We start from the raw sequence: 53535 nt of genomic DNA, 5'->3' as shown, positions 1-53535 counted from the left end.
AATCGTGAAAAGCTTTTGCTAGAGAGCCACGATAATAAATTTTATTACGATTAACATTTTTATTCCAGTGATCTTTATTATATTCATTATATATTTCGCGATTGTGAAGAAGGAGATTCGTATTTATTGTCGCGATGCGATGCTTTTAAATTAATCCAACGCATCGATAAAAGTATCTTTCGTCCATAAGAAACTTGGTAGAAAAGACACTCTTATTTTATTTATACGCGAGATGTGTTTCGGGAAAAAAGGTGTGTGTAAAAAAAAAATCTTAATTTCAAAGATATCTGCTTTCTTAGCAACAATTTCACCGAGAAAATAATTTTATATTCCTTATAATTTAATCTTTTTCTAATCTTCTACTTTTCGTGTATTTGTTATGTCGATAAATCAATAATCAAAGAAAATATTTAACATATAATATGAAAAATTAAAAAAAAGAGAGATTTGTAGTCTTTCATATTTTTTCGAAAATTTATCTTACAAATACTGAATTGAAGGAATAAAATATATACAACATGCCAGTAATGGAGAAATAAACTCCCAGCAAGCACCAAATAACAGTTATATAACAGTTATATTACAATAACTCGTTAATCCAAGAGCTTTGTTACATTTAATAAATTTCGAGAATGGAGTGTGTGGAAAGATAAAATTTCTTTATTCAACAATTCTATATAATATACGCTTATAATCCTTCAAAATTTAATTGTCAATCGTTTATCTCTCGATAAATCTCGAAAATTCTCGCTTTGGCAACAAAATCAACACACCTTTCTTCGGAGACACACCCTATTCTTCTTTTTATTTTATAAACACTTACGAGATATGAAATAATAAATTCCCTTAAATATCTATTTCAATTGCGCTAATTTTTTATATCTGTCAGGTAATATACTGCTTGTGCGACGTCCTCGCGTTGTCGGCGAGCACGTCGAAGAAGGCAAGCTGTGAATGTCACACACCCTTATCGATCCCTCGCACACATCCTTACATATCTTCTATTCTCGCAGTTATACTACACATTATTAATAATGATTTTCTACTTTAAATCTAAGAGTCCGAAGATTATCAGACTCCTCCTCCGATCGTTTACAATCAGAGACGCTCGTAGGCTTCATTCAATAACGAGGAACAAGCTCTTCATTTAAAAATATCGATGTCCTCGTCGAAATATATGTATATGGAACGTGCTACATGATTATGATTACTAATTTCGTGGTATAAAAACACGCCATGTCTTAACATGGGACTTAGCTTTTGAGGTTGCCACTATCCTTCGGTCCTTGTTTTGGTCTAGAGTCTACCCAGCAACACCAAGAACATTTATATAATTGTTTGTTGTAATTTCCCACTCAATAATATAACTGTTACATGTTATATAACAGTTATATAACAGTTATATAAATGTTATATAAGTTACATAACATGTAAGTTACCTAGCAAACACCAAGTAACATTTATATAACTGTTAGTTGTAATTTCCCACTCAACAATAAAACTGTTACATGTTATGTAACTGTTACATAACATGTAACAGTTATATTGTTGAGTGGGAAATTATAACTAACAGTTATATAATTGTTAGTTATATAACAGTATGTTATATAACAGATATGTAATTGTTAGTTATATAATAGTATGTTATATAACAGTTACATAACATGTTACAATTATATTGTTGAGTGGGAAATTATAACTAACAGTTATATAACTGTTAGTTGTTACATGTTACATGTTATGTAACTGTTACATAACATGTAACAGTTATATTGTTGAGTGGGAAATTATAACTAACAGTTATATAATTGTTAGTTATATAACAGTATGTTATATAACAGTTATATAATTGTTAGTTATATAACAGTATGTTATATAACTAACAGTTACATAACATGTTACAATTATATCGTTGAGTGGGAAATTACAACTAACAATTATATAACTGTTATTTGGTGTTTGCTCAACAATATATATATTGTTGCGTGGGAAATTATAACAGTTATATAACTGTTACTTGGTGTTTGCTGGGTAGATTGGCTACTTGAGACGCTAGAGAGGCTGAAAAAACAGGCCTGCCTCTCCCTCAACGAAGATCAACGTGATTCTTTAGATAAGTGAGGCTCGCAGAATCGACGGTTTTATTCAACGAAATTCGAAATCAGTCCAGTGATAACGCTTTCGGGTCCTATCCTTCGTAGTCGAGACTTAAGCCGAGCTTAGGGACACGTGAAGACTTATCTCTCGCTTTATTTCCATAAGACGTGAAATAAACAAGCAAGAGCCTTTCGTAGATTAAACAGTTTTGCTTGCCATTTTCCACATCACATCCGTTCATTTGGACAAGTAAGCAACTTGTATGCCTTTCAAATCTTTCTGAACACTTTTTTATACTTTTAAAACACCTAATAATTACAGCTGTATATATTTCAAGTTATGTGCAAAAGCGTAAATATGCACTTTGACTGATAAGATAACCATCGTATATTATGTCAAATAGGATAATATACGTATATGATTGTTTTGAGCATCTCTTGCTGGTTCAATTATTTATATAAACAATTGTATGTATATATACGCCATGTGTATATTGTTTGTGTGTGCGTGTGTACGTGTGAATTTATGTGCAACACTCTTTAGAATGCACTGGTGCGCACACAAGTACAATCGAAACTCGTATCTAAAAAACAGAAGCTATAATAATAACACCGTTTATGCTTACGTTATAAAATGGTTGAACCTTATAAAATATGTTATAAAAAATAAAATAATTATATCAAAACGTTTTGCGGTCAAAACTTTCGGTAATTCTTAAAAAATAGGCTTTTTCTTCTCGTTTAGACGTTTCGCATCTCGTTGCACGACCTAATAATTTCACGCATGCAAACGACGAGAAGGTAAATTCAGCGAATAGTATGAGCTCCTTTCGTATAAATTCATTTACTTATATTACTTTCGAATAACGTGTAAGAGAAAGAGAGAGAGAGAGAGAAAGACTGTTGGTTTTATAAATTCATTCTATTTTCAGACAAGTATAAATTTATTTCATCCTATCTTGAGTGCCTTCTGAAATGGCAATTTTAAAAAGCCTGTTAAAGACGATCCTGTGAGGAAAGGATTTAGAGCGATAACCTGTGTGCTTTGTATTTACAATTACAAGCTCGTCTTAAGATTATCTAACACTTATATCCCGGACATAAGAATATCATCGAGCCCCATCGAGGATTCGAATAAATTGACTACGATTTAAAATACAATTCGCTCTCTAAATAACAATAATAGCCTATCCATAACATAAACAATGACAAAACCAATAATTAATCCCATAATATTAATCGACGTTTGATGCAACGTTGCTTGGTCGTCGATGACAGAGACCTCGCTGGAGTTGATAAGTATTTCGAGCACTCAGATGCTAGATCTGAAGAGCCCCAGCTTCGCCAGACAACTTTCTTTCAGACAAAATTGATAATATTGATCATAACGTTGATAACATTCATCGTTTCTCAAACAAGGGTAACAATAGAATAGGAGCCTAAGTTCTACGAATAATAATTGTACGCCCCAGGTGTGTGCGTGTCGATCCAGTATATGGTCTCTCACACGCTCGCAGGCTCTATTATTCGTTGAGCACGCAGGTGCGGACCAGGGCGTCGCAGACGGAATAGGGATCACAGTTGCTGCTGGGCCTCCTGTCCTCCAAGTAGCCCTTCTTATCCTCGGCGACGCCGCGGGGAATGCGAATGCTGACGTTCCGATTGGCCACCCCGGCGCTGAAGTCGTGGATGCTGCTGGTCTCGCACTTCCCGGTCAATCTGCGCTCGTTGTCCTTCCCTCCACGTGGGTCGTACGCCTGGATGTGTCTGAGGTGTTGCTTGCTGAGCTTGTCGATCGCCTTCTCGATCTCGGCGATACCGTTTTCTCCGCGCATTGCCTTTGTCGAGAAGTTGGTGTGGGCGCCAGCGCCGTTCCACGAACCGTCCACCGGTTTCGGGTCCAGGGTGACGATCACGCCGTACTCCTCGGCGACGCGGTGCAGGAGGAATCGGGCGATCCACAGATCATCCCCGGCGTTGATGCCCAAGCACGGCCCTATCTGGATCCATAATAAAAAAGATAATAAGAAGAGAATCCTCAATTAAATCTGAAGGCTTTATACAGGGTGTATCAGAAACATGGGTAATTTGACGCTTTTGAAAGAAATGTTAAATACAAAAGTTTTAGGGTTTGGAAATGGGGATCTGGTGGTGAACTTAAACTTGATCTAGGGTCATGTATATGTAACTTAATTACAAATTATATTTTTTTCTTAAGAACAGCTATGTATTTTTTTACATCAATTGATTCCTCTCATTATTCTGTGCATAAAAGTATAGGGGTAAGATCATCGAAAAATGAATATTTTACGAGATATTTTATGGTTCATGTAAAATTAAGGAATCACTTCAAGCTTCATAACTCGGAAAGTACTTGATGAAAAAATACTTTATTATAGTGTTTTGGAAAGCTCTCGAGGTAAGCTACAAGAATATGCAATAAAAAATGGGGATTTCCGTTTAAAAAATCAAATTGACCCTAATTTGACCACTAAATTTGACTCCTAGATCAAGTTCAAGTTCAAGTTCATCATCAGATGCCCACTTCCAAACCCTAAAATTCTTATATTTAATTTTTTTTTTCAAAAACATCATCCCTTCAAGTTAATCCAAGATACCCATCTTTAGTATACCCTGTATATCTGTTATACTTTATCTTCAGTTCTCAGAGATCTTCAAAGATCTTCAGATCTCATCTTCAGTTTACGTTATGCATCAAAGCTCGAGCTATAAGCGTCCTTTAATTATTTCTAATCAGCCAAAATGCTGTCTCTTTTGTTTTTTATTACACAGATTGGCGGTTCGAGTGTTTACCTGGAATTCCCACTGCGAAGGCATCACTTCAGCGTTGGTTCCCGCGATCTTCACGCCGGCGTAGAGGCAGGCCCTGTAGTGGGCCTCGACGATCTCGCGACCGATCACCTTATCGGCGCCAACGCCACAGTAATAGGGACCCTGGGGACCCGGGAAGCCGTTCTTGGGCCAACCGAGCGGCCTGCCGTCGAAGTCTAGGAGAGTGTACTCCTGCTCGATGCCGAACCAGGGGTCCTGGTCCTTGACACCTTCCATCGCCTGGTTCGCCTGGTACCGCTTGTTCGACTTCGTCGGCGTCTTGTCGCTGTAGTAGGTGTCGCAGAGCACGAGCTTGTTCTTACCGCGACGGAAAGGGTCGTTATAAATCGCCACCGGGTATAAGTATATGTCACTGTTGGCGCCGTCAGCCTGATACGTCGAGCTACCATCGTACGTCCACGTTGGCAGTTCTGAAATTAATAATCGAAAGGTTATTGATTAGGAAAAGGTGTCTCGTATTTAACAAGGATTTATTGATGATGATAACCCGGGAAAAAAATTCATATATAATCAAATAAAAATATGTATAATTATAACGTATTTATAAATATATTTATAAAATTATTAAAAATATTTATTATATTTTTATTTATTATATTTATTATATTCATAAAATATTTATTGAAAATATTTATTATATTTATTAAATATATTATTATTATTATTATTATTATTATTATTACTATTATATTACTATTATATTATTGTTATATATTATTATTTAATATTTAATATTTCATTAAAAATATGTATTATATAAATATATTATATAAATATATATTTTTAAATATATATACTTTTTTTATTATTATTTTTCTTTTATATAATTTTATCAAAAAATTGTTATCACTTTTTGATCAACAAGTATTTTAATCCCTAGTCTTTCTCTTTAATGAAATACTTCCGAGTTAAAGTTGAAGAAAAATTGTAAGTCTTCGAATTAAAGTTTTTTTTCGATAAAACACCCAAGTCTCGAATTATTCAATAAGCTTGATTTTTTCATTCATCGCGATATTGCCGTCCCATTTAATTCGCTAATGCTTTTTTAATTGAGACTTTCGTTCAGAAAGGAATTAATCCATTAATGACGAAATTAATATTTATCGTATTAATATTTAACATGCGATTCGCGAGTCTCTATTCTATTTTCGAAATAGTACACATGTAACGAAAGTAATAATAGTAGCAATAATAATGCAATGACAGCGATATTTGCGTTATACATATTAATGCGATGATAGTCGGTCCTAAAAAATTTACGATGATTACTCAAGCTGTTGACAACAAACAGAGTTCATTGCTTCCGTATATTTTTTTCCCCTTTTATATAATGCGTGCGTACTATGCGAGATTAGATAATATTACTTCATTGTGAGTAAATCGAGATAAAAATGACTTTCCCCAACTATGTGCGAGTGAACGCTTAAATTTTCGTTTCGTTATCGACGCTTATAAATTATGGAGATTTTATATTTAATCGTATGATTGATTAACAAATGTATGCGACTTCACGACACGACGCTCATTCTCGTACAAAGTAATTTGTTTTCCTTAATTTATTGCTATCATGTTTCATTTGCAGAACGCATATTATTTATTTCTGTGCATATTGTTACTTCCAAAGTCATTGAAAAGTCATTTACATTACTTGTAAAAAAAGTAACCTTTTTTTAATTTTTCAATAAATTCAATAGTTATTTTTATCGTTATTTAATAAACACATTTAAAATACTAAATTTGTATTATTTTTATTTTTATTTTTAATTTTAATTTTTTTAATTTTTTTTATTTAAACCCATCCTGTAATTTTTATAAACTTTTGCATTATTAAAAACTCGACTCGTAATAATATATTACGCCAGAATTTTGAAATTATAAAATTAAAGCTTACTTATTAGAAAAAACTTATATTTTTAAAATGTTTCTTTGCAATATTTAAAAAATATTAGTTTCTTCTAATAAAGATAATATAATTCAAAATTATTATACACTTTGTATCGGTTTTTTAACGCGATATCAATTTTGAAATAATATCAGTTTGTCGTGATATTTTAATATAAACAAGATTAATTTAACAAATATAAATTTGAAGTATTTTTTATAATTTTATATATAATTTAGCCTTGTAATAGCGTCAAAAATTATAAAATTAAGTAGACTGTAAATTAGTAAATTAGTAAACTGTGAAAGAAAATTGTAAACTGGACTCGTTACTTTTATAAAGTAATTTTTCCAACTTTCCTTGATTATTTCCACATTATTTTCACAAAGTCATTCTTCAACATATGTCATAAAATCGCTCGTGTATCAAGATACGCGCGTAATTAGTTAGCAGCGACAGAACAGCGAGGACGATCGACTGAAAGATTGAATCGCACCATTATGCTTGTTGCGTCAAGGTCTTGTAGAAATATGTAAATGAACACAATTGAGATACATCGATTGTGCAAACTTTGCAGCGTGACTTACAAGACTGCTCGAAAGAAAGATGTGTTTCCGTTACCTGACAATGAGATATGCAATCTTTTCCTTTTTAATTAATTTTTTTAATTATCTTTTTTAATTAATTTCTTTTTTAATCTTTTCCTTTCCCCTATAAAGTCTCTATCAAACATTGAAAATACTCCGAAAAAGTAGCTCTCTACTTTAAAAAAATATAACTATAATATAAACAATATAACTATAATATAAAAAAAATATAACTATAATATAACTATAATAAATAAAAAAATATAACTAAATATAACTATAATATAAAAAAATATAACTAAAATATAACTATTATATCTATTTAAAAATATAAATATAAAAAAAATATAAATATAAAAAAATATAAAATATAAAAAAATATAAATATAAAAAAATATAAATATAAAAAAAATATAAATATAATTGTAATACTATAATAAAAATATAATTATAATACTAGCTTTGCATAAAATGAATTCGAATAAAAATAATGCGTTACTAAAGCTATTTCGAAATTTTCTTTTAGATTGAAAATAAGAATTGAAAGTGACATATGATATAAAAATATAGACGTTTTATAAAATTAAAAAAAATTTTTTAAATCTTATTTTGAGAGGCTTGTCTTCCTGAACAAAATTAGTTTGATACAAGATGAACAAATTTTTTCATTTAAAACAGAATAAGTTTGTGGAGCTCTCACTCACCGGAAGGATGTTTCGGCACAAAGTCCAAGGTCCTGGTCTTGCAACGCAATCCTTCGCCAGTACCGTCGATCCAGATGTACTTTGCCTGGATCGCATTTTCGGGCTGGGGCAGGTCAAGATATTTCTTCAGCAGAGTTTTATCTAACGCCGCATTCGGCGAATCTTTCAACACGCTGCGCGACATAGTGATGCTGTAACAAACAAAAAGAAAGAGAAGATAAGGATAAATAAATATGAGAGAAAGAGAAAAATGAGAAAAAAATTGATCGAAGCTTACAATTTTATTTCGTACATATAATGAGCGAGAGAATTCAGGAGGTCATTAATTATATTAATTATAAAATATTTATTAATTATTCAAATATATTAGCATATATTAAATATGAAACAAAATAATTCTAGAGCATAAAAATGCAATTTATTTATCTTGCATCGATATTTCGTAAATCTTTGCGGGTACAAATAAGACAAACATTCGCATAATTACAAAATGGTGCACTTGACAGGTGTATGATTCGGTTAATTATATTACGTGCATGCATGCGCTTATGCGTTTATGTCACGCTTCATACCGCGAATGGTATCATAAAAAGGTCATACACATCGTCAATTAAAAATTATTAATAATCTAAAAAAAAGTTAGAAATTATTAATAATCGAAAAGAAATTAAAAATACAAATAATCTAAAAAAAAATTAAAAATGATTAATAATCGAAAAAAATTAAAAATTATTAATAATCGAATAAAATTAAAAATGATTAATAATCTAAAAAAATACAAAATAATAATCGAAAAAAAATTAAAAATTATTAATCATTAAAGAAAAATTAAAAATTATTAATAATCGAAAAAAATTAAAAATTATTAAATTCCTCACATTTAAAGCGACAGAGGCCGCGAAAGAGGCAGATCTCGATCCGAGACGCATTTACGAGGCGATGCAACTTGCAGAGAAAGAGAGAGAGAGAGAGAGGGGGGAGAAGGCTTTCACTGTGATGGTGTATCATGAAAAGAGGTGCGCCCACACGGGATTTCACGCACGTAACACGCGAGCTGTGCGTGCGCCATGCACTGTATGGCATGTTGCGTTGGCGTGGCCATTGCCGCCGATGGGATTTTCCTCCGGTTCCTATCGAAAATCTCCCCGCAGAAGCAACCCATTCTCCGATACACGCCCGATAAATTATTCCGATAAATCTCGAAGGTCAATAAAGACAGTTGCAAAAACAACACGATTCCTCTCGTGCTTTTTTCTTTGATTTTATAGAAATTCAGTTTCGGGGAAATTAATTATATTTCTCTTTCCATAAATTAAAGAAATTTTTAATATAAACTGCGGGGTGTTGGATGTAAGATATTTGTGCCTGAGAATTGAAAAATATCTTTTCCATGTGTAAGTTATCATTTTAGTTTGATTTTTATAGACATCTAACAATAAGTTTCTCAATGAAACTGTTTTGAATTAATTTCAGAAAATTATTTTATCTTGCAAAATATGTATAAAAATTCTAAAAGAGTCTTAGAATCGAGAAGAATATCTTTTATATGAGACATTATTATTACTTTAGATTTATAGAAATCAATGAAAAATATTTTAAATGAATGAAATATTTTTAAATTGCAAATGAAATATTTTTCTGAAATTAAAAAGAATGTTGTTAATATTAGGATTTTAATTTTTTCTGAATAGATGTATAAAATAATTAATTAACCTCAGCAAAGTTTTTATATAAACAGAACACATTTATTGAATTTATTAATAATAATTTTGTAGATGTTCTTCTTTCTTCTTTTTCAATTTATAGAAATCAAATTCAATTTAAAATTGAAGAAGAGATGTAAATAATTATTCTCTTTTTTAATTTTAACGAAATATTTAAATTTAATATAATTATATTTAATATAATTTAACGAAATATTTAAATTTAATATAAAAACTGCAATATATAAAATTGTATTGAAAATAAAATATTTATGAGTCGAAAAATATATTTTCCATATATAAATTATTATTTTGGATTTATTGAAATTTAAATTTCAATGGAATAGTTTCGAATTAATTTCAGAGAAATATTTTATCTTGTGTAAAACTCTATTCTAGAATATTTGTGTCAAAGAATCGAAAAGTATCTTCTCCATATAAGGCAGTTATTATTTTACATTTATAAAAATCAATGAAATATTTTATATCATGAATGAAATATTTTTTTGAAATTAGAAAAAATATTGTTAATATTAGAATTTTATTTTTTTCTCAATAGAAGATATGAAATGATTAATTAAACTTTTTCTCAGTAGAAGATATAAAATGATTAATTAAACTTAGCAAAAAAAAACTTTTATAAAGAGAGCGTTTGTAGAAAATTATTAATGATTAATAATGATCTTGCATGACTTTTTTTTAAATTCTTCTAATCTTTTTTAAAAACATGACTGCGCGATTGTAGGACGCTTAATCTGTCGATTGCTGTACATACTTGCAATCGAGAGCCGATATCGTATAAAAGTCGCATTAAGAGCAAGAATCAAGAGTGGGGAAAGCAATCGAGTGAACAATTTTTGGTAACTTTCAACTTTCGCTTCGGCCTTCAAGGCCTCTCTGTTTCAATGTCTCCTCCAACAATTACGTAATTCATGTTGTAATCGTGCGTACGATGTGTGTGATCGAATGTTATTTTCTTTCAGATACATTATCTCCGATTGATAATTAAGATATCTGGGGGGAATCATAAAAATTTTTTCAGCAGATAGTCTATATATTTGATTAATTATTATTCTGTCATTTTATCTGTTTACGCAATTATTTTAATTATTTTATTTTCTTCTCATTTTATCTGTTCACGCAATTATTTTAATCTCGAAGAAAGCGTTGTGTACACAAGAATTCGAAATGTGTCAAAATATGTAATTTTAATAGCAATTTTTTTTTCTAATTTAGAATAAATTTCGAATGAATTAAATAATTTGCAGAATTCTTCTTTAATTAAAACTGATGTACATTTTTCTCGAATTGTGGACGATTGAAAGCAAATCACTTTTAAATGTAAATAACTTTGTTTTAATTATGTATTACATCTACCAAGTATTTCATTTGTTTGTTCATTTAATTTAATTTAAGCGAATTTTATCGGAGATTAGTAGCTTGAAAAATTGATATGACGATTAGAAATCCACTTAAAGTTGATTTTTTTGCTATTAGAAGAGTGATAATATTAATATAAAGAGTATAATTCTAGCTTTTATTTTGCTCGCACATCCTGGGACGGACAAACTTTGACCTTAATTTGGAAAGAATCGGATATTTAGATTTATCGCGCTGTGTCGCCTTATCATGAATTAGCAATCACGCAAATCGAGAAAATATTTGCTCGCATCTACGAAATTACATAATTACGACGTGTTCATATTTGCATGGACTTTGCGAGAGCGATTGCGATAATTTTTCGCCGTCATTCTAGACGTGGTGGAATAAAATCAATTCTGAAAATCAAGATTTCACGCAGAAAGATAAAAAATATCGGAGATTCAAATGTAAATAATATAAAATATATTTCGGAAATTAAAATAATATATAAAATATATGAATAGTGAAAAAAGTAGTAAAAATTAAAGAAATAAAATTTAAAAAAAATAATAAAAATTAAATAAAAAAAATATTAAAATATAAAAATATAATATTAAAATAAAAAAATATAAACATATGAAAAATATAATATTAAAATAAAAAATATTAAAATTAATTTGATTAAAATTCTACGTCGAAATTTTCCATATTACTCTACTTTTTCTTTCTCTCTGTCTGTTTTATATCTTGTATACGTCATGTCAGAACTTCCAGACGAGCCAAAAATCGAACAGCGTATCGGAATGTGTTATCTTCAGTCACGTGCGAGCATAAAGCTATCTCTTGCGTGATACGCATATATCGAGGAGATATTAAAATAAGTATGTGCTTAATTCGCTTTTATCGCAATTGCGAGACGATGACCAATCGAAAAGATGTGAAATTAGAAAAGGCCAGCAAGAGTACACTTTGCTCAAGACAAAAATAGATATTAATTTATCGTCTATTCCGTATTGATTTTTTTATTGCAACTTTTCGTATTAATTACTACACTAATTATCGAAAGAAATGAAGTTTGAAAAAATTCAAAATTCTTTCGAAAGAAAAAAAAAAAATAATAAAAATTCTTTCGAAAATCAAATCAATCGTGTGATTATATAATAAATTACGATTTATTTTATACAGATTTTTATGCGATAAAATGCAATGCGATACGTAATGATCCAATTATAATTATACATATGATTTATTCAAATCAATGATCAAGTGTAAAAATATGACAGTTTTGTAAATAATTAATCTCTAGTTAATTCTCATCCTCCAGCTTTAATAATAGTTTCCTTTTGTCCCCAAAGTGATTCTTTTTCCGCATTCTCTCGTTCGTATTTTTGCCCACGTTTTTCACGATGTTCGGAGAATAAAGACTCTGAATGAAAATAAATGCGGAGGTTAATGCACTTCCTGTTGAACTCGCGTGGATGCAGTAGCAAAGATGACCTTTGCTCAATCTGTTGTTTTACCATAAGCGGCCAATAATATGCACACGCGTATCAGTTGTTATGTCATTTACATGTCTGAACCCGGGAATGGAAAGTGATAAAAATGAGATCATACTGTTTGCTTATTGGCATTTTAGCGAATGATTTTTCCAGTATTTAGTATCTTGTAAAATTAATTAATTAAGATTAAAATTAATTATCATGTAAAATTAAAATAAATAATTTCCCTAGCGTTCTAAGAGTTATATTTTATACGAATATTATTAAGAACGGATATAATGTATGCTGGAAAAGAATTTTCAGGTCGCGCGTTTCTACAGGGTGTTTTAAACAAATCGGAACAACTCGAAAAAATATATGTTTTAAAAAAATGTTTAATATAAAAGTTGTAGAATTTTAAAGGATCTATTCGCTAGTTTTATCAGTTTGATCTTGGCTGGCGTTGCCGAGGTCAGAATAAATTAATCATAAATTTTTTAAACTGAACCCCCTACTTTTTATTGCATATTTTTATATTTTTTATTTTTATTAATATTGCATATTTTTATATTTTTTATTTTTTATTTTTATTTTTATATTTTTATAGCCCTTCTCGAGATCTTTTTAAAATACTATAATTTTATTCATTTTAATCGTTTTGAATATATCTTTTTAAATCCTACAACTTTTGTATTAAACATTTTTTAATAAAATTTACATTTTTCGAGACATTCTGAGATTCCGATCTTTTTGGAACATCCTGTACATACATCTTTGTATGTTTTCTTTTCTCCCAACATTTGGGAGAACCATACGGATCCGATGACTATGCGTTGTGACGTATTTGGATTTGAAACGTAAGTTTTCGGTGAAACTTGAATACAACATAAATTTGCCGTCGACACGCTAAAACGACACGTAAGCCAGTGTTGAATATTAAATTTCTATTTCTGCGTTCCATAACTCGACAGAGTGTTGCTCTCGTGAAATTTTAACGACGCTCTTCGATTTTATTACGCCATTTCATTTGACAATATCTCCAACGGAACCTAATAATGTAAACATATTCACATCGAAATTAAAAATCAAAATTTCAACAAAAGTCATTGGTACAGAGGGTATATTTTAGTATCGTTTAGTATTAATATTTACATTATTATCTTAATATATTACATATAAATATAACATAATATATTACATATATTATTAATATAATATTAATATAATATTAATATAACATTAATTAATATATCATTAATATAATATTAATATAATATTAATATAATTAATATTAATGTTATATTAATTATAACATTAATATAATAATAATATAATATTAATATAACATTAATATAATATTAATATAATATTAACGTAATATTAATATAACATTAATATAATATTAATATAATAGTAATATAATATTAATATAATATTAATATATTATTAATATAAATATTATATTAATTATTTTATATAATAAAAAATTGTTGCAGTTTCTTGCGATACAAATAAATATGATTCGGATGAAAAGGATCGCCTTTACAGCTATACTTTTTAAGTAGGTCGTATTATATACTCCAAGCATTTAAATGATGATGATGGTAATAAGGTCATTTGGGATTAAACATATAATTTACCGATTTCCACGACAGGTTAATTGCTGTTGTAGAAAATATCTAGGGCGAACACGTGTAGCCGTCGAAAAATAAAGAGAAGACGACCGAAAAATACGTACACATGATGAAGAGAGAAAAAGAAGGCGAGGACACTGGAGACTATTTCGTGAACGTACACTATATTGACACCCTATATATAACGTGCTTTCGCAAGACTTAATCGCGCTTTGTTTAACTAGTAAAAAAAATAAAAAGAATTATCTTTCGATGTCAACAATGAAGCGTTTTGTCGACAGAAAAAATAGCGACGAAGAGTCAACCGACCTACTTGCTTGTCAAATATTATCATCGCGGGCGTTCCATTTTTTCCGAAATTCCTAATTAAGAAAAATAGAAAAACAATTTCACTAATTTATTCTTGTATTATAACGATATATATATTTTTTTAATGGTAATTGTATAATTTTATTTTCCTCATCTTCTTCCTTTGTCAACGACTTTTAATTCCTCGTAATTTTCTTACTACTTGCGTCCACGTTTCTTTTAATTAATATTCCATTCAATCTTCGTTAAAGGAAGTTGATGGATTCGGAGCCTTTCTTTTACGGCCATTGTGCAAAAAGCAAATTACTTCCTAGCCCAACGGGGCTGTCGCAGCACAAACGCTCGTGATTATGCATGTGATTTATTCGACATTTATTTCGCGGCTAGTTACGTGTACGAAACATATTCGTCCCGACTTTGACATTTAAATATCGACGAAGGAATTATTCCGTGCCTCGGTTACACGAGTATTATTATTCGAATTGGGCGACTCTTTTTTTTTTTTTTTGTAAATAACGCATAATTCGGTAACACTGACCAATTACGAGTTTTAATCGATATTAAATTGTACTAAAAATAGCGAGGTCTTATCGCGAAGCGGCGCGGGCGAAAAAGCGAGATTGTAAATAATTCGGACGCGCGTCGCATATAAACAGCCTCGAGGAGACCTTCAAAGCTATATGTTTCAAATCAATATATTTAGGCCTTCGGACGAAGACTTTCGCCAGAAATATCTCGCGTATGTATATCTTTTCTTTTTTCGAGGAACTATAAAATTATTCAAAATTCAGACTTATGTTCTTCTCGAAAAATATGTATCAATTTCGACGTGTTATTATAAATTATTGTGTGATTATTTAAAAATTAAAATGTTAATTTTTATTATATTTATTATTTTCACACTTTTATTTATTATTTATTACTCTCGTTTGTTGTGTTTTTTTTATAAAACCTTGAGTTCTTTTAATTTTACATATATATATATATATTTATATAAAATGATGTTTATAAGATAGGAAATAATCATTAAAAATGATTTGTATCAGCGAAATGAAAATTAATACTGTTAATCTTTTGTTATATCTTTGTTACTTGAGTACCCAGAGATATCTGTTCTACATTGATAGCACACCCGCTAATAAAATTTGCAAAACTAGAATTCGAGCATTTATCAATTTTTTATTAATTATTTATTTTATTAATATTTAATTTTTTATTAATTATTTCTCTGTATTAATTAATAATTAATTTTTTGAGTAACAGGTAAAGCGTACTCCATATTTCATCCATAGATTTTTCTATCAATTTTTGAACATCACACAAATCCAATCATAATAATTTAAAATTGTTAAAATTTTAGAAATTCAAAATTACGAAAAAAAAAATGAAACCTTACCAAACTTTCGCAAAAAAGGCGACTCTTCTTTAAATTCGCGCGTATGCAAATATACTATAAAACTTTTATTAAATTTATCGCAGCGATTTCCCAAAAATTAACGCGAATTTTGATTAGAATTTTATTCTTTCCAATTTTTACATTAAACAAATTTTTTTTCTCTCTAAAGTACAAATTATGATTTTATAAACCAACAAATATAGGTCAGTTTAAGATAAAAAAATTAATTGAAAACATGAATTTAGAGAAAACTAAAAATAAATTGAAGCCCTAAAACAATCTCTCTCCGCATTTTTATGAAACCTACGGATTCTACCAACCTAAAACATCTGCTGACGGTAATCCATGGCTCTTGCTTGGTCATTTTCGCGGAGCGCAGGAGCTTGGGCCCGCAAATCCTGACGAGCAGGTTGGTGCTCATCGTGATCGGAATTTCGTCGTCGAGGTGAGGATGCTCGCGAGAGAGATCTCGGTCGATTTTCCGCGCGTTTTCGAGAGGAAAGCGTACGAACCCGGGGCAAAAAAGCCGTAAAAAAAAAATGAGAAGGAAACTAGGATAATGCCAATAGAGAGAACACGAGGAAGCAACGCACCCTGAGGACTGGTCGACAAGGAGCGAGAGAGTACCATTTATATGGGCGCCCCTCCCCAAATGCTATCGGCACCTCAGGATGCCCGACGAGTTCGACTTATGCCTCGTCTCTTTCTGGCTTTTTCGTACGCGTCGAAATATGTTGTGCGCGCGATTGCGATATAAACAAACTACGCTTCTTAACCCGACCTGTTGTCGCCTACTTGATTGAACGACAAGACAATTTCATCACGTGTTATACGATGTCGCGTCGAAATTCACGAGGATCAATATTTGACCAACGTTTCTCGTCTTCATTATCGAAATGATTTTTTGCGATTGTTATTAAAATTCGCAATTAGCGCGATGCTAATTAATCCCGCGGAGAAATGTCATTTACCATGATGAGAAACAGCTGTTTTATTAGCGTCAATTTTATTCTTATTTTTCTCGGCGAGAAACGGTAGGCAGAAAAGAATTAAAAAATTAAATTAGAAAGAATTAAAAGAATTAAATTAGAAGCTGCGAATTCTGCCCAATCGCGATTTAATAAGTGCTCGAAATTATATCATTAATCTTGACATTATTATTAATCTCACCGTATGTGAGTTTTTATTTCATATTCTTTTTTTTTGTACTATTATAATTTATTATTATTCTCTTGCACAATTATTCAGAAAACTTCATAAATTCTAATATATGTACATTTTTTTAGAAAATTTTGTAAATACATAAAATTCCTGAATAATATTCATATTGTATAAAAATAATGTCGAATGTTCTTTCTGATTTTTATTTGAGTGAGATTAATAAATAGTTATCTCAAAATCTTTTTTCTGATACAAATTGTAAAAAAATATGATAATATAAGTGATAAAATAAATTATATAATGTATGATGTGACAAATTAAAAAAACATGATTATATAAATGATAAAATAAATGATAGGATGTAAATGTATATATGTTGCCACTGTTGGAATATTTTTAAATTTAAAATATATCGCATGCCCCAAACAATCTATACAATTTCTATACAAATTTTTGTATTAATTTACCATAATTCAGATATATTAAATAATGATACTATGTTAATATTTTAATTCAAAATAAATGAAAACATTATAATAATTTAAAATAAATTTTGTGAAAAAAATCATGATATTTTTAATGATAAAATTAATTTAGAAAAAATGTTATTTTTATATTTTCTAGATGTAACAATTCAAACTTTTGATTAAAATAATATGTAAAATTTTACATTATTTTTTTGTGAAAATTGTGTAATTTAACAATTTACAAAAATTTTGTAGTGTTTAATATTTTAATTTAAAATAAATGGAAACATTATAGTATTATATAATTTGAAATAAATTTTGTGAAAACATCAATATATTTTTAATGATAAAATTAATTTAGAAAAAATGTTATTTTTATATTTTCTAGATGTAACAATTCAAACTTTTGATTAAAATAATATGTAAAATTTTACATTATTTTTTTGTGAAAATTGTGTAATTTAACAATTTACAAAAATTTTGTAGTGTTTAATATTTTAATTTAAAATAAATGGAAACATTATAGTATTATATAATTTGAAATAAATTTTGTGAAAACATCAATATATTTTTAATGATAAAATTAATTTAGAAAAAATGTTATTTTTATATTTTATAGATGTAACAATTCAAACTTTTGATTAAAATAATATATAAAATTTTACATTATTTTTTTTGTGAAAATTGTGTAATTTAACGAAAAACTAAAGTTAATGTAATATGTGAAAAATATCATTTTTATAACGATTTCGGTCGAGATCAGGATTTAAGCTGACACATGTTCAAACATATCGAGATCACGTGTAGAGTCTCGACGGTCAAGAAGGTAACAAGTGACAGTAATCAACAATAACAAGTGCTAGTATTATCTTGATCTTTTTTTTGTAAATTTTAACAGAAATTTTAAATTCTGTCACTAATAATATGGAACATATCTATTATGTAAAATTCAAATTAGATGCACATTGTATTATTTTTGCACTTTTTTCAGTTGTTTTAATAATTTAACATTTGAGTCCACTTAGCACAATAGCAATATATATATTAAATTAATGCATAAATGTATTAAATATTTAATACAAAAATTTTAACCGGTATATTTTTTAACAAAAAGACACAAATTTTCCAACAGTGTGAAAAAATAAGAATATTTTTATAAAGTGATACAAGTGATACAAGAAAATTTCTCTCTCTCTCTTTCTCTTTCTTCCATATAAAATAAAATGAAATGTAAATATTATATAATATAATGATACTTTAATCGTTATCTTCCATCAAGATATTGATTTAAATATCTATTGTTGACAAATAACTTTTGATAAAAATAAGATTAATATAAAAATATGAAACACATGGATAGAGGAGAAAATCTGGATTTTGTGTTACGCGTTTTATATTTTTATATTTTAATCTTATTTATCAAAAATTGTTCGCAGTCAAAGTTAAACTAAATAAATAAAATGTAATAGAACGAGTTAAAAATTGTCGGGATGTTTTGTGGCTGGAACATCAATTGGTTTATTTATGCTTGCATATTAACAGTGACCCAACCACTGTTAATATGCAGGCGTAAATAAAAGAAGAGAAGCAAAATGTGTCGCGGTCGATGTTCATTTATTAAATAAAAAACGCTAAAGCGGATAGTGGGGCATTCAAAAGAATAATTGTAGCTTCAAGTAGTTAATTATCGTCAGAATTTCAGGTCAAGAGCGAAAATATAGTGAGTCAGATAACGTCAAAAATATTTATTATAAATTATAATATATTATAATATACTTATAGCATGAAAAAGGGGATAAAAAAATTGAAAGTAATCAGATATGAATTGGAATAATTATAGTAATTAATAAGAGTAGTGAGAAAAATAATTATAATAATTAATAAAAGTAAATTAAAAAAAATTATATTATTAAAAATTTTATAAAAATTATATTATTAAAAATTATATAGAAATTATATAAAGTTATATTATTAAAAATTATATAAAAATTATATAATAATTAATAAAAGCAATTAAAAAAATTATATTATTATACAAAAATGGAATATTATAGCAACAGTGGTAGAGTCATATCGTAGGGCTATATTGTACTTAATTAGAGGATTAGAGTTACAAGGATTACACTTTAACATGCTCATAATAAGCGCAAATTGATAGATCTATATCTAAATAAACACGAGTGCAAGTCTGCATTTTACGTTCACGTGAACGCAATTTGTTTATTCAATTTACAGACGATATTTACGCACCATTAACACGTACTCGAAAATGCAATGTCAAGATATCTATATATACGAGAGGCGGTCACGCGATAATTAATTACATCGCGCCGATATCGTGGGGGAAAATCAGAGCTGAAAATTCGACGGTAAATTCTAATGTGAAGTATTTAGATTCAACAAATACTGCACATAAATATTTATCAGATTCGCATCATCAAAGCGAATTAATAGAGATACAGCAGATGATTATCTACTTTGACGTTTAAAAGTATGCAAAATGTATTCGTGTGTCAATTTATTTAATTTCTTCACTTAAATGTCATTTTATTATTTACCTCCCGTTATATTATAATGTTAAATTATATTATAAATTTTATAAAAATAATTTATATGTTTTATGAAAGTTGCAATAATAAATGACACAATTAAATGAGATATATATATGACATATGAAGATAAAAGCTTTATAAAAATGATACATTTTAAAAATTACAAACTGACAATAATAATTGACGTAATTAAGTGAAATATAGATATATAAAGATACATATGAAGATATACAGAAAATATCTAACTTAAAATGGAACAACATATATATTTTAATTAAACAATTGTCTTGTGTAATTTTTTAAAAATTATAATAGTAAACAGAAAATAGAAAATTGTTTAAAATAATAAAATATTCGAATGTTTAGATTAATAAATCTAATGATAAGATTCTTGAATTGTGTAAACATTTCGATTACAGAATTCTTATGATATTAATGTAATGTTTAAGAGATAATTTAAAATGGGACACAATTCAAATTATAATAAAATTATTTTTAATTGTTAAATGATAAATAATAAAATACAAATTATAATAAAATTATTTTTAATCGTTAAATGATAAACACATGGGACATTTTTTTATATGGCATCGCGCATTTAAATTTTAACATTGTACTGTCCATGAAAATTTTAATTAAAATAATTCTGTAATATTCCCAAGAAAAGAAGAGAAAACTAATTTCGCTTGTATCTATCTTAACTATGTTCTTTGTTTGTATTTATCTTAACTATTTTCACTACGCAAACAAAATTGGACACCATAAACTTCTATATGATACATTAGATTGCCAACACGGCTATCTCATGACAAGATGTGAAGCAAGAGCGATTATTTACAAGTGGGCAGAATTTATACCGGGTGATACAGAATTTGATATAGCATGTCACTTAATAACAATTGTAACTTATATGAGATTATTACTTATATTTATTTCAATAATTACTGATTATATTATTATTTATTTTAATAATTGCTTATATTTATTTTAATCACTGCCGTAGCTTATATTTATTTTAATTACTGCCGGCAAATTCAAATGATACAATGTATATTAACTCAAGCTATATAAATTTATTCTGCCCAATTATAAGTCTGTCCTGGTTTCAGCTGTTAGCAGTCTAGTATGATATATAAAACCCAGCAAACACCAAATAACTTATATTACTCTTAGTTATAATTTCCCACTCAACAATATAACTGTTACGTAACAGTTATATAACATGTAACAGTTATATTGTTGAGTGGGAAATTACAACTAACAGTTATATAAATGTTACTTGCTAGGAAATTTGTGATTGGAGACAATGTTTTTCTTATCATCTGTATCATTGTTACAATTAATGCCATCTATATGTATTGTTAAGAGTTCATATCTGAGTATCTATACACTTGCTATTTGGATTTACAGGTATTATCCAGATCCATTTATTTCGAAAATTATTTAAATATCCGAGAGAATTGCAAAGAAGCCGGATCTAAAAGAGAGAAGGAAGAATGTTAAAAAATTTCCTCACAATTTTGCGAGAAAAATATATAAAAAATATAATAAATTATATAAAAAAAATAGAAATTGCGAGTGATAAAATGAGGACAAGATATATCAAAATCAATTTGATCTTGATATAGTTCATTAATCTATTGATAATTTCTCTTTGCAATTGACCACTTTTTCTTATTACTTATTAAGGAAAATAAAAATTGAGTTGTTTGTCTTCTATTTATCTATTCTTATCGTTGCCTGCGAGATTTCTATCCTCGAGCGCAATAAGTAATTACACTTCTGTTTCTTTCCTCGCGTCTCACATTATTAAATGGAGTTTATTACACAATTTTTAATACATCCTTCTTTTAACAATCAAAACTAGTATAGTTTTTTTTTATTTTATGAAATAAGTTTTTAAAAAATATGTTATTTATGTTACTTATTGATTAAGAAATTAAACAAAAAAATTTTATTTCTCCAATGTAATTCGTTTAAAAAAATATTATGCAAATTGTATATGCATTTTAGTTGCATTCTATAAAAATCTAACAACCTAAAATATATCGATCAACAATTATTATTAAAATATATAAATACATTTATTATAATTGTATAAAAATATTTTCGTGTATGCTTTAAATAAATTTAAATTAAAAATAATATTCTCAATATTAATTAATATTCGTAACTTAAAATTAATATTTTTTTATTATTAACCTTTTAAATATACATAAATATTCTAATAATATTTTATAAAGCTTCTAACAATATTTTATAAATTTTTATAAAATATTTATAATTATTATTACAATATTTTATAAATTTTTATAAAATATTTTTTTATAAAACTTTTAACAGATTGTTAAATATTCTTTTTAAATATTATTATACACAATCATATTTTCAAAAATAATAATAATCATAATAATAATGCTTTAAATTATTCAATGACGATATAATAATATTTTTAACGACGGAATATTTTAACACACATATTCTTTTATTTGAAGATTAATTCATATCTCACATTGATAATTATGAGACACAAAACCCCGCGCGTGACTAACAAACGTCATTGAAGAGATGCATTGTCGCAATCAGTGGATTATTCAAATATCCATTACGTCAATACGATTAATTAATCTGTGAATTCGTTGAAAGAGTCACATTATACGAGATTTCTCACTTGTAATAAATCTTTTTACAATGTGCTAATTGTTATGTGCTAATTGTTATGTTAAACGATATATAATTATTTCAACGACATTTTTTCGCTTAGCATAAATTAACAGTCATTTCTTAATTGCATTCGATTTTAATCGTTCGTCATGATTAGAAGACCATGTATTATTGACCTCGTTATCGCTCTCTTCCTAGATAAGTTCGGAATCTCGTCTTTTACGAGACACGTGACGTATGAATGACGATATTTAGGAAATTTGATTTCATAAACAATCGATAAACACATCATATTGGAGAAGTTTAATAAATTTAATAAAGTTTTGTGAAAGTAAAATGAGAGAAAAATCAGCCCGAATAATTTCTAATCATTGACAAGAACGTGTACAATTTTTTCACGAACAAGAATTTAAAATTCTTTATTAAAGTCTCAAAATTTTTTTATATAAAATAAAGTACTGCATCAATAGAGATACATTAAATACAATAAAATAAATTAAAATAAATTAAATATAAATTAAATTAAAATATAAATTAAATATAAATTAATTAAATTAAATAATAAATTAAATATAAAAGATAAATTAAATATAAATTAAATATAAATAAATTAAATATAATAAAGTACTACTTATTTTAAAAAATTTAACAGCTTTTTAGCGCGTAATAATAATAGTATAAGAAAAGATAAAATTTATAACATATCACACATTTTATCTTATGTAAAAAAAGTTTTTTTCTCATATCTATTAATGTCCCCAAGATATAATTTGTCCTAGTTTTTCGTACCTTATATTTTGTACCAATATTAGCACATTGGAAATCTTTTAAATGTACACTTTTGATTGGGATAAATGAATTATTTAATTTTGTCAACAGCGACCTATATAGTTCAATTTTTCCACGATAAATTTACCGCGCATCCAATCGTTGAAGTAAAAAATTAGCACAAATCGATCGCGAAACGAAACAGAGCGTCCGCTTCAAGGAAAGTAACCATGTGCTCTCTCATCGAATCTACTCTTTTAACCGATAAAAATACTTGTCCGCTACCTTAGACAACGATCGATCTTCCTATCCCCGCGTTACATATGTTTGCTGTCATTATGCCTATTGAATGTTAATCTAGATTCTTCCCGCAATTTTTATTTAAGACCCTTTCCACTGTTGCATTTACAGGAAAAATCTTTTATTTATAAAATACAATATTAATTTAATATTTATAAATAATGTTTAATAATTACAATTTAATAATAAAATATTAATTTAATATTTATAAATAATATTTAATAATTATATTAATTTATTAATAAAATACAATATTAATAAATCATAAATGAACGTTTTTAGGAAAATATTGGATTTCAATTTAAATATAAATTTCTCAGAAAATTCTTCTTCTTTATATCTTTATATCTATTATATATTATTCTTTATTTTTATATTTGGATTTTTATATTTAAATTTTTGTTTCTTATCTTTAATTTAATTTTGACAGATTAAAATAAAAGAAATATATTCGTAGAAATGTATTAAATTTAAGATCTCTTGAGACAAGTATATATTTATAAATGTAGAAATAATAATGATAAGATATATTGAACTAATTAGTTGAACTCGTATTTGTTTCTCACAAAATTCTGAAAAAATTCGAATAATTTTATGAGTGGCATATGAAATCGATAAAAATATTCATCTAATTCCAAATAAGCCTTGCTTATCAATAATAAAGGGTCTTGATTGTCAGTACTGTTTTTGTAAAAAAAAAATTAAAGAATTGAAAAATTAAAAAATTAAAAAAGAATTAAAAAACTCGAGCGAAAATTATTGAAGTTGAGAAACATGCTTCAGTTACAAATTGTAAATGCAAATTGACCGAGATTGATGTTTTATAGTTGCTTATCGAAACTAAATGCACTGATAAGATACTAAGCAAATATTTACATGAAAAGTCGAACTTCAATTTTATATCCAACTTACGTCTTCAAAAAATATAATTACGCAAATATGCGAGGTCTTTAAAACAAAAAACAAATTAAAAAATAATAGAACGGTATAAATAGAACAACCTAACCTAACCTAACGTAATAAATTTTTTATGACTAATTTTGCAATAATCATTAAGAGATAATCATTGTGATTACATCGGATAATCATAAAAAAATAATAACTGGTGACTGATAGCACCGTTCCATTTATACTAATTATCTCACTTGACCGTATTCTTGCGTCTTTCCACGTGTGCAGGATTCCCAAGATGAGAGCTGCAATAGAATGTGCGTTGCTTTTCCTCTTTTTTTTTAAGTTACAACGTATCATTTGCAGCGTATCTTTTGCGCATTTTTACTTCCGTCGCGTTACATTAGAAATTACGAGGTCGCGCGATAAAGTAACGAAGGCGGCTGAAGCGTTCCACTGACCTACACACGCCATCAGTCAATGGTCCTTATATAGTTCCTTCATTTAAGGGCTTAACCCCATTCGAATATATCTGTTCGCGGAAATCAAATATATCGCGCTTTTACGAGCTTCGCGCTTCGCCTGTTGACACGACAGTAAAAGAGATCGATGTCTCATACAGGGTGTCGTAAAACAACCTTTTGCGCCACTTGAAGCTTCACAATTTGTCCCAGACGCGTATTTAGTATTTTTGCAAAAATGTGTAAAAAATATATAAATGCGCGGATTTTTCGGAATTATTATCGCCATTTCGATCGTTCAACGCGGAATAATGATTGGATGAAGGAATTTTTTTATAATGAAAGATACATCAGTCGCTTTTATGTACTTGAGAAAATTTAGTTCGTGATTAGGAGGATCGATACAAGTCACGAAATATACTTTCGGACAATAATTTTGGAGAGAAATAATTGTTTGTAAGCGCATTAAATCATTAAGGCAGATTTTTACGGGTGTTCTTTCTTTCGTAGATTGTTGGAATTTTTGATTTTAATTGTCCGGCAGGTTTCCTAAGTGCGTTTTCAAATGAAGAGGGTCTCACGCTGAGCCTCATAGTCGGTGAACCAAATTGAAAAGAAGCCATGAAGTCAATCAAGAGCCTCAATCACCGACGACTTGAAAGGAGAACAGACTCTCGTGCGCGTTTAAGGAATTTTAGACACTTCTTGGTCGTGATACGAATTCTATAACGTTCTATGCTTTCTTCTCTCTCTCTCTTTCACGCAATAATTTTTACATTATCTTAATATAATGTGAAAAATAATATTTTGCAAATGCAAGCGAATTTCTTTTACAAATTGTTTACAAAGATATATTTATTAATGTTTGATTTTATTTGAAATATTTGTTTTTATCCAAGCTTAGAATATTCATATCTATCATATTAATCTCATCTTATATATGTATTGGTTGAAGAGAAATAGTTTTTGCTAAGTATGACACCTAAATAGCTACTTTCCCAGCAAACACCAAGTAACATTTATATAATTGTTAGTTGTAATTTCCCACTCAACTATATAACATGTTATATAACATTTATATTGTTGAGTTTAGCTTATTGAAAATTAAATATCTTTTCATTTTATAAACTGTCCACAACAAAATTAGGTATATTAATTAAAAAATCACTTGATTTATTTCGTCGAAAAAGTTAATCCAGGTAGAATATTATTTGGAGGATTTTATCTGTTTGTTTTGACCACGATGTTAAGCAAAAATTTATCGCGGGTGCAACGGTCCGCTACCGTGCCAAGTTTCCGGAATGCACTATTTGTTGCTTCTTCAGGGTCAAACGAACAATTGCAATATTGTGCCAATTATTTCCGGCGACCGTCCTGAAGGACGTTCTATAAACAGCTGATCCTCTCTCTCTTTCTCTCTCTCTCTCTCACAAAAAAATAATTTCTTCCTTTAAGAATTAAAAAAAAAATAAATTATCGGAGTTAAACCAAATTTGATATAATAATTTTTTTTTAATATTTAAAAGAGTAGCAACAAATATAATTTTAATTAATAAGTATGTGCGTAATTTATATTGCAACAATGCCACCATTTTAGAAAATAAATCGGACCGTTAGAATTTTTAAAAGTCATAATTGAAAATTCGCACGATTTGCGAAAAAAAAAAATTCAATAATTCTCATCTTTATTTTCATAGATAAATATTAATTTTATATTAAATTACATTTTAATACGTATCCATTATTGAAAGTTGATCAAAAACTTTGATAAATGATACAAATTACTTTGCATCTCTCGAGACATTTGTTATCAATTATTTGTAGGAAAAAACACGCGCGTGCATCTTTGACTGCTGATTAAGCTGCACAACCTACAACACGCGTATCCTTGCCAAGTACACGTGATCTACGAGAATAGCATATCAATAAGCCTAGGAAAAAAAAAACTACTTCTGTCGCAATAAATAAAAGCAAAATAACGATTCCTCTAATTTAACAATTTTATCATTTCTGCAAATATAATTTATCATTGTTGATATTTTCATTGTCGTTTTTACCTTATTGATAGACACTCTCTTTTGATAAGATCGCTGCATTTGTGCAAACGCGCATCAATTTGAATTTTTTAGAAATTTACGCAAATGTTCCATTTATTTTTCTTGTAACATTTTTATTACATAAAAATATTATGCATATATATTTTATTCTCAAAATTTTTGATCTTACTGCATTCATTATAATTTTATATTTTAAAAATACAATTGATGGAATAATTGTAAAAATTCTATTGATTAAAATTTCTCAATATTTTTATAATAGTGGATATTTATAGAGTATCGCGTGTTGAAAGACGCAGATTTTATAATACGATTGCGAAATACAATCACGGCATAATAGCACTGACTATTTTTCATAAGCTCAATCGACTGCTAATGATAGAAGTGTTTAGGTAGTCATATTTGCAAGCGCGATGTTTATTGATAGATACGCTCTTTCGACAAAATCGCTGCATAAGCTGCATAAGTGCGTGTCAATTTGATTTTTTATTAGAAATTTACGCAGATGATTTGCAATATTTTGCGTTTAACATGAGACGTTTTCCACAAAATCCACAATCTTTCCAACTCTTTCGAAATTAATAAGCATGCACTTTAATCTTAAGTTCTTGTGTTCTTTTAAAATTGCATACGTATTTTGAAATTTTAATCAAGTAAATTATAAAGTTAAAAATTTGTAGTTTTCTAATTTTTTTAGATTTTATTTCTGAATTCTAAGCTTGTATGTTCGATTCTTTGCATTTCGAGTTCAGAATATATTAATATATTAATATTATATTATATATTTAAGATTATATATTTTAATATAATATTATATTAATATTATATTAATATTATATTTATATTAATATTATAATATTATATTAATATTATATTTATATTATATTTATATTAAAATTATAATATTATATTAATATTATATTATCATATTAATATTTGGATTTTTATAACTTTGTCGATTTAAAATTTTCTGTATTTTAACACTTTTTATTTTTCTATAACTTTTATATCAATAAACAATTCTCTGAGTCTAGATTATTTATATCTATTATATTTTTTCGTATTACATTTTTTCTAAATTTCTTAAAAATTTTCTTTCGAAATTTTAATATCTGAATTAAAGGATCTCCAGACTTGTTTAAGTCTCACATTGTAATTTCACATTTAAAATTTTCTCTCTCTCTCTTTCATGATATATACATATATAGTACATTCCATTAGTACAAATTCCAAGATTGTTTGTAGCCTAGTTTCTTGGAGTTCTAAGATCAAATGGCTCGCTATCAAATGACTGTCCAAACAATTAGTCACGAACAAAGGGCAATCAACGATACAATTTCAGTAGAAAAAAAATAACAAGATTTTTATCAAGATTTTTCTTTATGAAAAATAATTAATAATTACAAGTCAATTTTTATGCATTTAATTATCGCCACTTTGTACAAGAATGATACCAAAGATCACAATCTATTTCAATTAACCCTTCACCACACATTGTATCACGGAATATACAGCGTGACCTATTATTAATGATACAACCAATGAAGGAGAAATTTCTGTACGAAAAAAATAAAAGGAAAAGAGAGGCAATATTTTTTCCGACACATTCTTCTTCGACTGGACAAAATTGAAGGATTCGATAAAATATAAAAAAATAAAAAAATATAAAATATAAAAAAAATATAAAATATAAATAATATAAATAATATAAAATATTAAATATTAAAAAAGAAAACAATACCTCGAGACTGTTTTCCTTACTGCTGGCGAACGAGATTCATCCGCGAGGGTGGACACTTAGCACCTACCAGAGATGGGAGGATACTGCCAAATGCAGTTGGCAGTGCAGATCGGACAACGGTATCGTCGACGACGACGACGACGACGACGTATAGATACGTGGTCCACGAAAATAGTGTCGCGTGTGAGTGACAACTGCGTGAATCTACGCGAGCACGACGGCGAAGAGATGCGTCATACACTAGAGACTATGGAGGAAGAACGAGGCTGGCTTACCCTCCTTTTTATATGTCCCCACCCCGGGTACCGAGCACGCGTTCGCAGTGTGCACCACGTAAGTGCATCGAGCTGTATCTCTGTTACTTACTTTTATTTTGTACGACATCTAAAGGCCGGACTGCGCCGCGAAGAAAGATTTATTATAGTTAAGCGATAAAAAGGAGGAAGAAAGATACACTCTAAATTGCTTTATAATTCCGAAAATATTTCTTTTTAGATTTACACTTGTTTGTGTGTTTATGTAATATTATTTGTAAATTTAAGAAATTTTTTTTTCAATAATAGTTATTATTGATGCGATCATTCATTATCTTTGTTAATTGTAAATAATGTTTATTAATTATGTTAATGTAAATACGAAAGAATTATTATCGCGTTAATGAATTAACATATATATAATGAAAGGTTATTTTACACATATGTGTATTTTTACTTTACATTTTGATAATATTATGATATTCCCAGCAAGCATCAAATAACAGTTATATAACTGTTGGTTATAATTTCCCACTCAACAATATAAATGTTATATGTTATATAACACTTACATAACAGTTATATTGTTGAGTGGGAAATTACAATTAACAATTATATAAATGTTTCTTGGTGTTTGCTAGCAAAAAAATGGTTTAATAATACATAAGTAATAAAATTAAATTTTATAATTACAATATTGCTAAAAATTTATATAAATATACTAAATAAATTTGTCAAAAAATATATTAAAATAAAGAATATAAAACGTATGATAGATGAATAATTAATTAAATATAACAAGAGAACTAATTAAATGAATTGAGATCGAGAATTCAAGTTAATAATAAAATATATCAAATAAAATAATAAACTTTTTTATAAAACTGTTTTTATCTACGATAAAATGCAATTAGCTTGCGTGTGTTTTGATAAATGTATCTACATAAAAATCACATAAGAGATAAATTAATCTCTTCCTCCTTAGAAAAAAAATGGATATCCTAAATTTTATAAATATCAAATATTGATTTGTATTTAAATTATATTAAATATTATTTTTTAAATATTAATAAAATATTACTTAAATATTATTATTTTTTTATTAGGCATTTATCAAGTTCTAATTGTTTATAAATATTTCTTTTCTTTCTCTCTCTCTCTCTTTCTGTATAAATTAATTAACAAAAAAATCATGTAATATATCTATCTTTTTTGGAGGTTAAATGCACGTGCAATATAAATTCCACGCAGAAAATATATGCGGCGCCAGTTAGTGACAAATTAACGCTCGTAAAGCATTAACTGTTTCCGTTACATTCGCTAATAACAAGCCAACACACACTAATCCTTCACTAAACCACGAATTGTTTGCTCTTTAACAACCACCGTCTAGTCATTGGACAAACACGTGCAATGGAAGATTTCTCATTCGCAGCAGAAAAAAAATGATCTTTCAATAAAAAATCGCTTTTTATTATCGTGAAGCTTTTGTTGACGATTCTTAATGCCTGAAATAATATTGTGGATTGAAGTAACAATAAAAGAAGTCATTGTTGAGATACAGAAATCTTATCTTTCGAGTCAACCTACGTAATTCTTCTTTTTAGGCACAGAATCTTCATCTTATAAATTTTGTGATATAACATTTTCATCATTTGTGTAGAACACGAGTCGTTTTTAAATTAAAAGAAACACTTTTGTGATATTATAGAATTTGACAAAAATTATTTTGTAAAATTTACTCTATAAATTTTCAAGAGAATTTTTCTATAAATTTTGAAGAGAGAGAGAGAGGATCATAACTTTTTAAAGTTTTTTAAATTTTATCTTTTAGTCTTAAAGTTTTTTTACTTTAATCTAAAGATTATTTCAATCAAGATTAATTTATTGACAATTATATACAGGGTGTTTCTTAAATGATGTCCAAAATTTCAGAAAATAATTTCTTGAACAATTTTAAAAGGAAAAAGTTCCTACGAACATGGAAATGCTTTCCTACGGAGTTATGAGTTTTTAAAGTTAAAGAAAAATAAAAAAGAATTCTGCGATTACCTTTCATAATTTTTAATTGAAGTCTTTTAATCGATGTTCATGAAGTACATCTCGTAAACATAAATATGTTTATGATCTTCACAATAGAATTCCTTCGACACTATTCAGTAAACTTGTTAATAATCTTGTTAATTCTTTAAATATTATTGGAAATATGCTCAGAATTTTTGAAAGAGTCAATGACCAGAAAAATGCAAACACATGTAATTAGACGAGGACACTTTGAATATTTAATTTAGTTAAGCTATTACTTGTTAATTATTATTCAATTAAAAAAATTAGGAAAGATAATCAGAATTCTTTTATTTTTCTTTAACTTTGAAAACCCATAATTCTGCAAGAAAGGATTTTTGGACCCATATTTATAGGAATTTTTCTTCTTTAAAGTTGTCCAAGGAATTCCTGGAGCTTTAGGCATCACCTAGAAAATACTCTATATGTAAGATTTGTAAGAAAACTTCTAATCACATAATTCGTCAATCTAATCCGACTAATCAATTCCGACAATCTAATCTTGTTTTCCGCGTCTAAGGCAACCAGGTTGATAATTCTACCCATAAATAATATTGACCCATATAAATAGTATTGACAATCTACTTAACCAGATTATCTACAATAAGTTAATCTGATTAAAAATTAATCCAATTTTGATTAAAGCGACTCTTGTGTGCAAATTCTTTGCTCCGCTGAATCTTCGATCTACTGATTTAAATTTACAAATTTGGGACACTATTAGGACAATATTAGGACAATATTATCCCAATATTACGTCTTCTAAATAACATCTCTTATAAATTCCGTCTGGTTCTGTCGCATAACAGTCTGTTTGCAGATTTGACTTTGCAAAATTTTGAGAGCAGTTTGGAGTAATATCGTAATTTCGTAAACCCTCAGATATTACCCATTGATGGATCCTCGCACAGAAGGCTACACCCCTTCATTCGCGAATGTTACAACTAGGTCATTTTAATTTCGTATTAGATAAATCTCAACAGAGATAATAAGGCTGCAATCTTCTTCCCCCGTTCATTAGCATTTCGGAAGTGTCACAATCCCGATTATTGCGTACGCGACACGCATGGCCTGCATCGCACGCGTGACACCTAATGAAGGTGCGGGGCAGGTTGAGGAGCGATCGTCGGTCACAACATCGATTGTGACTGACGTTACATCGCCATGGTGACAGGTGGAAACAAATGTAATACATGCGATCGCGTAGACGTAGACGCGCTGACCCACAGTGAGCCTCACGAGTTCAGTGTGTCACGTGTACGTCAGAAAAGGACCGAGGGTTTCTCCCAATCGTCGACCTCCGCCGGCAAAAGTGTATTTCGCAGATATCGAAAAACTCGAGGTTGCTCGGGGAAGGTGGTTTTGGCCGTGTGCCCGGATTGAGTTGACGTTTCTCGCATCAAACATCTCTTTTTTTTCCATGTACAAGGATTCCCAGGTCCAAGAACTTCTGGATCTGTTTCGATCGATGAATTTTGGGTTTAAATTTGTGCTTGTTAAATTCCTTTTTTTTAAGTTCTAGTTTCGACACTCATTTTCAACGTCAAGAGACATCACGTGATCCAAAAATGACGAATTGGTATCTTTATTTTTAGTCACGTGATGTCCCTTGATACTGAAAATGAGAGTCGAGCGTCATGAAAAGGCGCCTTAAGACTCTTCCAGCCTTCAAAAATAAGTTTCAAATTCCTCGTTGGGATCTTAATTTTTTTGGGAATTCTGGTATCCCTAAAATTGTATCTCTAAATTGTGTGAAACTTCTGAAGTTACTTGCTGATATACATGTGTTGAGAATCGATCTTTAATCTTTCGTGCTCAATCTTGGATTCTCCTTCGAATTTAATTGTCCCCAAGGCCACTGGGTAAGAGGCAAACCTTTCTTTTTTTTTCATGAATGTCATAAAAAATCCTGCAGCTTATCCGAGAATAGTCTTTTTTATCGATAAATTTATGCCAATGTTTCGTGTAACGTTGCTTACATCGACGCGACCTTCGCGCGTGCTACCTTGACCCACACTGTACAGTTCAGTGTGTCACGTGCACGAAATGGATCGAAACCAAGAGTTCAGCATTCTCCTCTCACGATGAGAGTTTTCTTCAACCCTTTAGCGAGTTCACAGTCTCCCCCCCTTCCTCACTCTTTCCCTCTCTCTCTCTCTCACGAATTGAAAATGTTACGTCTTTGTAATCGTTTTCTTATTTCCACCTAAAATCGTTGTATATAATTTTCTGTCTTCGTAATTAATAAATATTTCGACTGTATCCTAATTAATAATTTTTATCAATAATTCCTCATAATCTCTCATTTCCTCGATCAAACAAAATATAAAAGAGTTATGATTGCTGCGCGTGAAGAGATCGATCTTTTGATTTTAAGGCAAGTATACATGAAAACGTAAAGGTTACGTCGCATCATGACCGCGTAATGAGATAAATTTGACGATTTTATTTTATAGTTGGAATTTGGTGACGATTTGAACAACAATTATATTTATTATATTTTATATCTTATTTTTATTTTTTTTATATTTTATATATTATTATATTTTATATTTATATATTATTATATTTTTATATTTATTATATTTATTATATTTTATATTATATATATTTATTATAAGACTAATAAAAATTAATTAATTACTATTATATCCCTATAAGACAGAATATTCCTAGAATATTGTATAAATATTATTAAGTTGATAATATTTATACAATATTCTAGAAATATTGTGTGCTTTGCGATCGGTATAAATTCTAATAATTATGTATATAATAGTCAGTGTGTCATTGCCAGTTTTAATTATTCAAATTGCGCAAACTCGACATTCGTCACCACATTGTTACATGATACGCAATGAACGCATTGTGTTTAGTAAAAAAAAAAACAGGATATGTTCACAACTTGCAGTTCAGTATAAAAAAACCAGACCGACTAGTTTGTTTGTTAAAGTACATAATTCTATTATTCATAATATACATTATTTTCCGCAATGAACAAACATATTTTCCACGAGAAAATAACAACTTGAACAACATATTTTTCACCGAGGCCAGGTAGATCGAAACCAATCAATTAGAACGTAACAAGCACGGCTGAACCTCGCGGTAAAACCGAGGAAACACGCGTAAGAGGAAGAAAAATATTAGGTATAATATAAAACAAGAAAAATAGACATCGTTGCATGTATTTGTACGCATTCATAATATGTTAATATAAATTATGTAACACGCATCATGCAAAAGTATCTCTTCTACGCCGTGTAAATTTAAATTGCTCGCACAAATTGCAATTCGACGCTGGTATTCTTTTATCTCACACAGAAGATCACAGTTTGTACAACAATAAGAGACTTGATGGAAGAGAAGAAGGGGTTATGCCTAGTCATAAAAGTAAAAAGAACCGATTTTTATGTTTTTACATTTTCTTGAAGTATATCATATTGAAAATATTTCCTAAAAGTTTCAAATTAATCGGAAATTGACGGAGTTATAAGTATGTTTCATGAAGCGCCAGAATGTATAACTTTGTTTAAACACGACTATAAAGCTTCAGCTCTGATGTTTTGAGGGCTATCAAGCCAATATATAAAGATTTAAATAAACTAAAATTATATGGGCCCGGAATAGATGATTTTGTGTAAATTAAAAAATCTGCATATTATTTAAAAGTAAACTTGACATAAATTTTAAACGCGTTTTTCTCGAAATTATTTTGTCAAAGTCGGTGAGCAAGATATTTCGAAAACCGTTACATCGATTTGCTTGAAATTTTACAGGCTTCTTCTACATGTAAAAACCTAGTAGATGAACGAAGGATTTTGTTTTTTAATGAATACTTTCTTTTTTACTTAATAAAAAATGAGCAAGTTTTAAGTCGAAAAAGAATATCTTAGGGTCAAATGGCTGCCATCTTGTCCCAAAACAATTTTTCGATTAATCCTTCGTTCATCTACTAGACAATTTCATACATTAACTACAGTTTATCGAATTTTTGATATCAGATGAATCAGTTTTGAATAACACTATTCATCGCGCAGCGCTTTTTAAAAAAACAATATCCGGGAGAATAGTTATAACTTTTACATTTTTTAATATTTTATTTAAAAAAAAATACAATAACATCCTTAATATTTGTACTTTTGAATAAAAATTTATTTGTAAAAAAAAATTATTACACTTTGCAAAAAAAAATTCCCAAACATCATACTTTTTTCGGTCTGTTAACTAGACAACCCCTTAAAGGACTTCTCGAGTAGCAAATCTATATCTGCTGCGAAAGATTTGCGAATTGCTCTATAAAATATTATCGCACGACGATATTTCGCGCGATTACCGCAAAGAGGAGGATAATTATTCATCATCCCTGGGTGTGATGCTGACGTAAAATACTCGACATTCGTAAAGCGCGAACATCCGCGGATTAATTTCAGCAGATGTATCCTGTGCATATGAAGCTTTTACGAGATTCGACATTTTTCTATTCTCGCGATGTAGGTCAGTGTCGACACGTCAAGTGGTTCATTTACTTACGATTTATATTGCAAAAGTTTGTCCTTGTACTCGCGCACGAATAACAGGACAGCTTACTCGGGATAATTAGTATTGATATTTAATAGAATACAATTTCGCGAAACATATATCTAGAAATATGGAGGCCAGCATAAAGTATTCTGTATTCTTGATTTAGTTCCATTCGGTTATATTTTTCAGAAATTTAATTCGCGATATTCAGTTATCAATATATGTGTTTTATTAGGGATTTAATAAATTTGAGGAGAGAGGGGGTAAGAATGATATTTTTGTAAAAATTATATTTTTTCGTAAACGCGAAAATTAATTTCAAATTTAATAAAAAAATTTTAGAAGAATCTCATCATTACATTTAAACGATTCAAGGTGAAAATGTTACATTCATGGGAATAGCGTTAGTAAAAAAAAATTATCCTTATATAACTGTGTCTAATTTTAAACGAGGAAAAAGAGATAATCATGTATTAGAAACGGAAAGAACAAAACTAACTGTTACGTATTATTATGAGAAACGCGTTATGACATGATGAAGTCACATTAGAGTTTTCAATAAAAATTTGTGATGCATGCTCAAGAAAAAAATTGCCTTTATTTTGCTCATAGAGATCAGTATATTTATATCTTTACATAAGGCGTATGAAAAATTTTATTAGGAAATATATATGAATTTTTTATAAATAAATATTATTTTATTTTATTAGGAAATTATTAGAAAAATTTTATTAGGAAATATATATGAATTTTTTTTTAATGAATATAATTTATAAACGAATATAATAAAAATAAAAATAAAGTAATAAAAATATAATAGAAATAAAAATAAAATAAAAGTAATAGTAATAGTAAAAAAGTAAAGAATAAATATAATAAATATAACAAAAATAAATAATAAATATAATAAATATAATAAAAATAAATATAATGAAAAGGTAAATAATAAATATAATAAATATAACAAAAATAAATATAATAAAGAGGTAAATAATAAATATAACAAATATAATAAAAATAAATAAGATAAAAAAGGAACAAACTATAGGGAAATTTAGGCGAATCGAAATGATTTGTGAATATTTTACCAAGCGAAAAGGCTTCTTCTTGGGATCACGAGTAATTTCAGATTTAACGGGCACTAACAGAGACGCGTTATTTATACTTATTATAGTTTCACGGCGCATTTCGCAATAGTAGTGCAGTCTAAAGGTAATGTAATTGCGGCAATAACTCGTTAGTGTCGATAAGAGATATATAAACGTATCGAGGGTAATTAAATGCAGTCGTGACTCAACCGCCTTGACTTTGACCACGTGAATTGCGGGTGATCTTATCCGTTGCAGTAATGTATCTTGCAAATTTACGTGATAACCATAATAACAAATGTGCGTTTTTACTGTGCAAATACCTGCATTCTTGTCAAGCTAGTCTAAGCTAGTCCTTTGCCAACTATTTCATCGATAAATATATATTTTTGATGACAATTAAATCCTATATATCGCGTAATAAATTGAAAAGGAGAAATGACTCAAATTATTCAAATGATTTAAATTAAATTCAATTATATATTTTATACATAATTATTATATTTTATATATATTATTTTTTTATATATATATTATATATATTTTATGCTATTTATATATATTATCCTCATATTCCTTATTTATATTAACCTTCGAATTTAGATGGAAAGATTAAATGTTTGTCATTGATTCACTCAATGAGTCATTTTATGCGAGCAAGAGTTCGATCTAAGATAAGAGAAAAAGAAAAATCTGCAATTTAGAACATATAATCTCTCTCTCTCTCTCTTATAAAGCGCTTTTCAGGCGCAAAGATGAATGTCTTAGTATTCGCGCTACATACTTTTGCTTTGTAGCTTATGTTACTTGTTGAGAAATATCTTATATCCTATAATTACTCAGTTATGCCGTACTACGATGGAAAAATATTCAATTATCATATATCGCCATTTTTAATGAGTTTATAATAACCATTAATTTTATTCTTGCGAAACATTTCAATATCACATTTACCCTACTAACATAAATGATTCTAAAAATATAACTTGTAATATATATATTTAAAATATATATTTTATTGTATAAAAAGACATTAAACAATATTCTATAATAAAATGTAAATGTTATATAAATGTTATATAAATGTAATATAAATGTAATATAAATGTTATATAAATGTAATATAAATGTTATATAAATGTAATATAAATGTTATATAAATCTGTATAGACTATGGGCAAGTTAAATAAAATGTTTTGTGAAAGGCAATAGAAATTAACTTAAATTTCGAATGAGAACAAATAGTAAAAATTTTACATTCGTGCCTATTTCACATTTCATTAAAATTTTATCTTTTAACGAATTACAATTGCTAAGTCAACCATTGTATGTTAAAGACTCACACGCACAATACTTGATAGTAACAAAAACACCTAAGAAAAACACTGTTTAAAAATTCAAAATAGTAGTTGTAAAATTTATAAAATATTTGTTTAATAGAAAGTAAAAGATAGAAAAAGGAAAGAACACGTTGAACAAACTTTTTCATAAAATAGCAAATAATTTCGCTTAAAACACTTTCAATTCAGTCTTCTAAAAAATTATAAAGAGAGACTCTCTTCAGGATTATTAATAATCAACTTTTTAAAACTTTTTACAGCTCTTTTGGCTTTAACAATTTTTGTATTTCATATTCCATTTATACGACATTGTTCATCCGTCAAATTTCTCTTAAAATTAAAACAAGGAATTAAATTAAATTACTCTCGTTCACGTCTCTTTTCAATTTCAAAAAACCACCCCTCCGAAAGACTCACCTTTTGGTCCACTTGGATGAGAGCTATTCGCCCGAATGGCTTGCTAAAGTATCCTAGGACAGTTGCTGCTCAGCTACAGTTAGCTATTGCTTGATAACGCGATCTGCAATACTACCGTGGCGGTTAGCTCGCGATACTTATGTAGGGGAGCGTTTCAGCGCAAGCGTCGCTCACCCCCCGCTGGCCGGCTTCCACCTCTCCATGATGGGCATGATTATCCGACATGATCGTACGTCCATCGTAAATCGTTACATGTCGGAAATTCTTCTCGCGATGCTCGCGAATCATGCAAATTGGACACGCGGGACTGTGAATTAGAGCCTCACGAAACGAGATACATTCGCGAAATCAGAGATAGAGATCTACCTTGTAAGGATATTGGTATCGATGATTTCAAGAAAGCTTCTCCTCGAACTTGTGATCTCGAAGATTTATGATATCAAGTTCATAGAGTTAAATTTCTCTAAAGCTAAAGGTCTCTCTAGGTGGTAAAGAATTTTTTGTAAATTTGAATTCTCATGGATTTTCAAAGATCTAAGATTTTGAAAATTTAATAATGTAATCAAAAGTTTTGTAGAATATATTTCTCTTCTCGAAGATTGTAAAATTAACAAGAAACACACACATATGTATTTTTGTTCAAATTAATATAGATTTATAAAGATAGCCCACAAATATGGAACACATTTTTTTAGAAATATTAACACATGTAAAAGAGCTTTTAAAGAAATGAAGCATCCCTTCAAAGTTTGGCGCGATCAAAACTGTAATATTTTGCTGCATTAAATATTTTTAATATTTAAAATATTTGTTTTAATATGTAAAATACTTTGTAATCATTAATTTGGATTTTTCAAATATTTCTTTAAATATCCTCAAAGTCTCGTATTATTTTTGCGCAAATTTTAAAATTAAAATTGTAAAAAAGCTGGAATTTAAAAATATATATCAAATTCTCATTCACATATTTAATAAATTTATTTTTCGAAATTATATTATCACAAATTTGCAAAACATTCACATGTTTAATAAATTTATTTTTCGAAATTAGATTATCACAAATTTGCGAAAATTTAAGTGATAATACCGATGATATTGTGTTTATGATATGTGATACTTAAAAATAATTTTTTTGTATTATATATCTCATATTTTATATTAAATATAAACTTAACAAGAAATTTTTATATGTGGATTATTAATATTGCCTCTCATAGAGCCGCGATAAGGTGACAAACAATTGATTTTCTGATCAATAAAGGCTAATATTAAAAAAATGTAATACCTATACGTTCAACTAATTATGTTATCGTAACACGATATATTAGAGAGATAATAATAAATGATATTGTTTTGTAAAATGATATTGTTTTAAAAAATGTGAAATTAATTATAATAACTTAAGAAAATGAAGAGAGAGACCTGGAGGATTATTATATAAAAGATTAAACAAGACATTTTACATACTTTATATAACTTTGTAATTAAATTAATTAATGACTCTTGGTGTCTCTAATAATAAGATTTTCATTTTTCGAATAGGAATATGATTTTGCAGAAAAATTAATTTCTCTCATTATTTCGTGCATAAAAGTATTGAGGTAAGATTATCAAAAAATAAATATTTTATGAGATATTTTATATAAAATTTGTATAGTTAGTATAAAATTAGTATAGTTATCAATTGCAACATTTTTTCTAGGTATAATGATATTCAAATCATCAAAAGAAAGCAAAACGCGATGAAAAAGGTCCTAAACCGAATTGTCAATAACTATCGAAAATAAAATCTCCCGAATGGAATTGCATCTTATTTGTTTTAATTGTATTTTATTTGCTTATTTATTTGCGAGATATGTCCTTATGTGTTAATTCTTACGTGCTAATCATGGTAAGTGATTGACATCATCGTATCACGCATTTACAATGACCCACATATGCCTATTCACAGACGTCTTATCTCTCTGTGCCTCTAAATAAATATATACAAAGTAAAATATTTTAATATAAAAATCACTGTTACATGCATCTGTGACCTCTGCTTTTGCCGCGATCGCTAAAAATTGACGATAAGCTGTTCTCATTTATAATGGCAGGCAACTCTATTCTAGCTTTGTGTATTCGATTTACTATAAAATAAGATTTTATTTTCGTAAAATTTTTGTACAATTTTGTACAAAAGTATAAGAGAAAAAAAAATTACTTGTATAAGGACAGAGCAGAAATTTATATTCGCAACTTTATTAATAACTTTGTAAAAGCATGTATTAATCTCACTGAGTTGTGAAATTTTGCGCACCATTTTTCATAAGATATTAAGCCGCATGAAACCTCTATCGCACAACCGCAAAATGTAATTCTGTATTCTTCAAGGAGAGCTGGCCTCACATATCGATATCGCAGCCTGTTTAAAATTCTGCATTGAAAAAAATTTGTAAACGGAAAAGCTCGTTTTTTTTTTATATTGTTCGCAACAATACGTTTTGTTATATAATTGAGTTTTTTCAAAAGAGGTAAAACAACCAGATCATTTGTAAACAAATATATCCAATCAAATTTACAATAAAAAACAACTCTCTAGCTTCAGTTTCAATCAATCTTATCTTTAGCTAAATTGTATTTATTTTTAGCTAAAAAAATGAATTAGCTAAATCGTATTTTTAGCTACAAAAATGAATTTTCCCAGACACTCAGTATAAAAATAGATGATATAAATCGTGAAATATAATAGAAGGATAGAAACAGAGGAAAGGAAGGAGAAGAAGGAATATACAGGCTGGACCATTTTAATCAATCCACGTGAATATCTCGAAAAGGAAAAGTTTTTAAAAAAAATATTTCACAGACAAAAGTTTTATAGTTTTAAGGGGGGCATAAGATAGTGGAAATTATTTGACCTTGGATAGACGTTTAAAGGTCACATGAAGGTCACCTTTAATTTTTTAAATAGAACCCCTTATTTTTTATTTCTTATTCTTATAGCTTATCCCGAGAGCTTTCCAAAACACTATAATTAAGTATTTTTTCATTGAGTATTTTTTGAGTTATGAGGCTTGAAATAATTTCTTAATTTTACATAAACTATAAAATATCTAATAAAATATTCATTTTTTGATTATCTTACCTGAATACTTTTATGCACAAAATAATGTCAGGAATCAATTGGTATAAAGAAAAAACATAATTGTTTTTAAGAAAAAATATGTAACTGTTAATTGCAAATTACATACTTTTTCTTAGAAACAATTATGTGTTTTCTTTACACCAATTGATTCCTCTCATTATTTTGTGCATAAAAGTATTAATGTAAGATAATCGAAAAATGAATATTTTGCTAGATATTTTGTGATTTATGTAAAATTAAGAAATTACTTCAAGCCTTATAACTCGAAAAGTACTCAATGAAAAAAAACTTTATTATAATGTTTTGAAAAGCTCTCGAGGTAAGCTACAAGAACGTGCAATGAAAAATGGGGCTTTTCATTTAAGAATTTGAAGGTGACCTTCATGTGACCTTCAAACAATTATCCAAGGTCATACCAATGGCATCATCTTATGTCCCCCTTCGAGTCGAACAACTTTTGTCTGAAGTATTTTTTTCTAAAATCATTGCTTTGCGAGATATAGCACTGTAAACTTTAAAATGAGAGAGAGAGAGAGAGAGATTTGTTGGAGTCATCTGCGAGATGATTTTCATCATTGCGTGCTGCAAAAGTTTCTACAGGTTCGGATGTCGTGACTAATTTGTGGTAGTTTGTAGCAGTTCATTGCAGGATCGGTCGAACGAAAAATTGAAGTTTGCGCAACCACTCTTGATCGCTAATGATCTCTCGTCAGGGTCGCGGAGACACGCATCCTAATGCGGAGATGCACGCACGCGAGTAATGCGAGCGCAGCGAAACTGCGCTCTTGGTTGTACGGATGATGGCACTTTAAAGAGTTACACCGCTTGTGCTAAATCATCGATCAAATGTTGGTATTGGTATTGGTACATTGTTCAATTCTACCCAAATGACAGCTATTTTCAGCACGAACGTATCTTGCCTGAATATTCGTGCATCATTTAGTTTAAAAAAAATATCAAAATGTTATACGAGGAAGTATAAAGGATAATCGCATGCATTGTTAATGTTCTGTCATTTCGTCCCAGCTGCAATCGGGAGAAGCTTCAAGTCTCTTCTCGAGACTACAATACCCTGCATATGTCACATATTTGTACTCGCAAAAATAAAAAAAAATTTTAATAAATTTCTATCGATATTATTTTATTTATTTATTATTTATTTTTATTTATTATTATTATATTTATTATTATTTTATTATAAGGGTTGTAAATCAAGGATATAAATTAGCATCGCATGAAAATGTATCAAAAGCAAGAGGGAGGGAATACATGAAATAACTGTTTAAGCAACGACTGCTAAAAAAAAAAATATTGTCGACCTTTTAGGGATGATTGCGCGGCCATCTATTTCGTCTCACGCAACTCGATTTGTCTCTCTGTTTTGGTATATTGATTTCTTTAAGGTCACGCATATATCGAATTAACCGTTAATGGAGACGCATCGCGCATTAACCAGGTCGCCCCATAGTCGGAGGAAATCCGCCATTCAGGGGCCCCTCAGCTGGGAACACGGCGCGAAACCTGCTCCAAATTATTATGTAATCGCTCGTATCAACATGCACTCTTCAGCGACCTGGGGACGCGATTGGCATAATGCGCGATAATACGTCGCGTTCGCAATTCCATGTAATGATGGTGTATCAATCATCGACCCTTTCGAAGGGAGCGCACCATTTTGGATGTTCGAAAATAAAACCGACCATTTGTACGATACTGCAGGGAAGATAATAAATTAGTGTCCATTATTTTTAAAAATCGCTCTTTGTTTTTTTAAATAAAAAGTATTTTTAATGAAAGTTTTTTAAATAAAAAGTATTTTAAAAAAATAATAAAGAGCGCAACTTTAATCTTATAAAAATAATAATTTATATTGATAAATTTTAATTTTGTAAAATATACAATTGCATTTCTTATGTTAATCTCTAAAAATTTAATAATACAAGGCAAATTAAATATATGATGAATTATTTTGAGCGTATTATATATTTTGGAAGCTCGAAAATAAAACTGATTATTTGTATAATATTGCAATGAAAGAGAATAAATAAAGAATGTTTTTAAAATTAAGAAATAATAAACTTTGAATGAAATGTTTCTAAAATTGAAAAATCTGTATGTTTTCTTTAAATATTTTAAAAATAATAAAGCAACTTTAATTTTATAAAAATAATAATTCATATCAATAATGATTTTTAGTTTGTCAGGTATATGTATATGATTTCTGAAAATTTAATAATTCAAAATAAATCAGATGCAGATTTTATTAAAGTCTCAAGAAATAAAATCCTTTTAATTGCATTTTTAAAACTCAGTTAATCAAATTTTTTTCTTTACTAGTAAATTAAATAATCATTTTCATCTCATAATATTTTTGTTAAGAAGCAATTGTGTTTTAAATAATTATTGAAATATAATTATTAATAATCTTATGCAGATTAAAATAGAAAAAACATAGTGCATAACATTTCCCGTTTCAAAGATATGATAAGAACGTGATATTCACCGAAGTAATGTATAATACAATGTTATTCTATCATACATATGTAGATTCACATGCGTTCGACTCACTCGAGTAATCAACGTATTATTCTCGATCAGGAGAGCGTGGCCATTTTAACCCTTTCGCGCTTAATGACAGCTATTTTATAAATTAATCGACGGATTACACATATAAAAGCTCGTCAGAAAGCAATTTAAGCCTATTAAGAGCAACTGCGAAATATCGAAAGATCGAAGAAGAATTACAAATATATGTGTAAAAGATGTTTCAGATTTTTTTTTTCAATCTAATAAATATATATTTCAAAAATATTACAAAAGGCAAATAATTTATGGAACATATTGAATTGGAATGGATGCAAATAATTTATGGAACATATTGAATTGGAATGGATGCGACTAGATTAATCATAAATAATTGAAAAATCATTCTCGATATTTCTGTTAAAAGGAAAAACAGATTTACCTATTTAAACAATACATCAATTGTTCCATTGCCAATTATTCTATCGTCATTTCAGTCTCGTCGTCAATCAAGATGCCTCAAATTTTGATTTAAAAAATTTCTCTGGTCCTTTAGATATTTTTGCACAAAATTTCGAGTAAATTTAGATAGGTGCAACTTTTTAAAATAAATTTCATACCATATTTTATATTCGTACCATCGAGGAGGAAAAATATAAAATGTGGAATGGTATGATTATAAAATTTATTTTAAAAAATTGCACCTATCTAAGTTTACTCGAAATTTTTTGCACAAAAATATCTAGAAGACCAGAGGAAAATTTCTCCATATTTTATATTCATACCATCGAGAAGGAAAAAACTATTTAAATTTCAAATGTTAAATTCGAAAAAGTACTGAAAAGATTGAATGGCTTTTATAAGATAAGCATTTTTCATTTTTTTATCACGAATTAATATTTTTTTTATCACGAATTTTTTTTATCAAGAATTACAATTATTACAAGATTATATATTGCATACTCGATATTTTGCTCAGACATTAAATATGTACAGAGATATATATTTATAATTTTAAACATAATCTCTTCATAAATACATTTTTAAATAGGCATTATTAAACATAATCTCTTTATAAATATATTTTAAAATAGATATTTACCTGCTTGAAAAAATAAAATAAAACTGTGATTGCAATATGGAGCATGTGTTTAATGTATATTTTTATTCTGACATTTAATATCGATTTAAAGTCAATTTAAATAATATAATAAATAATAAATCATATAATAATACGACACAGCGCAATATCACTGCCTAAAGAACGAAAAACATAACAGTCACACGCGCATGTGACTGTACAATATTATACTGATTGCTATTGCATTATACTATTATACTGAACTTGGCCAGTTGGTCGCTCATAAGGTCAATATAAGAGAGCAAAATTGTTAAAAAATCGATACAATTTTTTTTTTAATTTTCCGAACCCTAATAAAGGGATTTCATGAGATTTCCTTAACTCTCCGTCTGCAATTGTTAACAACTCATACGAAAATTCAAATTATCCAAAGTAAAAAGAGAGGGAACCTCGTTTCCTTTTTTAAAAAAACTGGTTAATAGAAAAAAATCTTATTCATTAAACGATCAAGGTATGATAGTCTGTCTTCGACTAGCATACAATCAAAATTATGGTAGGATCGTAAACAACCTAGATTGCAGATTGTCAGTATTTTCGCAAGAAAATGAATTTTAATTTTTTTTCAAGTTCAAAAATTAAAATTTTTTTTAAGTGCCATTTTTTGGCACTTTTCTAATTTTGATACTTAAAATGAGTTCTTCTAATGTGACGAACACAGAAAAAAAAATATATAATATTCTTGCATATAATTTCCAATTATTCAAATACAAACGTGTATTTCTAGTAAAATATCTCATGTTTCAGCGGCTTTTTGAAATTATTTAGACGAGTCCTTGATTGTTGCGCCTTTTTAATTCATTTCCCTTCTATCACTATTCGATCAAAAATTATTTATACAGATAAAATTATTTATATAGATAATTTAATTATTTATTATTTCAGGTCTCAAAATAATTATACTTATTGGAGTCGCAAAAATAAGTATTTGTATTCTTTTGAAAAGTCATAGTGCAAAGTGCAATAGCTTTCCTTACTATTTATCGCAAAGTTATATATTTAAAAAAATGTCCATTTAAAAAGTCAATTTTTCAAAAAATTTCCATTTCTGTTCAAACTTCGATTTTCATACAGAAAAGATTTCAATATTTGACTTCAACACAGTGATTGGACGATGTTACAGAGACTTCAAGGAGTAACCCCAAATTTTTTCAAATTTTTTTAAAACTTGGAACAATAAAAAAAAAATTGGGGAAACGATCTGACTCGCAATTCGCGCTAAGTAAAAATAATCTCGCAGTGTTCGCTTTTTCCTTAGGGCGGGTTTTCACGCGATCGCATTCGCTTTTTCCTTAGGGCGGGTTTTCATTTCACGCTCATTTTCCAGCTAAAAAACGTCACGTGACTAAAAATAAAGATACCAATTCGTTTTTATCACGTGATGATGTCTTCTGACGCTAAAAATGAGCGTCGATTGAAAACCTACCCTTAAATATATACGAGAAGCGATCAGGATTATTTTTAAAAAGATTTTTTAAGAATTATATCAATTAAAATTGTTAAAAAAACGGAATAAAGCTATGAAAATTTTTACTTAAGTTTAACATTTATATAAGAGAACATAATTGAAAATTTTGTATAAAATAATTTAATTCTCATTTTTTTCCAAAAAAAATCTGTTTTAAAAAATATAAATTATATTTTATAATAATTTATCATGTAAATTTATTATAATAATTATATAATATTTATATAATAATTATATAAAATTATATACAATAAAATATATTATATGATTGAATTTACATAATGAGAATATAATTGACATCTTTTTATAATTATGTAGTGAAAAAAAAAATAAATTGTTTTGCAGAAATTAAATATAGAGAATATATACGATATACGCACACATATATTTCTCAATATTATTTAATGTATTTCGTTCTCATCGGTAGAAGCAAACTGACAAATACATAGTGATCGATGGAATTGATACGACGCATGTTTAGTATTTTAAATAGTATTTTTGGAGAGACTGCCTTTTTTCTCATTTAAATTACAATTCATACAATAAAATCAGACAATTAATTGGTAATTAATGATTAACAATAGCAATTAATGTTTGTGATTTTCACACATATCTGAAGATTAAGAAACTGTTGAATTTCCTCAATATCGTATGTGCTTTGATTAAATGATAGTTTAATTAACATCAACGGTAACATTTATTTCCTACAAGTAAACGGGAACGATTTGACCGAAGATAACTAGTCGTGAGTCATTAAAGTAGCTGCGCACATTTGTTGATAATATTACATACAGTTTCGCAACTCTTTAATCTTTTTTCGCACTTCGATGATATTCTGCATTAACATACAAGGAATTAAAATTTCGCTAATTTCAAAAGAATGATCTCTTGTCACGTTCGAGTAATCGTATTTTACTTTTGCATAAAAAAATGTTTATACTTTTTTACTGCTTTTTTATAAAAAGTAAAAGAATTAAAATTAAACAGTAAACATATTTCTTTTCTGCAAACATATTTTCATTTTAAATGTGGATTATAAAATATTGAATGTAATATAATATTGTGTAATCTTTTAATATTCTACGACATCACACATCTATTTAGAAATATTCAAACAATTTTATCTACACGAAAATCTTATTTTACATCTGTATTCTCTAAAGTAAAATGTTTGTATTTATACATATATCAGTTAAATATTTAATTTATTGCGTTCTTAATTATTAGAAATTGAAAGAAAAATGCAAGAGACAATGGATCATTCAAATGAATCTAGCTATCATATTGATGTGATAGGTTACTAGCAAATCTCTCCAAATTACACTTAAAATCTCGTAATAAAATTTAAAACATATATATTATCCCTCTGCTACATGTACATCTAAGCATAAATCATTTTGTGTTTAGAATCCTAGTGGTAAGTATGGTAAATTCATGTATAATACATTAATTTATATGTTTTATGTAACAAAGCTAAAAAATGATTCTCTAAAATTGCCCCAGTTATGCTTGTTTCATACATCATAAACCTTGTTTTGTAATATATGTTGCAAATATGTATTTATATATATATGAATTTATTTCCAAATTTAACCATTTCCAAAAATCTTTATCTTTCAGGACAAATAAAACACTTCAATATATTTTTTAAATTTACTTTCATGGCCACAGAATTTATTGATTTATTAAAAGAAATAGATTTTTTATCTTATATTAGTTGTTTATTATTTGTGTCATCTTCGAATTGGAATTGGTATTTTTCGGAAATACGACATTTATACATTTTTCTTCGGTTGTCCATGATCTCTTTTCTCGATATTACTGTATTAATATCAAAAATACATCAAGATCTATGATGGGGCAATAAAAATGCTTGTTGAAATGTTGAAGTATGTATCGTACTGCAAATGCATTAAATATTACACAGGAATAGAAGATTAATAAAAAAATTAAGAAAAAAAAAAACATTTATTATATTTTAAAATTGAAAGATTGGGAATTCTATCAAAATATTTACTTTGTCAATATATTTAAAAACTTACACAAAAATGAAACTTAATCTCAATATTTAATTGATAAAACATGCTTTCTCTCAATGTATGTCATGTAACTTTACATTTCAATTTCAACTTAATTATAACTGACTCAATCATATAGTGTATGTTTCAATGCAAATAAATAGGATACAATAAGAAAATGAGACTTTATCATACATGTGATTAAAAGTTAGCCAATCAATATTACAATACAATAATTTTGTAGCTAAAAGTAATCTGCCATGACACTCTTTAATATTTCGTGTAACTTTTTCATTATTCTACTAATAACAATCGTACAAAGTTATTAAGCAATAATTAATTGCATAGTTCATTTTTAACTTTTATCAAGCTGGAAGATACATTTAATATTAAACAATCTCTATATTTTGCGGTAAGGTAAGTGGATTCCCAAAAAAGCATTTTCAAATATTATTCCTCCTAATGTTGATAGTTTCCAATATTAATATCCCATATCAATGATATCCCCAAATCAATGACATTATGATATATGCGCTCTTACACTTAAAATATTAATTATAATTAATTAATATTAATTAATGATGCCTCAAAGATTCTTTGATTGCATCGTTAATTTACTATTATCCTATTGCAAAGCACAAAATTATCAACAAAAGTAGAATAAGAATAATTTTACGCTTAAAAATATGTGTACATAAAAAATCAAGCCTAAAAAAAATGTTTCGATTTGAAATATCAAGTTCAAATTCTGATTTAAATAAGGTATACCGCAACAATCAGCGTATGATGTTGGGAGAGAACACCCATTGGTACGAATTTATAGTCGTCAAGATTAAAAGACAATGAGAAAGAGAGAGAGAGAGAGAGAGATAAGAGAGAGAGGTTTCTCACGAGTTTTCGGCAATTTATTTCGCGCTCAGCTGGAGCTTATTTAGTCCGTTGGATGATGTGAATTCCGCTATCTGTGTGCACGGGCGAGGACAGCTCGCCAACCTTCAGCGTAAACGCCGCTTGCTCGAAGGGCTTCTGCATCGCGCCTCGACTGAAGGGCCCGAGGTCACCGCCGCGCTTCGCCGAACTGCAATCGCTGTACTTGGAGGCGAGTTCGGCGAACGTCGCTTTGCCGGAAGCGATTTGTTCTCTATAAGCTGTAGACAATATATTTTCCATGTAACATTGCACGTCAAGAGGAATATTCTACTCGTAAGCTATGCGAATGAAGAGTATTTATCAAGAATTACATTTAACAAGTTCAAGAGCCTCTTCCTTTGACCTAGTAATATTCTCTTCTCGCCAGGACGAAGGTCGTCGAGAGCCCGAATGTTTCACAAGTAGGTGAGAGCATTGCACTTCTTCCGGACCATCCGCCTTGCCGTTGTCAGACGGATCCGCCGGTTTATCAGGTCTGTCCCATTGGCTCTCCTTAGTATAAATATTTAAATAATAGTGCTGACCTGCAATCGTGACATAAATTACTATAAAATTCACTGGCAGATTTTACTATACAACATGTTATTTTTATAAGTATAATAAAATTATTTAAGACAGACATTTAAATCTGTATTTTCCTCACTGCTTGTATTTTATACTCGTTAAAAATTAAACTTAAAATTGGAACTTGAATTGAGCTTAAAATTGAAACTTAAATATGCTAAACAGAGTAACCATTAGAATCGTCAATAATATTAGAAATAAATTAAAAAAAGCTATTGACAATTTGTGAAGTATACTTTGAGATTGAATTTTAGGCTCACATATTTTTCATCAAATAATTTTATAAAACAATGTTATCGCTTCCCTTGAGAATACTTGTCTCGTAACGTATACCAAGTTGATATCTGAATAGCTGTTTTTATTTAATAAGGTTTCAGCTCGAAAGACAAGCCAAGGTGCATCGCTGCTAAATTTTCAAGAGTCAAAATTTCTGACAGATCAATAAAAAAACTTTCGTAAATCAAACTCTTCACTTTTCGACAACGAATGCTTGCAGGAGGCGGAACCTCCTGACGAGGAAGGACCTCGAGGAGGCGGATCCTCCGACCTGGAAAACGGCTTCTTCAAACTCAAAACTCGAGTATCACGCCAAGTACGATTGCGAGGAGGCTCGAGCAGAAGGCCTGGCCTTCTTCGATTGATCGTCTCGGCGAAAAAAATGCCGGCGGACGCCGGTGACGGGATTCGTTCCGGGCCGATCCCGAGAGCGCGCGAATGACATACCGGTCGACCTGCTGAGGCGCTTCTCCCAACCCGCTGGTAGCTCCTCGTCCGCCATCGCCGTGTCCTGGAGGGTATCTTCGGGATTACAACTCTCGTCGTTCTCTCCCTCACGTCAAACGCCGCGGATCGCCTCCATTGCATGCGCCAGAGAGAAGACTGAGAGATGTCGTGGCCTGTTTTTAGGTGATCCCTGAAGGCGATACTCCCTCTATGGACATTGGAAACGTGGACATGAACTACAAAGCCATGGTCCATGAATGTTCTCAGAGGGTAATATACAGGGTGTCCTAGACCACCCGTACACCCCTTTTCTTTCAAAAACTAAGCATTTTAGAGAAAAACGTTTTCGACAAAAATTGTATGGTTTTGAGGGGAACATAAGATGGTGTCATTGGTTTGACCTTGGATGGCATCGTTAAGGTGAGGTCAAGGACACCTTTAATTTCTTAAATGGAACCACCTATTTTTTATTGCATATTCTTATAGCTTATGTCGAGAGCTTTCCAAAACACTATAATAAAGTATTTTTTCATCAAGTACTTTTCGAGTTATAAGGCTTGAAATAATTTCTTAATTTTACATAAACCATAAAATATCTAGTAAAATATTCATTTTTCGATTATCTTACCTTAATACTTTTATGTACAAAATAATGAGAGGAATCGATTGGTGTAAAGAAAACACATAATTGTTTCGAAAAAAAAAATGTAATTGTTAATTGCAAATTACATTTTTTTTTTCGAAACAATTTTGTGTTTTCTTTACACCAATCGATTCCTCTCATTATTTTGTACATAAAAGTATTAAGGTAAGATAATCGAAAAATGAATATTTTACTAGATATTTTATGGTTTATGTAAAATTAAGAAATTATTTCAAGCCTTATAACTCGAAAAGTACTTGATGAAAAAATACTTTATTATAGTGTTTTGGAAAGCTCTCGACATAAGCTATAAGAATATGCAATAAAAAATAGGTGGTTCCATTTAAGAAATTAAAGGTGTCCTTGACCTCACCTTAACGATGCCATCCAAGGTCAAACCAATGACACCATCTTATGTTCCCCTTAAAACCATACAATTTTTGTTGAAAACGTTTTTCTCTAAAATGCTTAGTTTTTGAAAGAAAAGGGGTGTACGGGTGGTCTAGGACACCCTGTATAATGTGTACAATTTCTGGTTTTGTTCCGTGCTATGTGGATGAAATGCCGGTAGCACCAGAGTATAACAATCATTATTTTGAAAATAATATATAAATATGATAAGTAATAATTTTTAGAAAAATAATTTTTATAAATTAATAATTAAAAAATTAAACTACTAATTTTTATAAATTACTTGAGAGTACTGAATGTATGAGAGTACTGAAACCTCCTCACCTGGCAAATGCCTTTGTTAAGGCGGAGATACAGGGGAGGAAAAATTGAGGAGGAAATATTTTTTTATTTATTTTTATTTTTTTTAATAGAGTTTTTAAACAGAGAATATAATACATGTAAAAAATATATATTACATAATTATAATATATACAACGTAAATTATAATTAATTTGCAATTACATAAAAAACACATTACAAAATATTAAATTATGTAATATAAAAATAATTACATTACAAATATATATATTAGAAAATTTAATGCAGAATATATAAAATACAATGCATTAGAAATATGTATTACAAAATATAATACAAATTTAATATAAACTATAATTTTAAACTTAATACAAAATAAAATTTATTACACGAAAGTGTCCAAAGTATACGTATAATATAAAATTTACTAAAAATTTTTACTTAGACCAGACAAGACTGATTAGTGATGATTAATTACGCGATATTTATTATTAATAATCAACATAAAATAATAGAATTTAATTAATTTTATATAAATAACGTATAAACGTAAATAATCATGATCAAAAGAGTCATTAATAAAATTGTTGATCATTTCTTCGATTGTAGAACAAAGTATTTGCATTATTGACGCATTTCGTGTAGACCATGAAAAGAAATATTTAAAACGTGTAAAGATAGAACAAGCTTTGATGCAAATCAAAGATTAAATTACAAAATAAATTGCGATTTAAAATTCGCGAGAAAACGCGACAAATAAATAAATCGACAATAATCGAATATTCAATTGCGAGATACGCATAATTTTTATAATATAATAATCGAATCAATAAACAGGCGTGCGATATAATTATTATCACACAAATGTTGACAGACGAAGATATTTTAGCAAACATTTGTGATCCGTATTGTTTATGAACATAAAATTCACTGTCCGATG

General features: G+C 28.5%; 2 protein-coding genes across 4 annotated transcripts; both read right to left on the bottom strand.

Annotated features, from left to right (window-relative positions):
• Positions 1 to 2999: 2999 nt before the first annotated feature.
• Positions 3000 to 38913, bottom strand: Gs2 (glutamine synthetase 2). 3 transcript variants are annotated; one of them, XM_083088793.1, is made up of 4 exons: positions 38754 to 38913; positions 8123 to 8313; positions 4911 to 5359; positions 3000 to 4096 (listed from the first exon to the last, which is right to left on the bottom strand). In XM_083088793.1, exons 2-4 carry the CDS (start codon positions 8304 to 8306, stop codon positions 3620 to 3622), a joined length of 1110 nt encoding a protein of 369 aa, XP_082944919.1. In that variant the 5' UTR covers positions 8307 to 8313; positions 38754 to 38913; the 3' UTR covers positions 3000 to 3619. The 3 variants fall into 3 exon arrangements, with proteins under 3 accessions (XP_082944919.1, XP_082944920.1, XP_082944918.1); XM_083088794.1 differs by lacking the exon at positions 38754 to 38913 and adding an exon at positions 29067 to 29305; XM_083088792.1 differs by lacking the exon at positions 38754 to 38913 and adding an exon at positions 16325 to 16573.
• An 8459-nt stretch (positions 38914 to 47372) lies between these two features.
• LOC145965143 (putative peptidyl-prolyl cis-trans isomerase dodo) lies at positions 47373 to 51402 on the bottom strand. The gene is made up of 3 exons (XM_083088504.1): positions 51242 to 51402; positions 50266 to 50478; positions 47373 to 50172 (listed from the first exon to the last, which is right to left on the bottom strand). Exons 1-3 carry the CDS (start codon positions 51294 to 51296, stop codon positions 49952 to 49954), a joined length of 489 nt encoding a protein of 162 aa, XP_082944630.1. The 5' UTR covers positions 51297 to 51402; the 3' UTR covers positions 47373 to 49951.
• Between the last annotated feature and the right edge of the window lie 2133 nt (positions 51403 to 53535).

This window comes from Camponotus vicinus, unplaced genomic scaffold (assembly GCF_025532165.1).
Source record: "Camponotus vicinus isolate PSW18456_S1 unplaced genomic scaffold, iyCamVici1.0 SCAF_14, whole genome shotgun sequence".
In the NCBI taxonomy this organism is placed as follows: domain Eukaryota; kingdom Metazoa; phylum Arthropoda; class Insecta; order Hymenoptera; family Formicidae; genus Camponotus; species Camponotus vicinus.
Note: the sequence above shows the minus strand (reverse complement) of the source record. Positions and strands in the feature narration are given on the sequence as shown.

Coding starts and splice junctions, on each gene's coding strand:
- Gs2 (XM_083088792.1), bottom strand. CDS start 16,425: ATGAGCACCAACCTGCTCGTCAGGATTTGCGGGCCCAAGCTCCTGCGC. Junction 5,360..8,122: donor TGTGCCGAAACATCCTTCCG/GTGAGTGAGAGC, acceptor TATTAATTTCAG/AACTGCCAACGTGGACGTAC. Junction 4,097..4,910: donor CTTCGCAGTGGGAATTCCAG/GTAAACACTCGA, acceptor TTATGGATCCAG/ATAGGGCCGTGCTTGGGCAT.
- LOC145965143 (XM_083088504.1), bottom strand. CDS start 51,296: ATGGCGGACGAGGAGCTACCAGCGGGTTGGGAGAAGCGCCTCAGCAGG. Junction 50,479..51,241: donor GCGCCTCAGCAGGTCGACCG/GTATGTCATTCG, acceptor TCACGATTGCAG/GTCAGCACTATTATTTAAAT. Junction 50,173..50,265: donor GGCTCTTGAACTTGTTAAAT/GTAATTCTTGAT, acceptor TATTGTCTACAG/CTTATAGAGAACAAATCGCT.